This window comes from Panicum virgatum, chromosome 5N (genome assembly GCF_016808335.1).
Source record: "Panicum virgatum strain AP13 chromosome 5N, P.virgatum_v5, whole genome shotgun sequence".
Classification (NCBI taxonomy): Eukaryota; Viridiplantae; Streptophyta; class Magnoliopsida; order Poales; family Poaceae; genus Panicum; species Panicum virgatum.
The window spans coordinates 56,319,961-56,387,757 of record NC_053149.1 but is presented as its reverse complement, the minus strand read 5'-3'; the positions used below and the strand labels follow the sequence as shown (position 1 = coordinate 56,387,757).

Genomic DNA, 67,797 nt, shown 5'->3' with positions numbered 1-67,797 from the left:
CTTCTGAAGTTCTACTCATCATAAGACCACATTTTACTGAGGCATTAATTTCGTTTAAGTGATGAACTTGACTCATATTCCATTCATGCGAATGGATGCAACTCTTTTATCATAGTGTTAAAGATTTAGATTTCAGTAGAGGTTGGTTATATCATTGATGCTTTTTTTTAAAAAAAAAAACTTATCAGGGTGATGAAAATGTCGGGGTGGCACTTCTGACTTATCCTGTTCTAATGGCTTCTGACATCCTTTTGTACCAGGTGATTTTTGTTACTATCATTAAGAGCTCATATTGGTAGGATGTCTGCAACATTTCAATCCTGTAGCGTTTTTCTGCTTCTCTCCTTTCCTGGATATCACAATGACTCATTGAGTGAATGCAGTCCGACTTGGTACCTGTTGGTGAAGATCAGACACAACATTTAGAATTAACTCGTGAAATTGCTGAGCGTGTAAATAATCTCTACGGTGGAAGAAAGTGGAAGAAGCTGGGAGGGTGAGACAGATTATTTATTTTGTCCCATCTTTCACAGTTATAGTAGCTTCTCTCTTTATTATAATGTCAAGTATATTTTTGCCTGCAGGAGAGGTGGAAATCTATTTAAGGTGTGCACAATATCATGCGCAAACATGATGCTTTAGCATCCTTTAAGTTAACTATGTTATGCTTAGAGTACAACTTGCTTTGACTATTTAGGTTCCTGAAGCCCTTATTCCTCTAGCTGGGGCTCGTGTTATGTCCTTAACCGATGGTCTATCCAAGGTAATTAACAGTACTGTCAGTCTAGATGTGCCGTGAGTTGTTTGCAGAGCTAAATTCCATATATTTCCTGTCTTACCTGGTCGACGTGTTGTTTGTTGGTGATAGATGTCCAAATCTGCCGCTTCAGATCAGTCTCGTATCAATCTTCTTGACCCAAAAGATGTAAGGAACTAGTAATGTCTCTGTTTTTGTATAACTTATCTCTAATCTAAAACAATTTGAACTGAATTCTCTTACATTTTCCCTGTTCTTTTTTTGTAACTTTTCTCCATGCTCTGTAATAGTCTGTGGTCAACATTAAGTGAAATTGTCAGATATCCTGGATTTTTTTTAGTTTATGACCAGCTTCTGCTGTGCATTGCGGAATGCATTATATTCCCAGTTTCCCACCCTCTGTGATACTATACATCTATTTTATACCATACTGGTGATGAGTATTTTCCAAAATATGAAAAGATGAACGGCATCATGTAGCCTAAATATAACTGTAGCGCAGAGCTAGGCCAGCAAATGTTTGGGGTCTTCTGCACAAGAGAAATGCTTGATGGGGGTCAATGAATGCTAACAACAGTGATTCTCCACTGTATTACTAAATTTCATTGGGATCAGCTGACCCCAAGAAACAGGCCTAGCTCCGCCCCATGTAGAAGCAGAAATGTTAATATTAGGTTTTAGGTTGCTTGCGTGCGCACTTAATGTATTACTCAGAAATATATGAATAGTGTAGCATATCTATTTTGCCTATGACATTTTAACAATTTGGTTCGCTTTCACTACCTACATGTATAAAGTTATCTCAACTGATCATCTGCAATTCGATTTATGTTGATAGTTGTCTGCTTTCTGGCAGGTGATTGTCAATAAGATCAAGCGCTGCAAAACTGACTCGTTCCCAGGGTTTTCTCTCAAACTATTCACCTCTACTTTCTCTCTACCTAATTCCTCCATCCGTAAGAAAGCTCATGGCATTGAATTCGTATATTCCAGCTTGGAGTTTGACAACCCAGAGAGGCCGGAATGCAGAAATCTTTTCTCGATCTACCAGATTATTACTGGGAAGACTAAAGAGGTATCTAACTTTTGCATGCTCACATCCTACATCAAACAAGCCTTAACATGAAGGAAGGTCCTGCATATGGATTCATCCATGTCCAACATAGTGTTTTTTATTTGACAAGATAGATTGATCTCTCTTTCTTTTTCAGGAAGTTGTTAGCGAGTGCCAAGATATGAACTGGGGGACATTCAAGACTACCCTTACAGATGCTTTGATTGAGCATTTGCAACCTATTCAGGTTTGAGGACAGAAGGATTTACTGTCTGATAATGTGCAGGCCTTTTTTGCTTACAGCGTCGAGTGAACTAAATTGCTGTGTTTGACATAAAAAAATTGCCGCCTGACTCCTGTGTCCTCCTGTTAACTGCATTTCTTTGCAACATTGTAGGCACGTTATGAGGAGATAATGTCTGATCCAGGCTATTTGGATAATATTCTTTTGGAAGGAGCAGGAAAAGCTTCTGAGATAGCGGACATCACCCTCAACAATGTATACCAAGCCATGGGTTTCTTGCGCAGATAGCATAAGGATCAATTCAATTGTTCAGAACCTTTTAACAAAACTTGAGGGGTTTTTTTTTGTCCGAGCCATGATTCACATTAGTGGCTACACTTGTTTTTACACCTTGGACGTGCCACTTCACGAGTTGAAATTCATCTACTAATATATTTCACCACCGTTCCTTCAAATTTTACCGGAGAAATGGCTTTTGTCAGCTTGTTTGCATTTCTATCTTGCAGCGGTTTTGGGTTATGAATTCTGTACGCTTGGAATGTAACTAGCGTTTCTATTGCCCCTTGAAAAAAGATATATGATATCTCACTTATACAAAAACTTACAACTGCACTTTTTTTTTTGGAATACCCGCTTATGCATGCACTTCTGTTTGATTGGAAAAGTGCTATTGGTTTCATTCTTGAGTAAGGCTGCCTGAGCAGACAAACTATTTTGTTCCTGCTGTTTGATTGGACGGTAAGATTGCCTGAGCAGACGAACTCTACAATCTTACATCCAAGTTAATGGCCAATGGTGAGGCCGTGCTGTAGCAATAACAATTAGTACACTAATCACAAATACTTTCCTCGTTACAAGATTCACTGTACCATTCATTCTGTCTTGTTGCTGCTTCCGCTTGTATAGCCAAGTTCTACCGCAGATAGCTTTTCACGTTAGCCCTCCAGTTAGAACTAATGCTGCCTGATTTATGACTCTAGCAACCCTGTGAATCTCATTCTGTACAGCCTGCCAGGATTCTGATGTATTTGTTCTCTTTGCTGTCTGGATGGCATCATCAATACCTGGATATATTTCAGCCCCATAATCGTTGTGCAGTGAAGGCCCGTAAATCTGTGTGATTTCCTTCCAATGAGTTTGGCAGTAACATGATGATCTGATGACTATTTTTTAGAAACCATTAAAGACCTTACCAGGTGTTTGTACCATGGTCTTCCAGACAACCCTTCACGCTCCGTGAATGCCCTTTCAGTCATCATCAACCGGTCGTTGATGTCTCTGATCTTCAATGGACAGCTTCTCCATGGTGCCCAAATTTTCCATGTCTGTAGAGCCTAATAAAAAATAAAGTAGGAAATTAAACAGAGTTTAAACTATGGATCAGGTACAACATACTGCAACTAGAAGTACACATACCTTCAATTCAGAATCCACTTTCAGAACTGCACTTCTGAATTCTTTGATTGACTTGTGCAGGGGAGATAAACTGACAGGCATTCCAATTACTCTCTCATTTATACCCATTGCTCCATTCTGCTAACCAGGAGCAACAGTCATGTCCCTCTAAGTTTGAACTTGTCATTACAAATACATGATGTAATTCCTGAAACAAGTAGATCCAGAATCTGTTTGAGAGATGAGAGATCATTACAACAAGTTACCTCAAGCTCTGCGGCATAATAGCTGTAGTTGAAGGGTAGGATCTCGTCATCTGACAGCCGCAGAGCAACAAGCCCCCATATGCTTGCCGCTGTGTAAAACATAAAGATAACTTGTGATATTGCTGGTGAGACTTATGCGTGGTTCATTTTCAATGATCAATTCACAAAGGAAATTTTCTTTTCAGCCCGCACTTTTGCATGCACACTTCATTCTACAAAAACGATTTTTTGATACAATGTGGAAGTACCACTGAGCTCTAACAAGTAAACAGGATATATAATATACTAAGTAGTGAAGTTAAGCTCAGTTGGTTGAGGGTGTGGATGTATACACCCAGACCACCAGGTTAGTTCCTCGTCGAGGTGAATCTGGGTGCGTTCTGTTGTGAAGTATTAGTGGATTGCCCACCTCTTCCCAAGAGCTTAAGCTTTTGGGTTCATCTGGTTGGTGCATGAAAGCTAACATTGTATCAAAGCCAGAGGTCTCGAGTTCGAGTCTTGGTAGAGGCATCTTTTAAGTCCTCCGCTCCCTTCTTTATTTCCACATTTGCGCCTTGTTCCGGCTGTATGTGAGTGGGAGTGTTGTGAAGTATTAGTGGATTGCCCACCTCTTCCCAAGAGCTTAAGCTTTTGGGTTCATCTGGTTGGTGCATGAAACCTAACACGTTCCATAATATAAAGAGATATATTTCCTAAGGTTGGTCTATTTTTTTTTAAATGTAATGAAGAGAAAATTGCATGCAGAAGTAATAAGCTCTGAGTACCAACAAAGTAAAAAAAAATGGTAGGATATGTGTCAAGTTTCCCATCCTTCCAGCAGATCAGGAAGCATGTGCATGGAATGGCAGGACATGAACCCTGATGATACTACAGTTGGCGTGGGATGGGGATACCTGCGACATGCCTCTGGAACAAGGGATCTCCAAACTTCTCCATCCATATGAAGTCATCGTACAAACTATGGTAGACTGCATAGTCTGCAAACAGAAGGCACAGAAAAAAAATGAAAACTGATAAAGTTCTTATTTTCCTTAAAACTCCAAAAAAGTAATATTTATCCATGCACCGGTTATGGTTCAGTATTTTATATTTTCTCTTTAATACAAAGATACGTAGATCTCTTGTGTGTTTGAGAAAAAAAAAAGGTTCAGAATTTTATGACAAAAGACAGGGTGTCCTACTAAAGTTCTTTTATTTGATTCAATCTAACAAAACTACCCCCTCCATTTCACGATGTAAGTTCAGTCTTAGGTATGTCCGGTCCACAAACATTGAGGAATAGAGGTAATAGTAACAATCAAGGAGGAATTTAAATAACAGTATAGCAGAGTAAGCAGACCATTTCAAGGCCGGGAATTAATGAAAGCAAGTGTACAACAAAAGTAGGACAAACCTGACCCAATAGACATGTCTGCTGAGGGAATACCAATGTGTTGAACAAATGCAGAATAATCGGACCCTCCACCACCTAATCTTCCGATCTTAATACACACGTGTGCCATAAGAAATCTTAAAAGTCATAAAAAATCTTTGGTTTGTGTATAATGCAGTAAAAGCAACACATACCTGAACTTGGAACAAAGAGGAAACAAAACTATGTCTACACGATTTATAACATTTTTCCTTTACATGCTAACTACTCAAAATACTGAAAGAACAAAGGTTGCATAGGGGTTAAAAAGCAGCAGCGATATGGTTAACTGCTTACCAAGGGAGAGGTGTTAGAAGCTATCCACAAGTCATACAGACTCTCAGTTCTGTTATCCGGATTTTGTACCTTCCTCGGTAATAATGAAAACAAGAATATTTTGAGTCAGGATAACTGATTGGTAAGACAATCACCATTTGATCTCTGATCATAGATAGCAGATATTCGTACTAACTACAATCATATTACCAAAGAAAAACAATTATATCGCAGTCAGGAGTAATAGCAAAACAAATTCAAACACATGCCAAAATTAAAATATATTTTTCTCTGATTGTACATCAGCTATCGGACTGTAACCTTGGCATAACCACAGGATCCATGCAACAAAACTAGTCATACTTTTATTTGTCTCATGATAAGTTAAATCTTTTCTACTAACTGTAAATTTTTTGCTATATTTCTTTCAAATTAGTATACCTGTTTACTAGCTTCTTTAAGCAATTCATCAAGTTGAGGAGTTGCTGATGCGGAAAATCCACGACCATACACCGCAGAATCAACATTCAGGTAAGCAACAGTCCTTGAAGTTATCATTGCTCTGTTCTCCTCAACCCATTCGGTGGATCCTATCTGCATTTTGCCCAAAGAAAATAGCATCAACAGAACATGTGAATTGCTTCATGGCAGTTAACTGAGTGAGTCGAGAGAGAGACCAATGCATACTCTTCGGCATCCCAGTTGCACAAGATGATGGTTCGCCGAGGCCTCCAGCCCTTCTTTTGAAGCTTAGACAACCGTTGAGCTAGCTACATCTAATGAAAGTTAATGATGCAAGAGATCAAGCAAATGATAATTGGATATAAGATTGGATAGCCAAATATGGCATACCTCAAGCAAGGCTGCTGTCCCACTATTTGGATCAACTCCCCCAAATGTCCATGCATCACGATGATTCCCAAGGATTACATACCTGTATATATGTTTCACAATGTTTATTTCACTGAATTTGTGCTGATTTTTTTTTACTTTCAAACGATTAAATCGATGAGCAGCTAAGTAACTTGAAATATCATACATGATATGTGATCCTTTCAGAATCTAATCCAAAAAGGTTTCTGGAGACTGTTTTAGGATTGGGGTCTGAAATTCTGTAAATGAGTAGTCATATGACGAAATGAAAATGAAGCTCATTTGCTAAAGTTCAATTCCAAATCTGTCATACAGTTAAATTTTAACAGGCAACGGTTGGTGGTTTGGGACTTTGGGGACATTGATAGTACCGTTCAGGTTCTTCTTTCCCTTCAATCACCGAAATAACATTCTGAATTGTAGCCATTGTCTCATTCCCCTGAAAAGAAGGCAAACAGGCGTCAATCATAACTATCAAAAAAAAGTTCTTCCCTGTCATTTCGCTCATGTAGAGAAACAGAGCAACTTACTACGTAGGTCAGGTTGAGCACTGCTGGTCCGGGCCCAAGCCGGTAAGCCGGCGCTGCGGCGCCTCCTTGCCAATCCTCGGGCGCCACATCGCCGCCAATGAGCCGTAGTATGGCCTCCCCGTCCATTCCCGACACCGGCAGCGCTGGTATCCCCGGCATGTCGTCGGAGGCCATCGCCTCCGCGATGCTTAAGCGCTGGCACCCTTCCGAGTTCCGACGACGCCCACATCGGCGTTGTGGGGTCCCCGACCCCCTTGAACGTGCTACCCACCTGCACGCCGGTCGGCGGCATCCACGGCCCGTCCGGGAAGGCCTTCCCCGCCGCGTAGTCCTTGGCGTCGGTGTATATCACCGCTGCGGCCGCGCCGGCGTCGCGCGCGTTCCGGACGATGTCACCGCGGAACACCTTGCCGTAGCGCGCGACGGCGACCTTCCCGGTGACGTTGACGCTGCGGGCGGCGAGGTAGGCGAAGTCCTCCGCCCGGCCGTAGTTGGCGTAGACGGCCTCGGCCGTGACCGAGCCGGAGGCCGCGTAGGCAAGGAAGGTGGGGACGGCCTCCGCGGAGACCGCGGCGTAGGGGTCCCCGGGGTAGGTTTCCTGCTCCAGAGCGAAGTGAATGGTGCCGCGGTCCGGCGCGGAGAGGGAGAGCGAGCGGCGCGCGGGGTAGGAGAGGAGGACGGAGTAGGGAGTGAGGCGGGTAGGGAAGGAGTGGGAGGAGAGTGCGTCGCGCACGTAGGCGGCGGTGAGGGAGTTGGCCCGGGTGCCGGCGACGTGCGGGCGCTGGGTGAGCGCGCGGAGTTGCGCCGCGGCGGTGTCGTTGGAGCCGAGCGAGAGGAAGAGGGACTGGTAATAGGAGGGGCCCGGCGTGAGGAAGAGCAGGTGGAACGAGGCGACGAAGGCGGCCGCGACGATGAGCGGGAGCGTGTGGAGCCTCGCGGCCGCGCGGCGCGGAGCTGGGGGCGGGAGGAGCGGGCCCCGCACCGAGGGCTCGTCGGTCCCGTTCAGGGGAGGCATGGCGCCGCCTCAGGGAAGCCGGCTACGCGGGGTGGCGGCGTGAGATCAGGATCAGCAGCCGGGGAGCGGGCGGCGGTGTGCGGCGGAGGCTGCAGTTACGAGTGAAGCGGAGGAGACGCCGAGACGGGCAGGGCCGGCCGCACGGGGGGGAGAAGCCGGATGTGTCGCTGACAACGTGGGGGCGCGCGGGCGTTTTCGTGCTTGCTCTGTCGTTGGGGATGGTGGTGGGACCAGCGTTGGCCGCCGTTCGCCGTATCGGATGTTGTCGCGTTGTTTATGGTGCGTGGGTCTAGTCGAGTGGATGAGGACGTGGAGGACTGGGCTTTTTTTTATTTCTTCTTTTCGAGGGTAGGTGGACACTTCCTTTTTCTAGGGCTTCCAGGTTCCATGCATCTCGGGCCAGGCCTTTCTCCCGGGAGCATTTAGATTTAGGGGTTGTTTGGTTCAGATTTTTTTTAAGTCTCTGAAACTTTTTAGTATTTAGAAGTATTAAATAAATATTAATTATAAAACTAACTGCAGAATCCTGGGGCTAAACTGCGAGACGAATCTAATGAGCTATCTTAATCTATAATTAGCGAATGGTTACTGTAGCATCACTGTAGCAAATTATGAATTAATTAGGCTCATTAGATTCGTCTCGCGAAAAAACACTCAGCTGTCAAAAAACATTTATAAACAGATTTTATTTAATACTATAAAATAGTAAGATTCCTTTTGATGTGATAGAGACTTTTGAAAAAAGTCCTGGAGCGAGGCCTTAGTCTTCGGCTCTGTCGTTGGCAGTACTTAGTACCATTTTGTTACAGCGTCTCCCATGGTGATTTATGTATGGTCACTGATCCAGATTCCTTAATTTGGAGGAGTTTGCATGTAATGAGGAATTGGGTCTCGCTGAAGATTGCAGCATCCAGAGATTAGAAGTGGCATCAGATTGTCTGATTGTTCTGGAAAACATCAAAGAGATGATCAGATGATCCTATATGATGACATTTTAGGAGATACCAAATCCTTTGAATCTTTGATCAATTGATCGTGTGGGGTATGTGCACCGAGACAAGGAATATATAAAGACCTAATTAAACTTAAGAAGAAACAACTGCTCTAAAGAACATGGTTTTTGTTCACTCATTCGTTCATTTCATGTGGCCTCTCTGGCTGAGTGGCTAGCAAGGCAAACGCAAACTACTGGAAACGAAAGGGGACAAAAGATTAAAACGCCATTCATCATTCATTCATGGCCCATTTACGTTCGACTTCCTCTGCTGGAGCCTGGGAGCCATCGGTTTCAGCACTTTCCCCTGACACGCTGACACGCAACACATGCAAACGCTACCATTCAGAAAAGCAACCGGCTGACGTTACACTGAAATTGCTTGCACCCCTCATCACCCTGATGCTGCCGTGCACAGTGCACACCACCACTCCAGTGCATGAGCCCAGCGGCGGCGGCGCAAACTGACAAGAGGTTGGTTGGTGACGGAGGCCAGGGCGGCGGCTTTGATTATGCTAATGATCGTCTCGACCTGGCTCGTCGATGACGCGAGGAAGAACGCAACCGATCGATCGGCACCCCCACCGAATCCACCATGGCACGGATCGGCCGCTTCTGGTCTCTTGCCGGAACGCGAGTGACTGCATGCAAGCTGCCAAGCCGGTGATCTATCTAGCATCCCGTTGCTTTGCTCTGGTGGACCGCGCCGATCCTGCGATCCTGATGCTGTACGAGCAGCCATCGCCATCACCATCACCACCACCACCACAAAACTGCGTCTGCGTCACGAATGGACGGAGACTACTGTCCTGGTCGTTTGCAAAGTAATGCAAGTACAAACATAAGGCAAGAAGATGAGACAGATCATTAGCAAGTGCTTAGTAAAGGGGGAAAAAAGAAGTTCTTCATTCAGAGATCCAAATCACTGTCCAACTAAAAAAAAAGGTACGGAGCACGAAGAAAATATTTGTGGCGGCAAATCAAACGCCACATTAAACCGGCGATTACTGAACAATCGGGTACGTTTGGTGAGCGAAGCATCGAAGCAAGGCGGGCTCTATAATGATATTCGAACTGTAGCACTGAAAGTGCATCTAGGCCCCTAGTGTGTTTTGGTGGATTAATTGACACAACGATTAAAGAACTAACCATCTTGTTAAGTATATGAGCAGGAATTGATTATCATATTTGTTATATATGCGATGAAATGTATCAATTTTCAAGACAAAACTCATATGACAAGATGAATGCCACGACATGATCTAGTATGAGAATGATAACAAGCAATGAGTATTGTGTGAATTGGGACATGTGTTATTGATGAAGAATTTACTCCCATATCTAAATGAAGCTTGTTGAAGTATGTGGTACTCAAAATAACAAGTCAAGGTTTATGAATGAGACAAGTATGCTTATGCATAGTCTCATATATTAGAAAACTTGTCATAAGAATTGCATGTGATATTTGATGATCAAGCAAGTATGAAAGAAATGGTTTTCACTATAATGGCAAAATCAATGTGAGCTCAAGAGGGCTCTTAGAATAAATGGATGTGATCGAAAGACGAGTTTCTAGAGGCTATGTAAGTAAAGGATTGACATGAACAAGGAAACCGATAATGATCAAGTCCAAGAATTCTAAGAGACATAGAAAATTTCATGTTGACAAATGTCATTCATTAGAAGAAGAAAAATAGCTTGTGAATCAAAATGGATTTCATTGTGAGTTAAATGTGATACAAGGCTATGTGAAGCTATATATGATGCAAGGATGAAGAGTTGGAATTCAGAAATGAGTTTCTAGGTACTAAGCTTGGAGAAGGGCAATTGTGATTGTGCCGAGGAACCAATGCTAGGGTGACGAAATGTCCTTTGGGTTCAACTTGAAGAATCTTGGTCATGTGTGATGTTCATGTTGGCAAGTATCAATCTTTCTAGAATCTTATTGTGAAGACGGTGACTTGAACTAGAAGTGGATTTCATTCAAGGATAAAGGTTCAAGGTCACTAGCTCAAGTAAGATGTGCTCAAAGTAAAGAAGCTAAGTTGGATGCAATCCTCAAATTGTGATTGATTAACACACGGCATAAGATGAAAAATGAGAAACTCAAGAAGTTGAAATGTAATTTATCTTTGATCTTGAATTTAGGTATGCCGTACTATCAAGATGGATGTATCAAAATGGTCTTTGGTTTAGTCTCAGTGCTCAAGTAACCTAAGTGAGTTGTGAGAGACACAATAAGCCTCACGTGCACATTTTAGCTTTGCTACCAGGGCAAATCCGGAAGTTTCGGATTTGGAATCCGGAAGTTCCGGATTTGTCACACGTGGCACTAACGGCTAGTTGGTTTGAAAACTCGGAGATTCCGGGGTTATAGGATCCGAAAGTTCCGGGTTCTAACTGTCACATAACGGCTAGTTTTGTTGTGCCGGCTATTTATACCTCTTAGCTCCCTCCTTGGTGGGCTGCTATTTCAGGCTCTATTCTGTTGATTGCTGGTCGTCTCAAGAAACTTGGTAGCCATAGTTGAGCTCTCCCCAACCTCTCTTTGTGAGATTGTGTGATTAGAGAATATCCTTGAGTTGGGTTGAGAGAGTGAAAGCTTGAGAGCACTAAAGAGCACAGCAAACCTTGAGCATTTGAGCTTAGCCGTGATTTGTGTGATTCGCATTTGTTACTCTTGGAGGTAAAGCCTCCTAAATGGCTAGGCATCGCCGGCTAGCTCCCAAGAGTGTGGTGAGCAGCGGCAAGTTTGTTGCAGCACCGATCTTGTGCCACGAGGGCGCATGGTCATATAGTGGAAGGAGGAGATAGCTTGACTTTGTGGTCATTATAAGCTTCCTCAACGGAGACTAGGATTCACACGTGGGTGCACGGGGTGAATCTGAACTTCGGTAAAACAAATCCTTGTGTTCATTCATTTATATTTGTTTTGTGGATTTGAGGAGCTCTACATTAGACACTTGTGTCTTGGAGAGTTTATTGTTTTGTGTGTGCAGAATCTGTGTGAACTTATTCAAGGAACTTCACTGAGCAGACTCTACAAATGGGGTTTGAATTTGTATTCATTTACTAGCACTACTTTTATTGTGTTCACTCTGTTCTGAGTGAACTCGGAAATTCCGGATTGACAAACCCGGAAGTTCCGAGTTCACCCACTGTCCTGCTCAAATCCGGAAGTTCCGGATTTGAAACCTGGAAGTTCCGGGTTTGGCAGACAGCCAATTTTATCTGCTGCATTTGAATAAAAATTTGTAGGTTCGCCTATTCACCCCTCCTCTAGGTGACATTAAGGTCCTCGCAAGCACACAGCCCAGACTGCCATGCCATCAATCTGCATGAAGATATCTTGATCCTGCATGCTTGACACGACTACAGCATCGTCTGTCCACTGCAGAGAACTCGATCGCGGATGCATGACTGAGCGCCGTGCCTAGCTAGGCGGCTAGAAAATAAAACACATGTGGCGTGTGGGCGCGGACGCGGCGCCGTTGTCCGTTGTCCGTTGTCCCAGCCCCCAGGCCTTTGGGCTTCCTGCCACTGCCACACAACCTGTAAAGCCAGGCGGCGCTTGGCCGATACCGCGGCCGCGGTCGCAGAAGCAGCCGCCGAGGCATTGCTGCCAGCAGCGAGGCTGGCCGGCGCCGGCGCTTCCCCGGAGACCGCGACATTTCGGTGCTTAGCCCGGAGGACTCACGGAGTCGCGGTCGCGGGTGTCGGGTGGCGGCGGCAGAACGAACACCGCGACAGATCGACGCGCTGGACGCACTACAATTTACAAAGGGAGCTACAGGTCCATTTCTGCATGTGTTTCATGAAATGAGGTGCTAAGACACTGTAGGTGTGTCCATGTGCATCATAGGAAAAGGTGGAAATGTTGACTTGGAAGAACGTAAGGAGTGCACGCTGGAGATGCTCTTAGCTTTTTATTTTTATTTTTATTTTTATTTTTCTGAAAGGATTATTAGCTTATAGATATTGATAGTGCAAATAATATTTACCAAATTAATTGTCAAATTATCATGTGTGAATAGTACATAAGAATGTGAAATGTCTGTTTTAATATTTGATCGTTAATTTTGGTTACTTTGATAGAGTTTATGTAGATGCAATGGACAAAAAAAAGATGTGACTAATGTTTATTGAGGAAGAAACGTAAGACGCCTTTCAAAAGGAATACGACTAAGCAAATATTGATAGATCGACATATAAACTTCTCTTAGTTTCTCGATAAAATATTGGCAGTGAATCATGGAATAGCTTGCTTAGAGATACAATTAAGTTGTACTAGTGAAATGGTTTACATCACAGAATATTGTGCCTATTAATGTTTCAGGGCAAACTGAATTGTCTCATGTGACATGTAAGATTTCTGTGGACAAACTGCATCCGTTTCATGCTGATTTGTTCATTTTGTCCCTACTACTATTCTTGAAAACGTATCACTGACTATTTTAGGGGTACAATTGAGCTCAGGATGAGGTTCAAGTTGCAATTTTGGTACTTCTTGATATCTCTCTAAGTCTATATATCTATATATAGTATATAGGATGAAAGAATTTAAAATATTTCTCACCAAAATTAGGCCTACCTCTCTCCTCACAGAGGACCCACTTGTCAAGGCTAAAGGATATCAAAGTTTAGAGAAAGCCTCAAAACCACACTTTAGAGAATGAATCTGTCCAAAAAGTCTAACTTTTTTTCACCTATAAACTTACCCATCGGTCCCACCGCAACCCCTCCACCTGGCCCAAGCATCCCCTCCCTGCTCCCTTTATCTTAGGGTTAATCGATGCTAATTGCATATTATTTTGGAAAGAAATTAAATAAAATGAGAGAATTTCCTACCATTTTGGAAAGAAATCAAATGAGGTGGGAGACTTGCCTATTATTTTGAAATTAAATTAGAGAAGGTCAGAGAATTGCCTATTATTTGGGAAAACATCAAACAAGGGAAGGGAATTGATGGTAATAGCCTATGATGAACTTTCTATTTATATTTTTTCTATGGTGCACTTTTCATGATCATTTTTAAAAGTATAATGGTGCATTTTCTATGTACATTGTTTTTAAAGGTTCTATGGTACACTTTCCATATCCATCATTTTGGAATCGCCATGGGTGCTTGAATCTCCATCGTCTCTATGGAGTGCTCCTCCGCCGGTGTACTCATCACCATCACCAATAAGCTATTCATACGAGGGGCGATACTACATGGAACTCCATGTGCAGATATATATATTGTCTATAATCGAATTTCCATCCAATAAAAAGTATATAAAGAAGCTAATGTTTTAGTAGTTGTTGATGTAATAAAATTATTTTCAAATAATCTTTTTCAAACACGTCCACTAGTATGACAAATGACCATGCATTTGTCTCTAGCAACCAAATGTGACGCTGATGCAATTTGCCTTCTACATATCTTCACGCATGCAGTACTAATAACGTCATAATAAAACAAGAAAGAAATTTTAGAAGTGTACTGTTCCAACCAAAACACAAACACACAGATACCCACGATAATGACAAACAAATCAGACCGAAACGAACATACACCAAATCCAAAGAGGGACCTTATCTGCTCTCTCCAAGCAAATTCCTATTAGAGGGGCAGGCCGCTAGCTAACAATTCTCGTGCCCTCGCTCTGACGCTCTGCGCGCAGAAGTCGCCATCACCCTGGAAGGCCGGGCTCGGCTCTAGACGCCAACGCCACGAGGAACTGCAACGAACACATGCATGGCGCGTACGCCCTGCGCTTGGGCGGTGCGCGGCGCCACGCGCCACAGGCCACACCAGCTTACTAACCGCAGCTCCGAGCTCGTGAACCCGTGGTGACTTTGCTCGACTTGCGCCACTCCTCCATTCCTTCCCTTTTCTGTTCTCTTTCATGCCCGTGATCGATCGTATCTTCCCCATACCCTTAAATTCTCCCCCCAAGGCTTTCGGCCTCCCCACCTCAGACCTCACCGAACCTGCCACGCCGCCCCTCCAGCTTCCCCGCTCGCCGCGACGCCCGGGCCGGCCGTGGCAACGTCGGCGGCACCGCAATGGCCACGCCGCGCGCACGATTCTTGGCCTGCATTGCCGTGGCGGCCGTGGCGCTCCTCGCGCCGGCGTGCGGGGTGGCGGGGCACTCGCGCGGGCTGCGGCCGGGGCCCGGCGGCGCGGCGGCGGCGCCGCCGCTCCCGGTGAACGCGACGCGGGCGGAGATGATCGAGCGGCAGTTCATGGAGTGGGTGCGGTACATGGGCGGCCTCCGGCACAGCACGTTCCAGCACGCGCTCGCCCGCGCCTTCCCGTCCTACTCGCTCGTCGTCGACAAGAACCCGGCGTTCGGCGACTTCACGACCATCCAGGCCGCCATCGACTCGCTCCCGGCCATCAACCTCGTCCGCGTCGTCATCAGGGTCAACGCCGGCACCTATACGTACGTACGCCCCATTGGTTTGGCCGCGTTGCGCTGATGATCCCCGTAAGCTTAGGAGCTAACCCGAGGTGGGGTGACGATCGCGCCGCCTGATCGCAGGGAGAAGGTGACCATCTCGCCGATGCGCGCGTTCATCACCCTGGAGGGCGCCGGCGCGGACAGCACGATCGTGCAGTGGGGCGACACCGCGGACTCGCCGACGGGGCCCAAGGGGCGCCCCCTCGGCACGTTCAACTCGGCGACGTTCGCCGTGAACGCGCAGTACTTCCTCGCCAGGAACATCACTTTCAAGGTAACCACTACCACAGTTCGTGGGGCGCTGCTGCGCCTGCTTTGTCCTACGCAATTTTCTGTCCCTGCCGCCCGCAACTTAGCATGGCGTGACACCGAATGGCACGCAGAACACGTCGCCGGTGCCCAAGCCTGGCGCGACGGGGAAGCAGGCGGTGGCGCTGCGGGTGTCGGCGGACAACGCGGCGTTCGTGGGGTGCAAGTCCCTGGGCGCGCAGGACACGCTGTACGACCACACGGGCCGGCACTACTACAAGGAGTGCTACATCGAGGGCTCCGTGGACTTCATCTTCGGCAACGCGCTCTCGCTGTACGAGGTACGCCGCCGTTCCTCCTCCACAACAGCGACCTCTCTGCAGAACATGCCACGCTACCGCAGTCCAGTCCTTTTCCCTGCTGCTACCGGGGTGCAGGTCAGGATTCCAGATGCTACTAGACCACACGGCCTATCTATCTTGCCAGCCAGAACGGAAATGTTTGTAGGATCGCGCCAGCTCAACACAGAGCAGAGGCTCCAAAAGAGAGCTGTATTGCTAGTCTGAATTTTCCCCCAAAATGCCAATCCAATCAGATAGCTCTTGTTCAGGACTATCTGTGATCTGAAACTTCCACCGCCCGCTCAAGGCTGGAAGCAAGTACTGGTACCACTAGAGGCACGGGCCAGGTTAATTAGAGTCTTTTCGTGCGCCTTGACACTCGGGGGTTATGGTACGTTGACGCAATCATTCGCACGAGACGAAAAAGGAATACCCAGAGTTTGGTGCGCGCTGACCAGATAAGAGCGTACTAGTTCTGGACTCACACGCTCTCGTTCGCGCAGCGGTCAATGTAACACGTTGCCCGCCGAGACGGCCATTGTTCGGGTCCAAGCCGTGCACGATTGGCCCGCCGTCAGTCTGCCCCGCGGCAGCCTCTTGCCGGTGTCCGCTGGCGCCCCCGACCTGGCGACCGGCCGGCGTCCCCACACCCACGGGCGGGCCGGCGTGCGGGCGATGGCGACGTGCTGCGGCCTGCGGGCTCTGGTGCCCGCATCGCGGCGGCCTGCTGCTGAACCTGCCAGCGCCGCGAGCTGCAAGCTGCCTGTTCGGATTAGCACAACGCACCTACCACCAAAGTCCGTTCGACGAGCGATTAACGGGTGTCGATGGGGGTGTTGTCTGGTTGCAGGACTGCCACGTGCACGCGATCGCGCGGGACTACGGGGCGCTGACGGCGCAGAACCGGCAGAGCACGCTGGAGGAAACGGGGTTCTCGTTCGTCAACTGCCGGGTGACGGGCTCCGGCGCGCTCTACCTCGGCCGCGCCTGGGGCACCTTCTCCCGCGTCGTCTTCGCCTACACCTACATGGACAACATCATCATCCCGCGCGGCTGGTACAACTGGGGCGACCCCAACCGCGAGATGTGCGTACGCCCTCCTCCGACCGATCCGTCCTCGCCGTCCTGCCTCCCCTCCCACCATCTCCTTCTCCTCCCACCGGTCGCCACTGCCATCTGGGGCTAGCCGCTCGCCGGGCACTAGTGCTCGACGGCCACGCCGCCATGTCTCGGCGCCTTTTTGCCACTCTCATCTCGCGGGCGCGCTATGGCTTTTACTGCTTTGCGGCATGGAAAGCGAACAAGGAGCTCAGCTATTTTGCACGTACGTAGACTGACCTGTGCTGTAGCCTGTAGGATCACGATCGATAAAGCTGTGCGCGGACAAAGGGGGCACTCACCTGCTCCCATTCCGGGCGAATCATCCGATCGCACGGGTGGCCGGCCCTCCCGATCTCGTCGCGATCGTAGCGGCTTTCTAGATTCGATTCCCACGGCCCCCCGGTGGCGCCACAGCCACACGGGCAAAAGCAGAGTCCTACGCCTCTGCGGCTATGGCTACAGTGGCGTTCTCGGATCACAAGTTTTCTTGGGCAATCTGTGAAAAGCTCGAGTCGGGTGCACAAGTTTGACATCTCCGCGTTCGTTGCTGTTGGTGCAGGACGGTGTTCTACGGGCAGTACAAGTGCACGGGCCCCGGCGCGAGCTACGCCGGCCGGGTGGCGTGGTCGCACGAGCTCACCGACGACGAGGCCAAGCCGTTCCTCTCGCTCAGCTTCATCGACGGCACCGAGTTAGTCAGGCTGTAATCCTAGCTTCGCTGTAGCTCACGGCACGCGACACCCATGTGTAAAGAAACAGAGGGAGGAAGTATACAGATTCAATTGTCATTCGTCAGCTCGGAATGCTACAAAGTTGATCTTGATGCGAATCTAGTCAGCTCATTACGTAACAATTGAAAATTGTTTGGGGTCGGTCAAAGTTAAATTTGGTCAACTTTTTTTTTTAGAGGAAAATTTGGTCAGCTAGGCGCAAATAAGAGGGACGCAGCCGAATACTCTTTGAACTTTTTTCTTTTTTATATTTTAAAAAAATTAAAATTTCAAAAATATATGTCCGTTTTCAAAAATTTCAAAAATATACCCCGGTCGCCCTCCCATAGGGCGACAGGCCCAATGTGTAATTTTTTTTTTAAATTTGCAACGAAGTCCCTGGAGGAAAAAAAACAAGCCCTGTCGCCCGTTGGGGGGGCGACAGGGGCCTGTCACCCGGCCCACGGGCGACCGCCACTGGGCCCGGCTCACAGTCGCGGCAGGGGGCCTGTCGCCCCCCCCCCCCCCCCCGGGCGACCGGGGTCTCCCCCCTTATAAAAGCCCCAGCCCTCCCCTTCCCTCCTCATTTGAGCCCGAAAATTCCACCAAAAATCCAGAAAAAAAAGTGAGGAGTGAGGAGAAGAAAAGCGGCGAAGCCCTGCCGGATTCAGCACTTGTGATCTGCAGGTTAGTACATTTAGTTTAAATATTGTTATATTTAAGTACTACGTATTTAAATATGAGTAATTTAATTTAATTAGTGCTATAGTAGATCCATTTAAGTAGGAGTTCAATGATACTTTAGTTTGTAGTTACGTAGTAGTAAATTAGTTTACAAAATTAGTTCTACGCATTTATTATTACAATTGCAGTGCTATTAGAGACATGTTTATAAATTAATTATGATTTAGAATAGAATTTGGCATATGCAGTATAGAATTCGAGAGTCATCACGTAGTTATGAATACTTATACGTTATAGTTGAATTCCATACTTAGTTTTTACGGATTATTGAATAAGGTAGTGAAGTAAAGAGTATAACTCGATAAGTATTATGTGATATACAGATATGTCGAGCAAAATGCAGTTTCAAGTATTTTATGGTGAATACAATGTTATGTATGGGCCAAATGGAGTAGATCTTTCTGCCTTTAAGCGCACATCTAGCGGCATAGATAAATCTCTGGAAAGGAGTTTTGGTTCCATATGTAAGTGGCTGCAGCGTGGGTTCCATGTTGATCCGTTGACACATGTGATCACTGTCCAGTCTCTTGTTAATTGGGAGGTAGAAAGTGAATTATGGGAATTAATGATGATACACAGCACTGATGACTGGCAGAAGTACATGCAAGCAGCTCTAGAGCGTGGGTGGCCTCTGGCCATTCTTGTTCAAATCCGGGATGAGACACAAAATGAAATCCAACATTGTGCAGATCAAGGAACTCCGAGTATTCGAAGAGAGACCAATTATGTTGAGCAAGATGAGTCAGAAGAGACAGAAAACCAAAACATGGGACCACAGGGCCTTGCTGATGAGGGAGAGAGGATACATAGCATTGTGGACGAGATGGAGGCAGAAGACCAAACCGCAATAGAGATGGAAGAATATGAGGACTCATCTGATGACGAGCAGTACTCATTGCCAAAAGAGTGGAAAGAGCATGGTTTTGGCAGTCATATCGCAGAAGATGTACGAAATCAGGAGTGGGAGTACAGAGGGAATGAGGTAGTGCAAGGTGCAACATATCCAAACATTGAAGCCGTAAAAGATGCTGTGAGACTATGGGCAATCTCATTGAAATGAGAATTCAGAGTCGTGAAGTCTGGCAGTAAAGAATATGAGGTGAAGTGTGTGAATGCTGGATGTCCATGACGAGTACATGCATTCAAGGGAAAATGGAAGTCAAACTGGAAATGTTCCATTGTCACAGAGCACACTTGTTTACTGTCAGAAGTTATTCCCTCGCATCGCAATATATCATGCGACTTTGTTGCAAAGCAAATGTATGGGTTTATTATGGACAACCTAAATTATGAGCCAAAAATGATTATTCGACACATTGAGCAGACTTATCAGTACACCATCAGTTATTTGAAGGCATGGCGGGCTAAACAAAGGGTGTTCGAGATGCGGTTCGGCACATACGAGGCATCATATGATAACCTACCTCGTATGTTATCCCAGGTTGCTGCTAGAAATCCTGGAAGCTTTTATGACACATACCTTTTACCAGCCGTGACTAGGGGACAAAGAATTATGCAACGAGCCTTCTTTTGCATAGGTGCTTCTGTTAGAGCATTTCAGTTTTGTCTTCCGGTGATCTGCATTGATGGCACATTTTTGACTGGAAGGTATAAAGGTCAGATACTCACCGCAATCGGTGTAGATTGTAACAACCAAATTGTTCCGCTCGCATTTGCATTTGTTGAGAATGAGAACATAGACAGTTGGTATTGGTTCCTTGAACGAGTGAAGAATCATGTTGTTGCTGCACGTCCAGATGTGTGCCTTATTAGTGATAGGCATGCAGGTATCCTGCAATCAATACTGAAATTGCAATGTGGAACTGCGACAACGCCTCCATTATGGCCTGATGTCCAACACAGGTGGTGCATTAGGCATATGGGTGCAAACTTCTATGAACACTTCAAGAACAAGGATCTTAAGAACCTGTTTAAGAGGTTGTGTACCCAAAATCAACAGAGAAAATTCAATGCATTATGGCAGATGCTTGATCAGTTTACTGCAGAGCTAGTGAAGGTAAGGGCATCAGGAGCAGGCACGAGTCAGGCTGCAGAGGCTAGGGATTCAATTGAGAAGCCATTTTCACACTGGATTCGAGGTGCACCTAAGGAGAAATGGTCATTCCTTTATGATACCAACGGAATACGGTATGGTATTCAGACAACGAACCATGCAGAGTGTTTCAATATGGTTATGCGTTCTTGTCGTGCCTTTCCACTTGTGGGAATTGTTGAGTTCATCATGTATGGGTGCATGAAGTATTTCAGAGAGCGTTACACGGCTGCAAGCATAAACATCAGCAACCCCCAAATTCAGTTTTGCAAAAGAGTGACACAATATATGCAAGAGAAGATTGAAAAGGCAAAACTGCACCGCGTCATATCCACAGGTACAATGGAGCATAGATTTGAGGTTCTATGTAAGGATAGAAGTGGTCGTGGTATCCGTAGAGATAGAGTGGTACAGGAGAGTTTGATTACAGTTGATGGCAAAGCATTCTGCTCCTGCATGAAGCCTAAGTTATTGCATATGCCATGCTCCCATCTCATTGCGGCATGTGCAGAGTCTGCGTTACAGCCAGGACTATTTGTTTCACCGTACTTTAGCAAGGAAGCAGCTGTATCCACATGGGGACATGAGGTATACGGGATTGGAATTGTGGGGCCTTTCACTCAGGATAATGAGAATAAGATGTTTATTCCTGATCCAGCCACTAAGAAAGGCAAAGGCCGCCGTCAGACACGTCGTATTCGGAATGGTATGGACGAGTCGGAAGCAAGTAAGGCACAAAAACGTTGCAGCCAATGTGGATCATTGAGTCACAACTACAAGAAGTGTCCTCAGAATGCACTTCACGATGCTGCTGACGTCGGTCCTGATAGAGCCGAAGTGCCCGATCTTTCGGTGAGTGGGGATAAATTCGACTTGGCGGAAGATGACCCTCACGATCCGACTACGACGAGCGAACCCGAAGCGCCAATGCAATCGCTGAACCAACTCCCTGTGGTTACCGACCTTGTTGATGCAAGATCAGCCTGATCACGAAGATCGTTTCCTGTCCGCAATCGAAGAACGAACAAGAAAAGGATGCGAGCAATCTGATTATCTCTCGAAGGTGGAGTTCTGAATACACGAGGACAGCGCTGATTTGCGCGTGTTCCAGAGTAGCTAAAGCTAGATGTAAAACAAAACTCAAGTCTGAATTGAAAAGAAACTTCTCTATAAATAGAGGGAGAGGGGGCGCAGCCCCTAGGGAAGGGCGGCCAGGAGATGGGGCGCCGCCCCTGGTGTCCAGGGCAAAGGGGGAGGGCGCAGCCCTAGGCGCCCACACAAGGGCCTCTGTTGGGCCAGCTTCTATTCTTCTGGGCCTTCATTCTTCAGTAGCATGACGAAGTTCAATTCTCTTGCACGAGCCCGAGTGATTGGCCCAGAAGGTGGCGCCTGGGGTGGAGGTGCATCTGGAGACGCTAGAGAAGGTGCTGCTGGTGTAGACGTACTCGTGGTGTCCTCATTATCCTCCCCTTCTTGAACTGAAGTCGTCCTCGACGGCAACTCCTCATCCTCGCCCGCATATGGTTTTAAATCTGCAACATTAAAACTAGTGGAAACACCAAACTCCGCAGGCAGGTCAAGAACATAAGCATTATCATTAATCTTGGTTAGCACCTTAAAAGGACCAGCAGCACGAGGCATCAATTTAGAACGACGCAAAGTAGGAAAACGATCCTTTCGCAAATGCAACCAAACCATATCACCTGGTTCAAAAGTAACATGTTTTCTTCCTTTACTACCAGCAACCTGATACTTAGCATTAGTAGCAGCAATGTTTTGTTGTGTTTGTTCATGGAGGTTAAGCATGTGTTCAACATGTGTAACAGCATCTATATGTGGGGCGCCCTCAGCATCAAGCGAAAATAAATCAATAGGCGCCCGAGGAATGTAACCATAAACAATCTGAAAAGGGCACATCTTTGTAGAAGAATGTGTGGCACGATTGTACGCAAATTCAATATGAGGCAAACAATCTTCCCAACGTTTCAAATTTTTGTCTAAAACAGCCCTAAGCATGGTTGACAAGGTTCTATTAACCACCTCAGTTTGTCCATCAGTCTGAGGGTGACAAGTTGTGCTAAACAGCAATTTAGTTCCCAATTTATTCCAAAGTGATCTCCAAAAATGACTGAGAAACTTAGCATCACGATCAGAGACTATTGTATTCGGAATACCATGCAAATGAATAATCTCTCGAAAGAACAATTCAGCAACACTGTTAGCATCATCAGTCTTATGACATGGTATAAAATGAGCCATTTTGGAGAATCTATCAACAACCACGAAAATGCTATCCCTCCCCTTCTTAGTTCTAGGCAATCCCAAAACAAAGTCCATAGAAATATCAAGCCAAGGGGAAGTAGGGACAGGCAAAGGCATATACAAACCATGGTTGTTCAGTCGTGACTTAGCTTTCTGACAAGTAGTGCAGCGGGCAACAAGGCGCTCGACATCACGGCGCATCCGGGGCCAAAAGAAGTGAGCGGCTAGCACCTCATGCGTCTTGTAGACGCCAAAGTGTCCCATGAGACCGCCTCCGTGTGCTTCCTGTAACAACAAAAGACGAACCGAGCTTGCTGGAACACACAGCTTGTTAGCGCGAAACAGGAACCCATCCTGCATGTGAAATTTGCCCCATGGTTTGCCATTCATACAATGAGCTAAGACATCTTTAAAATCAGAATCATCGACATATTGATCTTTCACAGTTTGCAAGCCAAATATTTTAAAATCTAACTGGGATAGCATGGTATATCGACGAGACAAAGCATCAGCAATGACATTTTCCTTCCCATTCTTGTGTTTAATAATGTAAGGGAAAGACTCAATGAATTCTACCCAATTAGCATGACGACGATTCAGATTTGTTTGGGTACGAATATGTTTCAAAGCCTCATGATCAGAATGGATTATAAACTCGCGATGCCAAAGATAGTGCTGCCATGTTTGCAAAGTGCGAACTAAAGCATAAAGCTCCTTATCATAAGTAGAATATCTCAGGCTAGCACCGCTTAATTTCTCACTAAAATAAGCAACCGGTTTTCCTTCTTGTAACAAAACAGCACCTAGCCCAATACCGCTAGCATCACATTCAAGCTCAAACACTTTATTAAAATCAGGCAATTGCAAGAGGGGAGCATGTGTTAACTTATCTTTCAAAGTGTTGAACGCTACCTCCTACGAGTCGCCCCAAGCAAATGGCGCACCTTTCTTTGTAAGCTCGTGCAAAGGGGCTGCAATGGAACTAAAGTCACGGACGAACCTACGGTAGAAACCGGCAAGTCCAAGAAAGCTCCGAATTTGCGTGACCGTCGTCGGTGTAGGCCATTCCCGAATGGCATCGATCTTGCTGCTGTCCACCTCAATGCCCTGTGGAGTAACAACATAGCCAAGAAACGAGACACGTTGTGTGCAAAAGATGCATTTTTCTATGTTTCCAAACAAGTGAGCAGTACGCAACGCATCAAAAACAGCACGCAAATGTTCTAAATGTTCTTGCATAGACTTGCTGTAAATCAGGATATCATCAAAATAGACAACAACGAACAATCCTATGAAAGGCCTTAGAACTTCATTCATTAAGCGCATAAAGGTACTGGGAGCATTAGTCAATCCAAACGGCATAACCAACCATTCATATAACCCAAATTTCGTTTTAAAAGCCGTTTTCCATTCATCACCCAGTTTCATTCTAATCTGGTGGTAACCACTACGCAAATCAATCTTAGTGAAAATAATGGCACCACTAAGCTCATATAGCATATCATCAAGGCGTGGTATAGGATATCGATAACGAATGGTGATGTTATTAATAGCACGACAGTCTACACACATACGCCATGAACCATCTTTCTTTGGAACAAGTAACACAGGAACTGAGCAAGGGCTAAGAGACTCACGGATGTAACCCTTGTCGAGCAACGCTTGTACCTGGCGCTGGATCTCCTTCGTCTCATCTGGATTTGTACGGTACGGTGCGCGGTTCGGAAGCTGTGCGCCTGGAATGAGATCAATCTGGTGCTCAATACCACGGAGTGGTGGAAGACCCAATGGCAAGTCCTTGGGAAAGACATCAGCGTACTCCTGCAAAAGGTTAGCAACCACAGGGGGAATATCCAAAGACGGTGCATCATCGAGTGAAACGAGCACACTAGAGCATACAAGTGCATAGCAGGGCAAATGAGCATCGCAGAGATCATCAAAATCAGCACGTGTAGCAAGTAAAACAGGAGCATTCAACTTGATTTCAGAATTAGAGGACGATGGTGATGGTTCAAGTTGTTTAGCATTCCTAGCAGCTCGAGCAAGATCATCTTTAACAATTTGTTCAGGTGTCATTGGATGTATAATTATTTTCTGACCCTTAAACATGAAAGAATAATGATTCGAACGACCATGATGCAAGCTATCAGTATCGTATTGCCAAGGTCTACCAAGTAACAAAGAGCATGCTTCCATGGGAATAACATCACAATCGACAAAATCAGAATAAGCACCCATGGAGAAAGGGACACGCACCGACCGTGTTACTCTAATTTTTCCACCATCATTAAGCCACTGAATGTGATATGGATTCGGATGCTTACGAGTGGGTAATGACAACTTCTCGACCAGCATGGTACTCGCCAAGTTGTTGCAGCTGCCGCTGTCGATGATGATGCGAATCGACCGCTCCTGCACAACGCCCTTTGTATGGAACAGAGTGTGTCGCTAATTTTTCTCGGGCTGGGTGACCTGTGTACTAAGAACACGCTGCACAACAAGATTTTCATACCTATCCGCATCGCCCGGGGTGACATGTACCTCCTCATTAGCTGCATGGTCAGTGGCAAGCATAGCATGTCGAGGTTCTTCGGAATCACTTTCAGAAGAGTACTCACCATTGTCACGGATAAGCAAGGTACGCTTGTTTGGGCAGTCCCGAATCATGTGCCCAAATCCTTTGCAACGATGGCACTGAATATCCCGTGTACGTCCTGTGGAAGGAACAGCGCCTGTGGGAGAGGGTGCTGCAGATTTGGCCGACCCCTCGCGTGGTGTACTGCTGGTCGTGGATGACGCAGGTAGAGCAGGCGCTGAGCTGGTTGCCGGCCTTCTTCCTGCAAAAGAGTTAGGATATGTCTTCGAACGGCGTCCCTGCACTTCACGTTCAGCTTTGCAAGCATATGCAAACAATGTGGTCATATCAGAATATTCTTTATAATCAAGGATGTCCTGAATTTTGCGGTTCAAACCACCACGAAAACGAGCCATAGCAGCGTCATCTGTCTCAAACAAACCACAACGAATCATACCTTTTTGTAACTCCTGATAATAGTCCTCAACAGACTGTTGACCTTGTCGAAAGCACTGCATTTTTTCAAGCAAATCTCGTGCATAATATGAAGGGACAAATCTGTGTCGCATGGCAACTTTTAATTGAGTCCAAGTGGTGGGAGTGGGATGTTTTTGTTTATATTCACGCCACCAAATTAAAGCAAAATCAGTAAATTCACTAATAGCAGCTTTAACTTGAGAATTAACAGGAATATCATGGCATGAAAATTTCTGGTCGACCTCTAGTTCCCAATCAAGATATGCAGCAGGATCATATTTGCCATTAAAAGACGGAATTTTAAATTTAATCTTAGCAAATGAGTCATTAGGTTGATGACGTACCACACGGCGGGCACGACCGCTGCGAGTACCCTCTTCCTGTTCCGTGTCACCGCCATAATCTTTCTGTAACTCTGTGATCGATGTGGACAATGTGTCGAGCCGTGCCACGATGGTGTCGAGCGTGGTCTTAGCGGCCATCTGAGCGAGGTCGAGCTGATCGAACCTCTCGGTCGATGACGTGATCGTCGAGTCAAGCCGTTCATGCATCGTCTTCATGTCCGCGGCCAGTCCATCAACTCGTGTCCGCATGTCCTGCAGCTTTTCATCCGTCATGCCTTCGTCTCCTGCCATAGTTAGCGCAAACACAAAAACAAAGCCTACGACAACAAGGGTGTAACGGTTCACAAGGCGCTCGCAGTAGTGCTGTTATCAAATTCTTATCCGTTCTTACCAAGCACACAGGGGTGATCTGCAACCAATAGGTAGAACCGGCGAAAGATTGGAGGAGCGATTGCCTGGAGAAACAAAGTCTGCTCGTCGTAGAACTATGTGGGGTTCTGGGTAGGCTGCACTCAATTCAAGGGTTAGCACAATCAAACAATAATGCAAGGTTGAATTATAGTGCCAAACACGTGATCAAAGCTGCTGGAAACAAGGTGCAAAAGTTGAGCAAGGGTATGGGGGAAAGGAAAAAAAACACAAAAGTGAAGAACAAGGAGCAGCAGGGGCGCACACCTAGGCGTCCTGCGTGATGCGCCCAAATGAGGTAACCTCCTTTCTGTTTCCCTGTTTTTTTTGTTTTTTCTTTTTTTTCGTTTCTGTTTTTTTTTCTTTTTCCGGAGAAACTCACAAACTGATTATATGAGCAAAGGAATACAAATGAGCAAGTTACCACACACACTTTTCAGGAAAAGTAGGGGTATTTCGGTAACAAGAAGACTTTGTATGGTAGGACTGCCGAGGCAACCAAGACTTTCTCAATTGAAGTCGATCAGGATTAGGCAAACCTTTTAAACTTGCTAAAAGGAATACACAACCGGTGGACAGGGAGGTGTGATCCGAAACAAAAAAAGGAAAGGGTGGGGGCGTCGGCGCGTGAGAGGCGCGACCAGAAATCACGCACGCGGTTGTGTTTCTCTCTTTCCTTTTTTTTTTTTTTGACTTGCCAAACACACAAGGCAGGGGAGGGCGATCAGGGGCAGAGAGATGGTGGCGGTGCTAGGGTTAGACGAAAAGAAAACAAGGATAGAACACAAAGTAACCAGCAACAATTGAACGCGTAAGCACACCAATTCAACAATGCAAATTATTGAAAGAAAGTGCAAGGCTCAAAAGGGTGCTGGGACAAGGATCTAACCTGATAATAATTTTTTTGGTTTTGTGGACTGTAGGAAAGGGAAGAACACTAGATAAACTCACCGATCAACCTGGAAACCTGATACCACTTGATAGAGCCGAAGTGCCCGATCTTTCGGTGAGTGGGGATAAATTCGACTTGGCGGAAGATGACCCTCACGATCCGACTACGACGAGCGAACCCGAAGCGCCAATGCAATCGCTGAACCAACTCCCTGTGGTTACCGACCTTGTTGATGCAAGATCAGCCTGATCACGAAGATCGTTTCCTGTCCGCAATCGAAGAACGAACAAGAAAAGGATGCGAGCAATCTGATTATCTCTCGAAGGTGGAGTTCTGAATACACGAGGACAGCGCTGATTTGCGCGTGTTCCAGAGTAGCTAAAGCTAGATGTAAAACAAAACTCAAGTCTGAATTGAAAAGAAACTTCTCTATAAATAGAGGGAGAGGGGGCGCAGCCCCTAGGGAAGGGCGGCCAGGAGATGGGGCGCCGCCCCTGGTGTCCAGGGCAAAGGGGGAGGGCGCAGCCCTAGGCGCCCACACAAGGGCCTCTGTTGGGCCAGCTTCTATTCTTCTGGGCCTTCATTCTTCAGTAGCATGACGAAGTTCAATTCTCTTGCACGAGCCCGAGTGATTGGCCCAGAAGGTGGCGCCTGGGGTGGAGGTGCATCTGGAGACGCTAGAGAAGGTGCTGCTGGTGTAGACGTACTCGTGGTGTCCTCATCAGGTCCTTCCGGAAATCCCAGAGATGGAGCACCTCCTACGTTCAGACGAGCATCGGCGAGAATTGCTCGTGGAAGGCATTCGGTGTCATGATCCACAATTATATTTCATTATTTGTAATATGTAGTAATGAAATATGGCAGGTATGTAATGAAGTATTATTGTATTTATGTGTCTAGTTTGTATGAAATATATATTTAGCTATGTGTTCTCATATATTTTTGAATGCAGGTATGGAGATGGACTCTTGCTAGACCCAGTGATCGACTCGAGCCACAAGTCTTACTTTGCAGCTGTTGAGCACCGAGCCCTAGAGGTGCTACGTCCTCGTCCACCTGGCGAGGCGATCTCTATACACAACGATTGGTGTGACCGGTATGTAATGAAATATTATTGTTTATGACTTATGTATTCGCCGGTATTCCTTTGTTTCAACATTTTTTGTTTTTTTCCAGGTTACGTGAGGCCGGCCTACTGACTCTGAGCCGTCTTGTCGAGGTTGGGCCTATTCAGCTCGACCGATCCCTCCTGACGGCGCTCGTTGACAGATGGAGGCCGGAGACACACACGTTCCACCTCCCGTGTGGGGAGATGACTCCTACGCTGCAGGACGTGGCCTACCTCCTCGGCCTCCCTATCGTCGGGGAGGCTGTAGGTCCGCGTGTGGTGGCGGCCTCATGGAAGGATGAGCTGGAGGCCCGTTTTGCCCTGGTTGACCGCGTGGATGAAGCAGGTCCGATCAACCCGCACCCGCGAGCAGCAGGTCCTTCGAAGACCTGGTTCCTACAGTTTACAGTACGTATTCATTCCAAATATAAATTTAATTGTTACAATTCACATGTTCCATTGATAGTTGAAACTATTTATCTTAATTGTTTATGCAGCCTGCCCTTTTGGCTGCGGATGCCGACGAGTACAGTGTGACCAGATCGCTGGAGGCGTACCTACTTTGGTTGTTTGGTTACATCATGTTCAACAACACTCATGGCAACTCGGTCGATAGGATTCTCCTTCCGTATGCACGGGAGATTGCGGATGGGGACGAGGACGTACCGCCCTACAGCTGGGGTGAGGCGGTACTTGCAGCCACTTACCGTGGACTCTGCGATGGGTGCATGAAGACACGTGGGAACGCTATCCTGTCAGGGTGCCCACTACTGCTACAGCTTTGGTCGTATGAGAGGCTAGCCGTTGGTCGCCCCTTGGTCAGCCACGAGCCTTACCACGGGGGCATGTACGGCGACGAGGAGGACGAGAGGCCCACTATGGGAACTATCTGGATCTGGCGTCAGGTATGTTCGCAACAAACCTAATTTTGTTATTCATTGTTACATGATGTATTAGCGCACTTTTAATTTTACTTATTCGGAATGCAGAGGTCCTGGGCACATGCGCGGGTTAAACGCGCATATCCTGAGTTTGTTTCGGAGCTCGACATGCTGACGCCCGAGGACGTTGTCTGGGAGCCTTACAGCCCAGAGGCTGTGGCTACCCGTGCACCAGCAGGCCTGTCTTCGCACTGCTCCGCGAATGCGAGCCTGTGGCTTACTTCCGCCGTCCTGGTTTATGACATCGCGGTTGAGGCATATTGCCCCTGGAGAGTCAGTTTGGGCAGCGCCAGGAGTTTCCGGTGCCCACCGCGTTGGAGCGTGTCAGTCGCCAGGACCACAGGTAATTATAAATGAACTTGGCTCATACATTCGTGTCGATTCTAACGATTCTTCGTGGTCCACTTTGTAGGTTGTCAAGGAGTGGCTTGCCGTGCTCTGATGATTGGCTCACCAAGATCCAGCCGTGGGTGGACCAATGGTAACAGGCAGACGAGCACTTGGTCCATCCAACAGGACCACACACAGATAGCTCCTTTAGGGCTTACCTCACCTGGTACTTACCCCGGACTCGGGCTCGTCTGGTTTTTGTTGACACTCACCCGCAGCCACACCAGGCGAGGCCTCAGGATGGCTATGCCTGGCACCACGTGGAGGCACTAGCTGGCGCGGTGAGTCTCTTGATCATATTTGCATATATATATATATAATCATATTCATAAGATAATTCATGTGTTTGTAACTTTACTGAATTGATGCAGTTTCGCCTTTGCAACATGATGGAGACGGACTGCTCGACTTACCTGACGAGGGTACGTGCCGGATCCCCAATGACCCAGTTTGAGCAGATAGAGGCATGGTCGAGGCAGCGTGATCAGTTGCGTCAGGTAACGCACAACTTCGGAAGCCGTGTGCAGTACGAAGACAGCCACGGGTCGTCTCAGGCGTCGTCGTCGTTCCCGTGTCCGTCGACCATACACGGGCCGACGTCGCAGTTCTTCCCAAGTACAGGTAACGTACATATCTCTTTAAAATTACATCAAGTGTTCCTACATATTTACTAATATCACATACAGGATACGATCCAGCTACTGCGTTCGGCCATACTAGAATGTTTAGAGGGACAGCACCAGTTGGCGGACCGTATCCAGGGATGGTACCGGGGCCACAGATACCGGCGTGTACAGGTTAATTTATGTTTCGTATTTCGGTTTCTACATGTCATTACGAAATATACGAGCGTACGCTAACATCCATATTTTTTGCGTAGGATTCTACCCCGATGCGGGCGCCGGACCTTCTTCTTCCTCCTTTCGACCAGATAACGAGACATTCACCTTAGACGACTTCGACAACTTGAGTCCAGAAGAGTCTGCCGCGCAAGGTGACCCCGATGTCTTGGGGTATTCACAGCTAGGAGGAGCACCACTTGGGATCTCTCAGCAGCAGACACCGCAGCCCCTTGCGCGTCCTGAGCGACAGGTGAGGTCTCCGGATGTTCTCACCTACTCCGAGGGACATGTCCGTGCCCAGCAGAGGGCTAAGAGGGTCCGACGCCCTAGGGGTGGTTAGATGTATATGATGTTTATTTGTAATGTGATAGCTGTGGACCGCTTATTTGTATCCGATGTTTATGATTGTGGTAGGTTACTTGTCATTTGTTTTTATAGATATTATTTATGTGAACTTATTATGTTTGTGGGTTCCATAATGCTCGTGAAATAAGGGAAGTTCTTGCGATTTTTTCCGTGATTTAATGAAGGACAAGTAACGTGCGGTAGGAGTTAGTGGCCGAGATCTTGCCGACGATGATGACGAATACACGCTCGAATAGCTCAAAATAGGTCCCTGCAAAAATAAAAGTCCGAGAAAAAAAAAGGGGGGGCCTGTCGCCCTCCCCTCGGGCGACAGGGGCCTGTCGCCCGAGGGGAGGGCGACAGGCCCCTGTCGCCCGAGGGGAGGGCGACAGGCCCCTGTCGCCCGTTGGGGGGGCGACAGGTCCCCCGCCTTTTTTTTTTCTCTCCAGGAACTTCGTTGCAAATTTGAAAAAAAAAATTACACATTGGGCCTGTCGCCCTATGGGAGGGCGACCGGGGTATATTTTTAAAATTTTTGAAAACGGACAAATATTTTTGAAATTTTAATTTTTAAAAAATATAAAAAAGAAAAAACGGCATACTCTTTAACCACCAAAAGAGGCCCAGCTCGTACAAACACCATGATCACGAATTCACGAGTGGATCGTGAGCACATAACCTGGACCACTTATGATGGCCTCGGGACAGCCCAGTCTACCTGTGCTTTCGGCCCATCCTGACAAGTAACAAAAAAAAAAGAGGGCCCATTTCGCTAGTGATAAACACCAAAGCTGATCGTGGAGTATACAGTACTCGTAGAAAACAGAGCACTGTCCTTTTCTCCAAGATCTGGCGAAACATTTTACAGCGACAGAGAAACGAAGGTAGAGGGGCAGTGAAGCATAGAGCAAGCTGGGCGGACACGGTTTCTTCCACGCTTCTTCTGCGCTAATGGACCCGTGACCGCTTACCCCGTGAATGCAATTTAGCTTTTCCTACTTAAAATGTTAGATCTCGATTGGATCCCTGGCCGAACACAAACAAAAACTAAAAAAAGCTAACGCTACTTGAAGGACCCAATCGTATGGACCGGTCGGAATTCACGGGCGTCGGACGCAACTAATTCTTGGCACTAACAGTTCAAAGAGAGTTAACTTCAAAAACAGTTCAAAGAGAGTATATCGCATTCTTACTACCAGAGATTCAGAGAACTATTCGAAGCTCCACGGTTGGGGAAACGCTCATTGTGATGAACTGATGATACATATTGAAGTATTTAACCAGAGTTTATGGATTTTTATTACATTGCCCAGCGAATAAAACTAAGAAATGTCTATTTATCTGCTGACAGAAATGTCCATTTATCCGTCAAATTTTAGCACGTTGCAAATTGATGGAATATGAAGTACGATACGACATGCGAGGACATTAGAACAATGCCAGAATGAAACATCAATAGCATTTGTAACATAGTATAACAGTACCTGGAAACTGCAACATCAGAAAACTTTTCATATTTCGTCCCCAAAAATCGTCAAACATTTTGAAACATTAAATAATAGTGCTCGCAACATCAGATCAAAACATCGAAAAGTTAGACATATTTTGTCCCGAAGGTGTATCTACGGATAAATAGCAAAGCAATAAGAGTAGCCCCTTTTCTCCTCAACTCCACTTTTTCTCTGCCTTTTTGTTTTCAAATTTTTTTAACGAACCACACAAAATAGTGCGAGTTTCTATCTTACCGTACGCTGATGTTTTCAAGCTTTTGGCAATTGGGTAGCGGAGAGTGCCTTGCCGTACGCTGTTCGAGCAAGAAAACCTTGCTCCAACTTCCACCGCACTGAACACGGCTTCAAGCTTCGGAAATCGGAGCAAGCTGCATAGACATCACAGTTGCACTGACTTCATCGCTGCTCTTTGATTATAGCAGTAAGTATCTCAGTATCTGATCTCTGCTCCCGACTCTGATGAAGTTATTGAGAATGCGCGAGCAGCCAATGGTAGATGATGTAGATTCTACAACCATACTTCCAGGTTTAATACTCGAATGCTACCGGAATTTTACAAAACAAAACCCCAGGCAAATGTAGAGCAGAGTAGTAAGTGAGAACTATAACAGTGAGTTCTGGAGGCATAGCCTCAAACCAGGGAACTAGCCTCAGCTTGGATGACCTATTGAGCTTTCACTTCCAGGCTTGCAAAGCATGGGTATGTTTCAATCTTCCAACTTCGAAGTACTGCTCAAGCTCAACCCTCCAAGTACTAGCACAGGGCTACGCCCCTGTTTCAAGTGTCCGAACGTTTGAAACCGAAGCACGAGCACCCCTGTCACTGGCCTCCGTACGGCCAGGTCAATGTAAGCAGATACACCGCACCGCTAATAACTAGATTGCCCGTACCAGTGTCTGACAATGGCCGTTATCTTCAGCCTTCACATGGGAACACTTCAACACACAGAAGCAAACAGTGAACATAACTGTAAGGTCGCCTAATTAGTCACGGTAACTTTCCTTTTAAAAAACTCAGAGCGTTCTAATCTGCTCCAGCCTCCAGGAGATTCGAAAAAAAAATTGCGCAAGTAGAATTTGCATACCTGTGTTACTGCTCCGTGTTACCTTTCACCCATGCCGTGGCCTGCTAGATGTTTATGTTTTAGCATCTACAACTATGTACAAATCTGGTCTACAATCTGAGCACAAACAGCAGTTTTGCATCACGTCGTGTGATCACCAGAAGCTGTTCAGGTAGTAGTCTCTGGCCACCTCGTCGCTGGCGCCGATCCCGGAGCAACCGGCCGTCCGGGTCGTGTCCGAGCACTGGACGCAGAACCCGCCGCCGCGCGCGTGCGAGCACGACCGCCTCGACGCCCCCGCTCGCGACGACGTGACGCTCGACCGCGGCGCCTCGGCCGGCGGCACCGTCAGGCGCTGCCTCGGCGCGCTGTGGCACCGCGTCCTGGCGGCGGAGGACGCGGTGCCGGCCATGTACCGCGGGCTGACGAGCGCGTCCCGGTCCCGCGGCGAGGCGCGCCGCGGCGTGCTGCTTGCCAGGCTGTGCTCGGCGCTCTTGGCGGGCGAGGAGTCGTGGGACGGCGCCAGCCGGGGCGTGCTGTGCGCCGTCTTGGAGCCCCGGGGGTCGCGCTCGGGGGTGCTCCGCCGGAACGAGAGCCGCGCGGGCTGCTGCTGCTTGCCGCCGGGCAGCGGCGAGCACGACGGCGTCGGCGCCGCGACGCGGCGGTACTCCGACGAGTGGTCCGGGTTGTAGCGGCTGGTCATACGGGAGGACCGGGAGCGGAGGTGGCACGTGTCCATCTCCACGATCCGCGGGCTGCGCTCGTAGTTGGAGTCCGTGCTGTCGGACAGCCTCCGCCGGTGCGTCGGCGTCGCCGGCGGCTTCATCCGGACTTCCTGACCGAAGATCCTAGTCTCCTGCATGCCGAAACGGACCACATAAACAAAAAAAAAATCCAGGTTCCAAGCCATGCGATGCAACTTCATCGACACGAACATTGTTATTGTGCAAAAACAAAACAAAACAAAACGTCTGGATTACTTCTTGTTCCATGGATTTCCGGTGCGAAGCATTCTTGACGGCGATGGAGTCGGACTGCAGCCGCATGAGCGTCTGCAGTCGGTGCAGCGTCATGGCCACCTGCCTCCTCACGAGGTAGCCCCGCACCAGGGCCTGGATCTTGACCAGCGACCTGAGAGCTCGAAGCGCTCTCCTAGCCTGACAGGATGGATTCAGAAACCCAATGTCAGACTTCGCTCCAGAATCTTTTCAAAAAAAAAAGGACTTCGCTCCAGAAAAAAAAATGTTATGGTTGAACAACTCCAGATTAGGTAACGGGGCTTATGTCAGGATACGTAGTGGGTGTTTTGGAATAGGGATTTAAAAAAAAGTCTCAGAGACTTTTTAGTATTTAGAAGTATTAAATAAATATTAATTATAAAATTAATTGCAGAACCCTGGGGCTAAACTGCGAGACGAATCTAATGAGATATCTTAATCCATGATTAGCGAATGGTTATTGTTGCATCACTGTTGCAAATTATAAATTAATTAGGCTCATTAGATTCGTCTCGCGAAAAAGCACTCAGCTGTCAAAAAACATTTATAAACAGATTTTATTGAATACTATAAAATAGTAAGATTCCTTTTGATGTGATAGGGACTTCTGAAAAAAATTGGGTTCCAAACAGGACCGTAGTAATCAACTGCTCTGCGGCCAAACAGGAACTTGATAGGACGCAGAAGTCATCGCCGGCGGGTGTGTTTAGATACCACAAAAACTCCAAACTTTCCATCACATCTCCATCACATCGAAACATTAAATATAGCAAATGACCCATGCATAGAGTACTAAATTTAGGTAAATAAAAAAAACTAATCACATAGTTTTGATGTACGTTGCGAGACGAATCTTTTGAGTCTAGTTAGGTCGTGGTAGGATAATATTTGCCACAAACAAACAAAAAGTGCTACAGTGCGCTACAGTGTCCGATGTGACTTTTTCTTCCACCTTTTCCAGGCATCTAAACACAGCCAGAGTAAAGAATTGCACGACCGATCAACGTGCAGATTTTGTATAGTGCCGACAGTGCAAGTGTTAACAAATGACTGTGCATCGTGGAAAAGAAAAAGGTTGCAGGAGCAGAAGTGACATCATATGCAACAACAGTCTAGTCCACCTAGCCAATAAGCCAAGCAGTAACAAACAAAGAGGATCTCAATCCCAAAAATACACTGCGAGAAGATTCTGCATCGTTGCAATGAAAGAAACTTCCATACTGCATGTTTTTAACTTATTTTTTTTTAGAAAAGCTCTACTCTACTGCATGAGTAGAGTAGACGGGAACAGATCAGAACGAGAAGAACAAATGGGTACTGAGAAGTGAGAACGATCATACCAGGTAGCCTCTGAAAGTTTTCTGGATCACGACGGCGGCCTTCTCCTCTCGAGCCCTCGCATCCTCCTTTGCCCTACCCTGCGGCGACTCTGCCGCGGCAGTGGCGGCGGCGGGCTGACCCCACGACCGCGCGCCGCCGTCAGCTCCGCTCCTCCTGTGCTTCGCGAAGCTCCACCTCTTCTTCTCCCTCCCCAACCCGCCGCTCCAATCGGTAGCGACATGGCTCACCTGGAGTTCTATGTGCTCCTCCTTCCTGCCCGCCAGTAGATGCTTTAGCCATCGCACGACGCGCCTCATGCTGCTGCAATTCTCTGCGCGCAAGAATGTGAGGAACAGATCAATCGGTCAGTGAAAGGAATGGGGGGCAACTGGGCAAGCGTTACAGCAAAGGGAGGCAAACAGGCGACGAGCCCCTCAGAGCCCAATCAGAGAAGAAACCAAGCGTTGAAAATGCACCTTTTTGGTGGAAAAAAAATAAACTACACTCAGATGAGAAATCTCAGTAGGCGAAGGAAGCGGCGAACTTCGGACGCGGATGGCACAACGATCTGTGCCTCCAGCTTGAGAGAAAAGGAGCTTTTGGAACAGCCAAAGGAGAAGCCTGGAACAAGAAACACCTCATACAACCTTTTCGTTCCGCAGGCAAAAGCCGCAAGGCCAAGAACGCAGCGAACTGTACGGTGGGATAGCAAAAACCAAGCACAACTGGTAGAGATGCTCGCGAGATGAATGGAAGAAGCTTCGGAGTTGCAGGGCAAGCAGCGGCAAAAGAGGCAGCCGGGGAATCAAGAAGGGAATTACAGCGCCCGGTGGTAGAGAGGAAGCCGGCGAGGTTTACGCGGGGCCGTCGTGCGGCCCCCGAAGAGGAAAGCGGCTGAGCTTTCGCTGAAAACCACGCGCGCGGATCAGCCTCGAACCGTAAAAAAACAGCAGCGATCCCAGCGGCAGCGGGGGCGAGCGGATTAGTATCAGGGGACGGGGCGCCGGAACTGACGCGTGGGTCTCCACGACTCGGCACCGCAGCACGGTCAGCCGCGGCCGGGCGGGCACACCCCAAGCTCACGAGAGCCTCCCCGCCGCCTCGCTTGCTCCCGGCCCAAGGCTCCGAGCGCAAGCCAACAACGGCGCAAGCCAAAGGTACAGACGACCAGCTCAGGCGGCGCGCGCCGTTGCGTTGCGACTCCCGTGCTGCCAGGGCACGTGCCCGCGCCCCCGTCCGTCCCCCCGGCTCTGCGTGCGCGAGTAAAAAGGGTGCCGAGCAGGCGAGCAGGCCGGTAACAAAGCGAAGCGAAGGCGCCATGGGTAGCAGTGACACGCACCTAGAACGGCCGGGCGGCCATGGCCGGGACTGGGAGATCAGATCGGCTGGCCGGTTCGATGGCGCCAAGATCCGCCGGTCCTGGCTTCGCGGGCGCCGGCCGCACCGCGCGCCCACCACTGGGATCGTGTCGTCCCTTGGAAGTACACGCGCAGCGGCGAGCGGATCCGCCCTCCTGGGCCTGGCACGCCGCCCACTTGTTCCGGGCTCCGGACGCGCTCGCCGCCTGCCAGTGGTCGTGGGCGTGGCTGCTGGCCGCGCCGGCCAGGGCCCCCCTTCTTCTATCTATACCGTGCGCGGTGGCCGGCGCGTCCCCCGCGTCTCTGCCCGCCTGAAAGTCTCCGCGGGAGAAGACGAGCGGCAGTAAAAAAGGAAAAAGCTTGCAGGTTCGGTCATGCTGCTGCGGGCAGTACGTCTGGTCCGGTCTGGTCCGGCCGGCCCAATAAATTTGGGGTTTATTTAGTTGTAGGTTGTAAAGTTTTTAAAAAGACAATTTTGCAAATAATTTTCTATATTTGAAGTACTAAATATAGACTAATCACAAAATAAATTACAGAATTCGTCTGTAAATCGCGAGACTAATCTAATGAGTCTAATTAATTTGTCATTAGATGTTGTTTACTATAGCATCACTGTAGCAATTTAGCGTCTGATTATGGCCTAATTAGGTTCATTAGATTCGTCTCGCGATTTACAGACAAACTGTGCAATGCGTTTTTTATTTCGTCTAAATTTAAGTTTCCATGCAAGTGCCGGAATCTTTTTTTTGGAATTTTGAGCTCGGAGGGCTTGGCTTCCTTGGCGCGGCTGCGCCACGAGGCGGGCGTGCAGCTGCTCACGGGCTAATCAGTCACGGCCGGCTAGCCCATCCGTTCCAAGCCTGAATGGTCAACCCTCGACAGGTAGGGTCGCTGCCAGTGCCAGGTGGCATGCGGCATGCGCACCGGAAGAGGATCGCTTGCACTAGGGCACAGTATTCCGTTGGTCCTCCCTCCTCCGTGCGCCGGTGTTGATGATGCCATGATGGGGGTGCATGTACCTCTTGTGCGGCTGCTCTGTTTCGCTGCGCGCGGCAGGATGTATGCATGGGCATGGGCTCCTAAAGGCGACGGGACTACAGTTTTCGTGCCAGCGCCCTCCCTGCACGAGCACGACGCCAGTCCACAGAATCGTTTCTTGGAACGGTGGATGCTTCCGCTTCCCAGGCACTCTCAGCCCCCGCGATCGCCGACTGCGGGTGGCAATGGATCGTAACCATAATATTTTTTTTCACAATTCAATTTGATTCTTAATTTTTTTAGTTCAAAATTATATATGATTAGAGTCCGATCTTTTTAAGATCCGGCTCTATAGCCGTGCATGGCCAAAGTGGCTCTGTTTTTTTTACCACAACACGACCACACAGGGGCGGAGCTCAATGGAGCCATTGGGGTCGCCATACCCCGATAAAATTTGCTAAAATCAATGAAAAAACATTGTTTAGCACTACTCCTCTATGTGGTTGACCCCAGCGTTTAATACATCCGACCTCGGTGATTTTTTCGTCTGGCTTCGCCCCTGCGACCACACCATGTGATCATGTGGACAGCGGCGGATGCACAGGGGGGCTGGGGGGCTCCAGCCCCCCCTAAAGCAAATTATTACACGTAAAATACTGTAGCAAAATACTAAATCACCATTAAATCTCCATACAAATTAACAACCCTATTGATTCAGCCCCCTTCTCCCCATCCTACTTCCGCCACTGCATGTGGATGGGATATTCATGGCTCCATGTGTGTGCTCCACGGACGCGTGGCCAAGATAAGATAACGACCTGGTATATCTCAGTCTCCCCTGTTTGGCTTTAGCCTTTAGGCGCAACAACGCATGTGCCAACACAACACAACATGCACGCACGCATTTCACCTGTTGTCCGCCAGGAAAACGACGGCGAGCTGCCGCGGCTGTGCATGCATATCCTTGCTACAGCTAGCAGGCGTAGGCCGGCCGTTGATCGGACAAAGGCTCGTGGCTCGACCCGCCCGCCACTTAAAACTGCATGCGCCTTTTATGTGCTGTCTCGAGCGGGAATTTACGCCCGCGCCCCTGCCTGCCTGCCTGCCTGCTGGTGGAGAGACGTTACCAGCAACCACAAAGAGCACGGACCACCGCGATGGTCCGTGTTGACTTGCTGTCCCCTCACGTTTTCGGTTCTCTCTTTCGCTAGATGTCGGGAGAGTTTTTCGAATATTAAATAAAAAACCGGGCACGCTAGCTGTCACGTTGAGCTTCCCTGTCGCTGCTAGAACGGCGAAGGCTTGGAATCGGCACGGCCGCCCGAGCATGGCGGGAACCTTGCGGGCGACGTTTTCGTGGAGGCCAGCGCCCACCGGACCACCGCCGACCGCTCTTGGTTCCAATTTCTGTGCCCGCTGCTGGGCTGGAACTCCGGTAGAAATAATCCGCGGTGTAGGGCATTCTGTACGTACGTGTTTCCTGTGGCCGAGGGTATAGATTAGACCTGGGCAAACGTCGGATCGGGTCGGGTTCGGGTCGGGTCAATGTCGGGTCACGGGTCGCATAGGACGGCCCGCGCCCGACCCGTACCTATCACCGGGTCGGGTCGGCTTGGCCCGTGCACTCTGCGCGGGCGTGTCGGGTCGGGTTTTTTTCGGGTCGGGTCGGGTTTTTTGGCCTTTGGGTCGGGTTTTTCGGGTTGGGTCGGGTTTTGGGTCAAAAATCACGGCCCGTGCCCGGCTCGTTGATTGTTGCGGGTTAAAAAATACGGCCCACGCCCACCCGCCATGTAGCTCGGGTCGGGTCGGGTTTTTTTCGGTCGGGTTGGGTCGGGTTGTTCGGGTCGGGTGACCCATGCCCAGGTCTAGTATAGATGAGCAAACGGGCCGCCCGGCCCGGCTCAATCGTGCCGGGCCAAGTTTGGCCCGTCGTGCCACCGTGCCGGGCTGCCCCGGGCTTCGTGCTTGGCCGACGGCCCAGGCCCAGCCCATGGGCCTATTTTCGTGTCGGGCCGGCCCAAATGGCCCGACCAAAACGGCGTGTCGGGCCGGCCCAAATAGCCCATAAATATATGAAGATATCAATTTCACAAATGTTTAAAGAATCGTATAAGCTAAATATTATTTCTCAAATATTATTAAGTTCATAAATATTAAAAAAAACACATAAGTTACACATATAAGTTAACTTATTGACAAATGACAAATTATAAGTTTATATATAAATATATAATTATAGTTATATATAATCTAACAGATCTCTACCGTGCCTTCCACTAATTGCGGGCCGTGCCGTGCCACCCGACGGACCTGCCTAGCGGCCCAAGCCCGGCCCGGGACCCGTGCCGTGCCTAGCCCGGGCCCGGTGTCTTCGGGCCCGTGCCGTGCTTGGGCCGTGCCGTGTCGCCCGTGCTTGGGCCGGGCTACCAGACCTCGGGCCTTCTGCTCATCTATAGCCGAGGGAAGGCCAGCCAGCCAGGAGGGGAGCCGGAAGTAGGCGGCAACCGTGCGAGTCCGGCTCCGACGGAGGAGGAATTGACCCGTCCCAGGTCCAAATGATACCGTGCTAATGATACTGCTTGCTGGGTGCTGGCCCTGCTCTGGGCCTATCAAGGAGGAGAAAAAGGGAGTCTGACAGACGCCGAAGCCAATCAGTCGCATCGTACCGGTGCGGCTCCAGCCAATTCCACTAGCTGATGTGACCTCCACATGCCGTGCAGCGCCGGCAAAAGTCCCCCGTGCCTGACCGGGCACGCATCGCCAAGTATAGCTAGATGCCTAGATGTTCAGTATCAGTACATGCCGTGCAGTGCTCCACTGCTCCACGGTGAGCGGCAGCCAGGGTTTAAAAAACCGGTGGTACTGTTCAAAACCGGAACAGTAACACAAAAAAATTACTTTTGTATTTTTAGATTTAGAAGCCTAAAATATAAAAAACCGGATCCGGTTTTTCATCTCGGACCGGACCGAAAACGGGAAAAAATCCCGAAAACCGGCGGTTACCGGACGGGAAGTGAAACCCTGGCGGCAGCACGGTCGCACGACGCTGGACACGCCTGGACGGAGCTGCTCGCGCCTGCCACGATCAGCACGGTTGAAATTCATGGATCGCCGTGGCGCGCCCTGTTGAGGAGCTCGGCAGAAGATTCCTCGGCCGTGGTTGCTGCAGGAAATTTTTCGCGCACATTTTTCGAGAAGAGAATCTCCCATCCCATGCATGGAATACTAAATAAAGTCTATTTGTAAAATCTTTTTAGGGACGTGTGTAACTTTTCGAGATGAATCTAATGACGGTAATTAATTGATGATTTGCTACAGTGATGCTACAGTACCATCGCCTAATATGGCGTCAGAGGACTCATTAGATTCGTCTCGCGATTTACACGGGGGTTGTGAAGGTGGTTTTGTAATTAAATTTTATTTAATACTCTAAATTAGTAGTCAAATGTGAAAAAAATTTCCATGAAATCCTAACCAAACACAGCCTCTCCCCCACACTGTTGGCGTGGGACCTCTCGGCCGGCATTGAACGCGCCAGCTGGCCGCTGGTTCAGCACGATGCGCGCGCCCCGGCCGAGATCTCTGAACTCTGATCCAGTCCACCGGGCGCTCCCAGCTGCACGCTGCTCGTCCTGGCGAGGCTGCACGCAGCGGACGAGGCTCCGCTGCAGTTACCTCCCCTGCAGTTGGGTCACTGCCGTGTGGGGCCTGCACGCGTGGGGCCCACGTGGCAGTGACCCAACTGCACGGCGGCCAACTGCAGCGGATCCGATTCCGCACGCAGCAGGGCAGCACGCATGCACGAGCAGAGGAAGGACAGGAACGGAAGCGGCCACAGTAACGCGACTGGAAAGCCGCAATCAATCGGGCCCGCCCCGGAGCTAGGCTTAGGCTGTGTTTAGGTGGTGAAAATTTTTGGGGTTCGATTGTACTGTAGCTTTTCGTTGTTCAATTATGAATTAATTAGATTTAAAAAATTCATCTATCATTTACAGTTGGATTGTGTAATTAATTATTTTTTACAACTATATTTAATATTTCATGTATATGTTCGAAGATTCGATATGACTATTACTGTAGAAAAATTTTTGGTAATAAACAGGGCCTAGACCACTCGCTAGCTGCCTGCACTGCATGCGAGCGACGACGTGCACGCGTCGTGCTTGTACGTGCGCGGGTGCGCGCGCAGGAGCCCGCAGCGGGTAGTCGCCCCCAGGCGACGCGACGGGCGACGTGCTCGCGGCGGCCACGCCCTGCCCGGCGCCGCTTGGTGGCGTCGCCGCGGCCGCGGCCGCGCGCGCAGGCCGCCGGTAGCCGTGGCAGCTGGAGTGGAGCTTCTTCTGCAATCTGAAACGACGGGCGACGGGCTTGCGGTCAGAAAAGGGTTGGGTGAGCGCAGGACGCGTCGTCGTCAGAATTCAGAAAGTACGCGGTCAGACGAGACGCACGAGTGCACGACATCGAACCGGAGCCTGGAAGCGAAACGGACGAGACGCATGATTCCTGCCCGTCTGGACGTACATTACGCGGCCGCTGGCGCGACGTCGCTAGTTCTTAGTAATGGCATCCGGCGCGCTTCTGATTGGAGAATCGACCGAGACTGGTTGAGGCGAACCCATCAGCGGCGGATTAAGTGCGGACCATTGCGATGACAAGCCGGGGGTGGGGGGGGGGGGGGGGGGGGATCAATGTCCTGAAAGGCGACGGTTCATCTGATTACGAGACGACGAGGTGTAATGTGGACACCTGACGACAAAGGCACGAAGGACGTCGCCGAGAGCAACCGCGCACGATGCGTAGAGAACGACCGCGCCCTAACACCAGAGATGCTGATGGAACGCCCAACGCCAACGGGACGCTCGTAGTTTCGTGCTTTTTTTCGGACGTAACGGCACGAAGACCACGTGATTTTGGAAGATGTAGAGATTCCCCGACGCGTTCCCTGATCAAGGCCCCGTTTGGTTGCGCGGTGTAAAAATTTTGAAAATGCATCTTTTTATATTTGAAGTACTAAACATAGACTAATCACAAAAATAATTACAGAACTCGTCTGTAAATCGCGAGACGAATCTAACGAGCATAATTAATCCGGCATTAGAGGTTGTTTACTGTAGCATCACTGTAGCAATTTAGCGTCTGATTACAGCCTAGTTAGGTTCATTAGATTCGTCTCGCCATTTACAGACAGCAGTCGCAATGCGTTTTTTATTTCGTCTATATTTAAGTCTCCATGCGGGTGCCGAATTTTTTTTTGGAATTTTAGTTTTTGGAACTGAACACGGGCCAAGATGATCTACTCTCTCTCTCTCTGGAATTGGAAATGGAAATGCTCCACGAGCATCCACTTGAATTTGTTGGGCCAAAATGGCAAGTCCACTCAAACAGAACTCGTACTGGGCGGCTTATCCTGGGCTCCAAGGGGTCGTCCCTTTCGGCCCAAAGTATACAAGGCAAGTAACTGGGCTCAGGCCTACGAGGCTGCGAGCCACCGCGAAGGAAAAGGAAGTAGCCGCAGCATGGCGGCTGAGGGATCAGAGCGTGGCTCCCCGGCGACGGCACCTCCGCCGCCGCCGCCGAAGCGGCGAAAGATCGAACCTCCTAGGAGGTACAGCCGCTTTTCCCCTCCCGAATTCTGGCGAGCTTACTATCTATTTTTGTTGTGATTGATACGTCCTCCGAACGCCCCGATTTAGTGGTCGCCCATGACTGATTTCATCCGAACGGCCGCCCTGCCCTTCTAGTTTCGATGAGCGGATTGGAGTGGATCCATCTTGGGCTGGTGGAGCGGGAGGATGGCTACAAGTCTAGGTTCCTTTTAGGCAATTCCGAAGTAGATGATCCCGCGAGTATCTCCATATGCTTGGTTTTGGCGTTCCTCAAAAGGGGCTTTGGGGTTTGGCAATGTGCGTGTGATCTTCTGCAAGGGCCTAGGGCGTGGGCGTCGGACATAGCTGAGTAGCGTAGGTGGTAGTGGGTGATTTTGAGGGCACAGGTATGAAGAAGAGTGCATTCTTCAGTCTTCACCCATGGAATGCTCTCTTTAGTTCAACCTTCATGGTCCTTGTGAATTTTTAGGATTCTTGCATGGTTCTGAGGAGTTAAATAGGCTGTGTGTGTATTGTCTGGTGGTACTCTGTTTGTGCAACGCCATTTGTTGCCAAGAAAAAGGGGAATTTCTTCCACTGTCATGTTCCTATGTTAACAGCAATCATGGACTGTACTCTGTACTTGTGTAGGATAGCATATGAAATTTAAAAACACAACAGTTTTGTGTCCGATAGATCCTTCAAGGACTGCAGTGCAAGCCAAATAGATCCGTGCTTCTTCATTACTCTTCCATCCCCATTAAATCATTGAACCGGACCCAGCTATTCTGTTAGCCAACTTTACATTGCCTGTCCAAATTTGATTATCAGCGTTAGGTTTCAGGGCTGTTTCATGGTGTAAACTACCTTTGTGGACACCTAATAAAATAAGTAAATAACAAAAGGGAAACGTAGAGCAATCTAATTCGTGTTCTGCAGATCCTTCTCTGACAGCAATGCAAAGCCAAATAGGTTAGTGCTTCTTCATTTGTCATTTATAAAGCAAGATAATATGCCATTAAATTATTCATCAAATGTCTAAATTTGAATATCGCTGTTACGGTTCATGACATTAGCAACTCGAGTGGGCTGGAAGGGCACAACATCCCAACTTGCCTGAATTGTGAAAGGCACCAATCATTTAATTGATGATTGCATCCTGCGATAAAAGCAGCAAAATCTAGTGAAACCTCTGATTTTGAGTTTTGCCTGCTGTTCCATCTCTTGACCTCACATTTAACAGTGACAAACTTGCGAGTTGCAATTTTACTGTCGAACTATTTTAACTTGCGAATTGCGATGTGTACTGCATAATTTATCTTGTTCTCTGGAACACAGGACCAGGCCTTCTCAGGTTACATTAGATAAGGACAAGTCGGCATCATCTTCCAACCCATCTGTATGCCCTGAGACGTCAAGTGGCTTTGGATGCCTCATTTCCTGTTTGGCTGTTTCTTGATAATCGCTGACATCCTTTCTTGATGTGGATTCCACTTTTGCAGGTTTCGGGTGTGCTGCCAGTGAGAGTTGATCTCAACAAAGTTAGAGAGACAAAGAGACTTGTTATCCTTCAAGCGCAGCATGAGGGATGCCTTGGAAGCTATAAAAGTTTTGATTCTGTCTTTGGGAATTACCTTGTTCCTGTCATCCCAAGCAACGACACATTTGATCAGATTGGGATGAAATGAACAAGAATGGCAACTTGTAAGGTTGTGAATACTGAATAGGGTGGTGCTGCTAATTTTTGCAACTTCCTTGAGTGTGACCAGACACCACATACTTAGGTGCTGACAGTTCATCTAAAGATAACAAGTTATTGTCAGCCCAGACTTCAGTAATACCCCGCTGCAGGTGCTGTTTGTCCATATTCCCAACTTGTAAGATCTCGACAGCGGCAAAAAGTAAACCATTTGCCTGCAGCATGCATACAGGTCTAGTGGTGAAAAAAGCTGTGTCGTGGCAAGCATTTGTTAGTGTGTTACTTTTCCTTTTGCTAGTGGGGATTTTATCGGTCCTTGGTATCACTCCACGGCCCCCCTGAGGAATGTACATATGGATCTTAATCATTTTATTCTTGTACCCTTTCATGCTTATTTTAGTATTGCATCTCTACCCTCTGATCACCACTGCCTCTTTTTTCCAAAGCTTGATTCGGCAACGCAACAGACTGTCTGGAACTCAAATCTATTAGTGTAACTCTTGCAACGCGCCTGGTCTATGCTCCTTGATCTGTCGGTCAGCTACAAATTGCCGTTACAGTTTTCGTGTCTCGACTTTTAAGCCACTCGCTCTGAAAGTACAGTCTCTGTATTGTTTATATCACTCGAATCGCTTGCTTTTACAAAGTACAACTGTACAATGTCCGTTGTTTGTAGGAACAGGAGCTTCGTCCTTCAGAGGAGTAAAGGGTGCAGTCGGTTAGAGCATCTTCCTCACGGTCTCTGACTGTGTCACGCAGCACGCTGCGTCCAAAACTGCTTTTTTTTTTTGATAATACGTATCTGTATTTCAAGCAAGGAAAATATACAATACTGTAGACAGATATAGACACGTACGTATATGATACGGAGACAGCTGTGCCAACCGAACTTCATAAAGGACCCTAAGAAAAAGCAAAATTACATCTGAGTCCCTAGATCCTTCGCGAACCACCGACGCTCGTTGTCCTCGTCGTCGGCCATCACCGCCGAAGAAGACAGCGAGCACCACCTTGAGCCGGAGAAGTCCCGTCGCCCGCTGGCTTGAAAAGGAGTCGAAGTAGACACCCGCCCCAAAGAACAAGATGAAGCCGTCAACGATCACCCATCGACTGGGGCTGCGCCCCAACACCTCCGACTCCCAAATCTGAGCTCGCAACCGGCAACCACCGCCGTCGAGGAAGAAAAGAGCCAGATCCGGCCGGCCAACAACCAAACCCCAAACAGCATCCATCTCTGCACCCTTGAAGCAAAAGAAAGCCGGCAGCCACCCCTTTAGGTAGAAAGGGAGACTCACCAGCCACTGGCTCCGACACGGATCTCCATGACCTCACCGATGAAGCTGGAGCGGGGCACCACCGGGCGAGGAAGAAGCCGAGAGACTTTATTCCTCTGCGCCGCCGTCGCCGTCGCCTAGCCGACGCCGCCCGGAACACCATGCCGCAGAGGATCACCCCCGGCATAACCTAGCTTCGCCGACGACCACCGACGGCAAGCACCACCTAAAATTAGGGAAGAAACTATCTATCCTATATACACCCACACGTCGATTTCCCGGCCCCGCTCCATCTCCGATGCCACTCCGGCCGTCGGAGAAGGAGGAGGCCGGCGGAATCGCCGCCGGGAAGACTTTCCGCCTCCTTTTCGCCTCGAGCAACTGTAGCCGGGGGGAAAGGATGGAAAGACCGTGAGCGTCCAAAACTGCTTGACATGGCGCCAAACCACCAATCATGGAAGCACGGAACCATACCAACCCTCATCCCCAGAGCTTTGATTGAGCATTTCTCAGCTCTTGGCTTACGGGTCCGTCCATTCTTGCACCCAGCCACCGGCACCCATCACATGCCGCGGCGCCGCCCAGCGCCCACCCTCCCGGCGGGGAAGAAGGACTTTGTAGGGACCCACCTGTCCGCGCGGCCAAGGCCCGCGGTTGGTGGCGCCGTTCTCGGCCGCCGTTGACCCCACGCCACGCGAGATGGGCTCCTCCTCCCCGCCGTCGCCCACCGCGCGCGCAGGCGCAGGCCCACTGGCCCATCACGCATCTCCGGTCGGGCGGGGCATTGCCACCGGCGCAGCCGCTAACCTGTCCACACGTCGGCGTCAGCACTCCGTGTCGTTACGTCAGCTTCCCCTTCAGCTGACCCTCCCCGCACGTGGCCCCATTCTTCTGTCGCTTTCGGGGACGCCTACCCAATCGCTATGTTACGCTGACCTGTGGGCCTCGATCCTGACAGAGTAATCAGTTGCAGCTGATTATTTTTAGCGCCTAGCTGGTAACTTTACGTACACACCCCTGGCTGGAATCTCACTCGCCTCTGCTCGAGCGCTCGACCGTTAACCTCTTCTGACTTTTGACACATAAAACCTCCGGCAACAACTGTTATCACGATCCGCACCCTGCGGACCCACGAGCCCCGGCACTCCATGCTCCATCCCCCACCCCCGGGAAGGGGACCGAGACCGTCCGTTCGGGGACAACCGGATCGCGGCCGTTCATACTCGAGGGTACGTCCGTAAATAACCCCGAGGGCTAGGGAGATTTATTCGCGGAGAAAACGCCCAACTCGTGGCTCTCGTCCCACTCCCACGCTTCCGCAAGCGGAGAAAGAGCTGGAGGCAGACAAGTGAGGGGGGAGGGGAGGGAGGGAGAGAGAGAGAGAGAGAAGCGGTGGGCTGCAGCGGCCTAGCTCGCGATCCGGGCGCCGAGCTGTTCCGGGCTTGGGATCGGTCGCGCGGCTCTATCGGGGAGGCTAGGGCTCGCCCGGCGGGGCGCGATGGCGAAGGGCGCGGTCGTCGGGACGGCGGCGGTGGTGTGCGCCGCGGCCGCCGCTGCGGTTGGGGTGGCGGTGGTCGTGTCGCGGCGGCGGCGGCGCCGGCGGGAGGCGGAGGACGAGAGGAAGAGGAAGGCGGCGGCGGTGGTCGAGGAGGCGGAGCAGGCGTTCTCCACGCCCACCGCGCTGCTGCGCGGCATCGCGGACGCCATGGTGGAGGAGATGGAGCGCGGCCTGCGCGCCGACCCGCACGCCCCGATCAAGATGCTCATCAGCTACGTCGACAACCTCCCCACCGGGTAAGCCCCCCCCCCCCCCCCCATGGGTGTGGCAAGAGAATTGCCTGTTGTCGATCGTGTGCGCGTCTTGGGCGAATGAACTGGTTGGCAATTTGGGGTCTTCCGTTAGTTGGGTTATCCAGGTTTTGATTCGGTGGAAATGTGGGACTGTTCTATATTGGATACCGTGTTCTGACGTGGTTTCCAGGGGAATCAGGTAGGACGCTAGAGTGTTTTTGACCCTGTTACGGATTTTCTTGATTCCAATATTCCAGTAGGAGGACAAGGCATTGTTTCTCATCTGTGGAGTTCTGTTCATGGGTACCTTCGCAGTTCTGGTTTACTCCACTTTGTGTTTGTTCGGTCTTCAATTTTCGATTGAATGTAAACATGTTGGGTTGACGAGGTAACCGAGGCGGCCAGAACTTATGCAACCGTTCAGTTTTGATGCTTTCGCAGCTTCACAGATCATTCCAAACTACAGTGTCTTCTTTTAATAAGAAACGTTCGTGTACCTGGGATACCTACATCCTGGTATCGTCCTTTCTACGTCGTCATGGCTAATGTCCAAAGAAACATTTAATATTACCACACCTTTTCGGTACAGCCTCACTCTTCCAATATTACCACACCTTTTCGGTGCATCCACGATGGTATTTTTCTATGCAGTTCTTAAATCTAAAAAAACTGTATTGTTGGATCTTTTGAAAATATAATTTAGTGATGATGTTATATTTCTTTTAAGGGATATATATGTTGCTATAAACAATTGCAGTCAGTTAAATTTATAATTCGGTGTAAATCGTTTGTATCGTCAAGTCTCCACTGCCATTATTATCTTGTTTAATGATGTATGTCATCCTGCAGGGATGAGCATGGGTTGTTTTATGCACTGGATCTTGGCGGGACCAACTTTCGTGTCATACGGGTTCAACTTGGAGGAAGGGAGAAGCGTGTTGTGAAGCAACAATACGAGGAGGTCTCCATTCCGCCTCATCTCATGGTTGGGACTTCCACGGTTAGTGCTTCGAGCGACTCTTTTCAAGTTTCCCGCATCAACACGATTTTGTTGCATGGTTTACTGACATTTCTCAAAACACGAGTATAGGAGCTGTTCGATTTCATTGCTGCCGAATTGGAAAAATTTGTGGGGACTGAAGGAGAGGATTTCCACCTACCAGATGGCAGGCAGAGAGAACTCGGTTTCACCTTTTCATTCCCAGTGCACCAAACATCAATATCATCCGGCACTCTAATTAAGTGGACCAAGGGCTTTTCCATCAATGGCACGGTAAAAGCAAGACCTTTTGTCATACATTGTTGACTACACTACTTATTTATTCAACCAGTGCCTTAACCAGAAGCTGAGTCTGATACCAAGATATGGATTTATCTCTAATTACTATGCATTTTTCCTGACCATCAAATGTGGCAATGTAGCTTGTCCATTTCATTTTCACGGAATTCCACTTATTAAATGGACAATGGAATCGCTTTCAGTTATTCAAGCTTTTTTTTTTGTTTTCTTTCACTTGTGGAAATTCCTGCACAAATAACTGGCCACCTGCTGTTTTGCCCTGTTCTGAGCATGCTTAAAAACCCTATTCCTTAATTGATCTATCCTACGTTGAACACAGTATTGATTTTATTGATTCTGAGCAGGTTGGAGAAGATGTTGTGGCTGAATTGACTAGGGCTATGGAGAGGCAGGGTCTTGACATGAAAGTTACAGCCCTGGTAAGTAAATTAATTTGTAGATTATTTATCATCTCAAGTATCCACGTGCCCTTCATTTTACGTGTATAAAATAGAATTTGCCATTTCCATAAACATTCTCTAATGCTGGGTTGGTTTTCTTGAGATGCTTTATGTTGATGTCTAGCAAAGGTCAGTTGGACAATTACAGGTAAATACAATGTCATGTAAAGTGATTGCTAACATTTTTATGCAGGTTAACGATACTGTAGGCACATTGGCTGGCGGGAGATATGTGGATAATGATGTTGTTGCTGCTGTAATATTGGGCACCGGCACAAATGCAGCTTATGTGGAACATGCAAATGTGATTCCTAAATGGAACGGGCCACTACCTAGATCAGGGAATATGGTTAGTGCCCAACTTCCTCCATGCAATTTTAATGGTTCTTAATGGAACTTAGCCCAGCTCAGTTGGTCAGAGGTGTGGTTGTGCACACTCACCAGTCAGATTCAATTCCTCTTGGACTTGAATTTGGGTGCCTATTTCTTCTTCTTTTCTTACTATGCCACCTATTTCCTCCTATGCTGATCGAGTTTTAATTTTAAATGGTCTTTTGGCCTTTGTGTTTTATGATGTTCGAACCAGTTAATGGCATAACATTTTTTTTCAAAACAATTAACATAACATTTGGTTCTATTGGAATGCTACAGGTAATCAACATGGAATGGGGAAACTTCAGGTCAGATAAGCTTCCAAGTTCGGAGTATGATAAAGCGTTGGACTTTGAAAGTTTGAACCCTGGCGAGCAGGTAGGTGGACTTAATCTATGCAGCTGTTTATTAAGGCGTCAGATTTTTCCCTAAGCATAAGTCACATGTTTTAAAACACTGGATCAACTCCAGTCAGATACAATTGCCACAAAAAGTTAACTCATATTCAAGGTGGGGAAAGGCGACTCATGAATGTGAGACCATTAATCTACTGTTCTGACTTTATTTGGGTGTTGAACTTGAACATAACTTTTGTACTCTTTTCCTCAGCTATATGAAAAGATGATTTCTGGAATGTATCTTGGAGAAATTGTTCGGAGGATCCTGCTGAAACTGGCTCATGACGCCTCTTTGTTTGGGGATGTTGTTCCACCAAAATTGGAACAATTATTTATACTGAGGTGCACTTTCTTGTTCCATTCACAACAGAGACACAAAAAAGATCCAAATTAACTTAAATAATGTTGCACACATATTTGCAAAATATAAAGTACAAATATTTTGATAGATTCTAGATATGCTTCGTCAGTTTTTACTATAAATTCTACTCTACATTTCATGCTCAAAATTAGAATCTGCACCCCAAAAAGAGTTCTAGATCGGGAACTAAAGTGAAGTGGTAAGACTTTGGGCTTTGATATTGTTTGAACTTCTGATGAAAATGATAAATCTTTTCTCACTTTGTTTGAAACAATTATTTACATAGCCAATCATTAAATTTAAACCAAGAGGCAATTTGATGCATTTTGCGAACATTTTCGGATGGGTATAAAAAATCAATTCCCCTGACCTTCCTGTATATCTTGGAATTAGCAGTAACTTCATAATTCAGATAAGTGATAGAATGAAGGCACCCATGTAAGGGCATAGGTCTTGCTCCACCCTAGAATCTTATCAACAACTTTGCAAATCCACCTATTTGGGAGGATGTTAAGATGATTAAACTGCATTCGGTATTACTGAGCCTTGTAGCCCCAACCTATAAAATTCTCACTGACACTACCAGAGTAATGAAAAAATGAATCCAAATTATCCTTCCAATGCCCATCTCCACCATTAAAATTGTACCCATAGGGTAATCTTTAGAAGAAACTGAACAAGGGAAAATTTTGATTGTGTTTTTGTTTGTAGTATCTAATTGTAGATAAGCTTACAGAAGATAGGGGAACCATTATTGCTAATCGTAATGTACGAGCACATTTTCCACGTTTTGGACTCTAACCATCGGCATGTTTGGATCCTAGGGATTATTTCTAGCCCACCCCTTTTTAGCTCAAAATAGCCCAAAATTCCCAAACATGAGTGCTAGTTCTTGGCTATTTGCAAATAGCCTATCTCAAAAAAACTATCCCACCCAAGAGATGATTATTTGGGATATTTCGGGTGGAGCCCACCACAGCAAGAGAGATAATGGGGCTCCAATGATTGGGAAAAGGTGCTTTAAAGGCCAAATAGCTCTTGGATCCAAACATGTGAAGAGCTATTTCATTGGAGGGCTTGAGCTAAATAGCTCTAGCCCAAATAGCCAAGAGCTAGATCTCCAAACACGCCCCATATATAGTAGGGTACTGCGAAGTTTATCCAACAAACTTGTGAAGCAGAATTGTAAGTCTGGTGTAGCAAATATAAGTTTTTCCCATTGAAAATTGTAATTGTGATATTGCAGAACACCGGATATGTCAGCCATGCATCATGACACCTCACATGATCTCAAACACCTGGGAGCTAAGCTGAAGGATATTCTGGGGGTAAGACGGTGCACATATTAAAAAAGTATACTGTTAGATATTGTCTTCAAGAACAATTGATTCCTTATGTGTTATGCTACTTATTTCAGGTTCCTGATACTTCCCTCGAAGCAAGATACATTACTCTTCATGTATGCGACCTTGTCGCGGAGAGGGGTGCACGCTTGGCTGCTGCTGGTATATATGGCATTCTGAAGAAGCTGGGCAAGGACAAATTGCTAAATGACTTCAGCCAACAAAGGACTGTGGTTGCTATGGATGGTGGGTTATATGAGCATTACAAGAAGTTCAGCTCCTGCCTAGAAGCGACACTTACAGATCTTCTCGGTGAGGAGGCTGCCTCATCGGTTGTTGTCAAGTTGGCCAACGACGGCTCAGGAATTGGAGCCGCGCTTCTTGCAGCCTCACACTCCCAGTATGCTGCATAGTCCTAGGAACTCGGCTCCTAGTGTAACCTTTTTGTTTCCCGCTCTTTTCCCCCTCAGCGGAGCTCCCCTCGTGCGATTCGCATCTCTTTTTGCCTCTGCAGCAGGATATAGCTAGTATGGCGCCAATGAGTTTGCAGTATATCACTTGGAACAACCATTAGCAACTGCAGGGAAGTGGAAGCGGACGTCTGAATGAAGCCGTTCCTTTCCTGCCAATTCTTTTTTCCCTACACCTTGAACTCTGTATTATGAATTTATGATGCGATGTCGCAAACCTATCAGTGCTTGTCTGTGTAATCTTGTGTTTCAAAATAAAGAGGGGGATAAAATCATTCAATCGTACTCATCTTTTGAATGAATGTGCAGAGGTCCTGCCATTATTTCAGAAAGCTACAACAGTTTGTGCTTATTCTTCTGTTTTATTTCTCTAGCATGTGTGTGATTTATTAAGAATTTACAGTGTGAGTCTCTAAAATGGTACCTGGTACTAGTAGAGTCATGGTGAAAGGGGTTGTGAATTTTGGCATACTGTGCTAAACTGTACCCACGGAACTACCAATTTAGGCATCTTCAGACAACGCTGTCGAAACCCCTCCTCTCTTCAATGCCAATTCCTGTGCCGTTCGAAAGCTGTTTCCGGCGGCTGCCTCGCTGCGGCAGCAGGAGTGGAGCCTCATCGTGCTCCAGTCCACCCTCTCGCTCCGTTTTGCTCTTCCGGTTCGTCTGCTCGCTGCAGTTGAGCAAGATCTGCAGCACATCCTTCATGGCTGGCCGTGACGACGGCAAGTCCCCGGTGCACAGCACACCTAACCTGAAGACCACCTCGACCTCGTCAGAGTACCCCGCGTACCTGATGCTCCTGTGCGTGGCATCGGGGATGCTCCCTCCCGATCGGTAGTGGTGCCGTGCCCACTCCACCAGGCTGCCGTGCTCGCCGCCGTCGCTGGCCTCCTTGCCGGTGGTGAGCTCCAGGAGCACGACGCCGAAGCTGTACACGTCTACCTTCTCGCTCACTTTCTTGGTGTACGCGCACTCTGCAAAAGAAGCACGAATCCAGCAACACACGGGAACATGTGACACCGCGGCGATCACGGCTACTGTACAGAATCCGGCAACATGTATGTGAGCAACACCCACCGGAAGCAGCAAGCAGGGATCCTTACCGGGAGCCATGTAGCCAAACGACCCGGCCACGGCGGACATCGTCTCGGGCGCCCCTGTCCGCGCCAGCACCCTGGCCAGCCCGAAGTCGGCGACCTTGGCCCGGAACTCCGAGTCCAGCAGGATGTTGCTCGTCTTGACGTCGCGGTGAACGATGGGCGGCGAGCACTCGTGGTGCATGTAGCACAGCCCCTGCGCGGCGCCGACGGCCACCCTGAGCCTCGTCGCCCAGTCCAGCGCCGGGCGCCGGGCCCTCGCCGTGAGATGCCCGTCAACAAGGCCGTCGCCGTGGAGCCACTTGTCCAGGCTGCCGTTGTCCATGTAGTCGTAGACAAGGAGCCTGGCCTCGGTGCCAGAGAGGCAGCACAGCAGCCTGACGATGTTGTTGTGCCGGACGCTGCCCAGGATGCTCGCCTCCGACTCGAACTCGCGTTCCACCTTCTCGTCCAGTTCTCCGGCGATCCCTATGCGCTTCACCGCCACCGCGCCCGCGCTGCCGTCGAGCCGGTTGGTGTAGGTGACGCGGTACACGCGGCCCGACCCGCCGCGGCCGATGAGGTTCTCCTCCACCAGCCCCCGGAGTATGGGCGCCTTCCCGAAGCCGAGATCTTTGACGAAAGGCGTCATCTTCCAGTCGTCTTGCTCCGCGACGCGGCGCCGTTTCCTCATCTCGCGGACGACGAAGAAGGAGGCGGCCGCGGCGAGGAGGAGGAAAGCGGATCCGGCAACGAGGAGGCTGGTTCGGAGAACACGCGAGACGCCTCCGGAGGAGCTGCCGTCTTGTGCCTCCCCGGCGCAGGAGCGCACGCCGGCGAGGTAGCCGGGGGGTCCCAGAGCGGCGGTACAGAGGCCGGGGTTGTCGAGGAAGCTGTTGTCGTAGGCGGCGGTGGCGAGCCCGGCCGGGACCTCGCCGCTGAGCTGGTTGGATGACAGGTTGAGGGAGTTGAGCTTCAGCTTCACGAGCGCCGTTGGGATGGAGCCGGAGAGCTTGTTCGACGAGAGGTCAAGTGCGTTGAGCACCGGCATGGCGCCCATTTCTGCCGGAATCGCCCCCGCGAGCTGGTTCCTGCTCATGTCCATTTGGGTGAGCTGCGTTAGCTTAGCAACGCCCGTTGGGATTCCGCCGGAGAGTTGGTTACCGGACAGGTTCAGCCTCTGCAGCAGCGGCATGCCGTCGCCGAGACCCGCCGGTATCTCGCCGGAAAAACGGTTGTTCCCGGCGGTGAACACCTGGAGCGCGGCAGCCGTCGCCGGGATGCTGCCAAAGAACTGGTTGCTCTCAATGTTTAGTGTCGTAAGGTTGATGTACATCGTGGCCGGGAGTCTTCCGGTGAGCCTGTTATTCCGTAGGAGCACGATGCTGATCTGAGTCACCGTCCACAGAGCCTGGGGCACCTCGCCGGAGAGCTGGTTGCTTTCCAGTTTCAGGGCACTCAGGGTGGTGCAGTTGGCGAGGCCTTCCGGGATTGGCCCGCTCAGGCGGTTGCCCGTAGCAGTGAGCGTCCAGAACTGGCCTCCGGCGCATAGCCCTTCCGGGATCGTGCCGGTGAGCTCGTTGTCGTCAGCCTCGACGTAAGTCAAGGCCGAGTGCTTGCCGAGTTCCGGCGGCAGCGTACCAGTAAACCTGTTACCGTAGAGTCTCAATATTGAGAGCGATGGCAACCGGCCGATGCTCGCCGGTATCTCGCCGGAGAAGCTGTTGCTGAAGAGGTACAATTTTGTGAGGTTCTCCAAGTGCCCGAAGACTTCCGGGATGACTCCGGTAAGGTTGTTCTTCGACAAGTCGATTATCGTCAAGCCCATCGCGGCGAAGTCATCAACCACCAAGTCGCCGATGAGGTTGTTCCTAGATGCTGCCAGTCCTTGCAATTTCTTCAGGTTCCAAACCCCCGGAGGTACGCTACCGGTCAGCATGTTGATGGACAGGTCCAGCATCTCCAGTTCCGGCATGCCCGCAACATAACTCGGGAAGTCGCCGACGAGGTTGCAGTGCGCCGCCCAGAGGCTAGTGAGGCTGGTCAGGTTCTTAAACGAGGCCGGCAGCTCCCCGGCGTGGAACGGGTTGTACGCCAACCACAGCGTCTGCAGCCTCGTCATCTTGCCGAGCTCCGTTGGGATGGCGCCGGCGAGTCTGTTGCTATCCAGCTTGAGATGCTGCAGATTCCCGAGGCCGGAGAGCGACGCCGGGATGGTGCCGTTAAATTCGTTGCCGCTGAGGACCAGCGCGGTCAGGTTCGTCCCCAGGCGGAAGCCGATGTCCGCGGGGAGCTCGCCGCCGAGGTAGTTCTGGGACAGGTCGAGGTACTGAAGCGCAGAGCAGCGGTAGAGCGCGGCCGGGAACGCGCCGGTGATGCTGTTGTTGGAGACGTCGAGGTGCGTGAGGCCGGCGAGGCCGCCGACGGCGTCCGGGAAGGGCCCCGCGACGTCGGCGTTCGCGAGGGTGAGGCGTGCGACGCGCCCGGCAGCGTCGCACCCCACGTGCGGCCACGTGCAGTGGTGCGCGGCCGCGGCCGAGGCGTCCCACCCCGCGAGCACGGGCGGGTCGCCCCACGCGCGCTTGATCCGGAGCAGCAGCCGCGCCTCGTCCGCCGGCTGGACCTGCGCGGCCGCGCGGGGCAGGAGGCGGCGGCAGGGAAGCAGCGCGAGCAGGAGGAGGCCGAGGAGCGCGCGCCGCGGCGCCTCCATGTCGCCTCGGCCGGTTGGTCTTCGTGGCGAGGCGTTGGTTCTAAACAGGGGGTGCGATCTGCTCTGGTGATCAAATGAAATGAGCACGGAACGGGACTAGCCTGTTTTTTTTTTTCTTTTGTACGCTACACTAGCGTGATTAGCACGAGCAGGCTTCCATTTGCTGCGAAGCTTCTGAAGGCCTGGATTAGTGCGGTTTTTTCGTTGGATTAGGCGGGATTCGGACGGAAGAGACCGACCTCAGGGTCTTGGCTTTACAAATCTTGATGATTGATGTTCAAACTACGAGCAGCATTTACAGAGTGGTTATTTCCAGTTGCAGGTTCTGTGGTTCTTGACTGCACGAGTCTAGCAACGAAATTCGTGGTCGCCTCACTTTCCAGATGTCCCTTCTGCACGGTCACCGCCGGAGACTGAACGCAGCGGAGAACGGTGATCCCGTCAAACACGGAGGGTACCGTTTTGGGCCCGTGGGCTTGAGCGGCAAACTCAGGTCCGCCTGATTTTTCCACCCTCATTAGCGAGTCAAAACAATAAACCTCTCAATTACGCATTCACAACTAGACCAATAAACCTTGAGTTGACAAACTCATTATATGGCCAGGTGTCACTGCTTAACATGAGCACACAAACTGCGCTTGTACCGCACGATCAAACGCTTAATTTCTGGGAAAAAAGACTGCTTGTCCCACGAGTCCCATTTTCCCTTTCGAGGAAATAAAGACTTCCTTCCAGATCAAGTGGCCGTTCCATCCAGCTTCCCCTTTCCTTTTTTTGCTAATGCATTAGGACTTCAAAATAGACAAGGAAAAGATTTTATAATTTTTCAAACTAGTCTATCAACCCGTGCTCCCGCACGGACTAATTAGAATTAATATAAGAATAAGATCAATAATTACAATTATTTATCTCACATTCTTTTCATCTATTAAATATTCTAACACATACTCTAATATATATATTTATTACTTTCTAGTTATAATAGATTTCATCTTGCGTCACACCTACATGTGTATTCAATATATGTTTAGTTGAACTATTTATGTGTGAATTGGTATTCTAATCTCTTGCATCATACATGAATATATGGTGACATATATCATGAGTAGTATTTTTATATAAATAATATATTAACAATGATAGAAATAGTAATTTAGAATTTTATATTGGTCAACTTTAATATATTATTATAATTATATAATTTAGATTTAGATTTATGAATAATTTAACTTGTAATAATAATAACATAATTGGATAATTTATATGCAAATTTAGGGAGGTATATGTATTATTTTTATAATGGCATAGATGGGTAATTAACACAAAAATTAGGGGGTTACTTTAGATTTTTTATAATGACAGAGGTAGGTAATTTAGATACATATTTATGGGGTTACTTTAGTCTATTTTCATAATAGCAGAGGTGGGTAATTTATTAGAAAGATAACAGATCCGATGGTTATTATAACTAGAGTTGTTGGATTGATGGCCGGATGTTTCCAATTTTTGTGAGAATTTATAGGATTTCTCTATTTTTTTAGAGTGTCCACATAGGATCCTAGGTGCCATCATGTGGAGGCTCCAAAGGAGCCTACAATTAGTAATACAATTAGTAATAGTAAGATTTAGATAAGTTTAAGAAAAAAACATATTCATCAACTAACAAAAAAAACAGGCAACAAAACAGATAAATTCTACCAACATGATGGCAAACGCAATACATTCACAAGACAGTAGAAACAAGCGTTGTACCACAGATACCACCACTTAAAACACAGATACCAAAACTGTAGCATCTGTTACATGAAGACAGATAACAATCACTGTGTTCGCTTGGCTTGTCAGCCAACCAGTCAGTAGTACTGTTCTCTCATACTAAATCAGCACTAGCCACCAGCTAACAGCCAGTCAGCAGTACTGTTCTCTCACAAAAAATCAGCGCCAGCCATCAGCTAAAACCAAGATAACACAGCGAAAATAGTCTTAGGCCCTGTTTAGTTCTCAAAATGTTTCCTACAGTACCCGTCACATCGAATCTTCGGACACATGCATGGATCATTAAATATAGTTAAAAAAATAATTAATTACTTAGTTCAACTGTAAATGACGAGATGAATCTTTTAAGTATAATTAGTCTATAATTGAACATTAATTGTCAAATAATAACGACAGTACTACAGTACCCAAATCCAAAAAAATTCACAAACTAAACACAGCCTTAGCAGGACACCACCATTTGACTAATCATGTTCACAAAATTTGACACTACCATATGACAACTAAAGAAAATGAAATTCAGAAGTAGTTCCCATTACACTAGCCGAATGGACGATTATACCCACAGGGGGTAACAGTACCACAGAAGGGCAAAAATTTAGAGCTTGTCCTCGTACTCAGAAAGCGGGTTCATCTGTTCCTTGAGACCCTTCCTCTTGCGGATGTCCAACACCAGCTGAGCAGCCTGGGAGCCAGCCTCCAAAGGATCAGAGCCCATCATATCCCAGTGGTCAAACACACACTGAGGGAATGCCTGACCAGAGGTTGCAGCCCTCAGCTGGCTGGAGAACCCAAAGGACTCAATGACAGGGAGGTAAGCCTTGATGTTGTAGAGCGGGGTACCCGGCCTCTGCATCTCCTCAAACACGTGCCCTCTCTTCTGGTTCAGAACACCATAGATACCACCAAGTGCATTCTCAGGAGCCTGGATCTCCACAAGGTACACTGGCTCCAGCAGCCTTGGGGACAATACTACTGACTGCCTGGTAACTAGTGGCTGTTGCTGATTTAGTATGAGAGAATGGTACTGCTGGCTGGTTGGCTGACAAGCCAAACGAACACAGCGAAAATCAATCAGTGTTTATTTGTGCAATATTCTATGATGCGATATTGCAAATCAATCAGTGTTTATCTGTGCAATATTCTATATTTCACAGTAAACATGGGGACAAAATCATGCAGTCGTAGTAGTAATTTTTGAATGGATGTTCAGAGCTTCAGCTACAGGCTACAGCCTCGGTTTCAGAAAGAAACTAGTATAATCGTAGTCATGTACTAATGTTTGCTAGTTCTTCTGTTTGAACGGTCTACTGTATGTGTGATTTAATACAGGTTTGCGGCGCAAAAACACTGAGCGTTTTGGTCTGCCACAACCCACAAGCCCGGCTCTATACTATCCCTGTACCTAGTTGGGGATTGGATGCATAATTCTCTGCTGTACAATGTGCTAACTGAAGTATCACTACAACAGCCGTTCGCTGACACTAGCATAGTAGCATGTGCAGTGGTCGGATCCTTTCTTCAGACAATGCTATCGAAGTCGCTCTTCTCTTCCGTGTCGATCCCCGAGTCGTTCGAGAGTTGTTTCCGGCGACTGCCTTTGGGCAGCAGTAGTGGAGCCGCCTCATACTCCGGGCCACGCTCCGTTTTGCTCTTGTGGCACGTCTGCTCGCTGCACTTGATCAGGATCTGCAGCACGTCGTTCATGGTTGGCCGCGACGCCGGCAAATCGGCGGTGCACAGCACGCCTAGCCTGAACACGACCTCGATCTCGTCAGAGTACCCGGCGTATCTGATGCCCTTGTCCATGGCATCGGGGATGCTCCCCCCTGACTGGTAGTGGTGCCGTGCCCACTCCGCCAGGTTGCCGTGCTCGCCGCCGTCGTTGGCCTCTTTGCCGGTGGTGAGCTCCAGGAGAACGACGCCAAAGCTGTAGACGTCGACCTTCTCGTTTACCTTCTTGGTGAAAGCACACTCTGCAGACAAGCATCAAAGGCCCAATCTAAGGTCCGGCGTACACGCGACATTGCTACAGCGAGTGCTCCCCAGTTGCTGGCTGAATCTGGAGGAACGGGGCAGAAATCCACTGGAGGTGACAAGTTGGAATCCTTACCTGGAGCCATGTAGCCGAACGAGCCGGCGACGCCGGACATCGTTTCCGGCGCCCCGGCCTGCGCCAGCATCCTGGCCAGCCCGAAGTCGGAGACCTTGGCCCGGAACTCCGAGTCCAGCAGGATGTTGCTGGACTTGACGTCGCGGTGAACGATGGGCGGCTCGCACTCGTGGTGCATGTAGCACAGCCCCTGCGCGGCGCCGACGGCCACCCTGAGCCTCGTCTGCCAGTCCAGTGGCTCGCGCCGCGCGGACCGCGCCCTCGCCATGGGGTGCCCGCCGGCGACGAGGGCGTCGCCGTGGAGCCACCTGTCCAGGCTGCCGTTCTCCATGTAGTCGTACACGAGGAGCTTGGAGTCGGAGCTGGACAGGAAACAGAGCAGCCTGACGATGTTGTTGTGCCGGAGGTTGCCGAGGATGCCAGCCTCTGTCTTGAACTCGCGCTCCAGCCTCTCGTCCAGCGGCGCGGCGGTCCGTATTTGCTTCACCGCCACCGCGCCGGCTCTGCCGTTGAGCCGGTTGGTGTAGGTGACGCGGTACACGCGCCCCGAGCCCCCGCGGCCGATGAGGTTCTCCTCCACCAGGCCCCGGAGTATGGACGCCTCGCCGAATCCCAGATCCTTGACGAAAGGCGTGATCTTCCAGTCGTCTTGCTTCGCGACGCGCCGCCGCTTCTCGATGTCGCCGATGACGAAGAAGGCGAAGGCCGCGGCGACGAGGAGGAGCGCGGCGCCGGCGACGAGGAGGCCCGTGCGGAGTCCATGCGAGACGCCTCCGGAAGGACCGCCGTCTTGTGATCCACCGGCGCAGGAGCGAACGCCGGTGAGGTAGCCGGATCCCACAGCTGTCGTGCAGAGGCCGGGGTTGTCAAGGAAGCTGGCGTCGTAGACCGCGGTGGCGAGCCCGGCCGGGACCTGGCCACTCAGCTGGTTGGACGACAGGTTGAGGGAGGTGAGTGCCGGCGTCGCAAGCTCAGGCGGTATGTCACCGGAGAGCTTGTTCGACGACAGGTACAGGAGACTGAGCACCGGAATGGCGCCCAGGTCTGCTGGTATCTCGCCAGTGAGCTGGTTCCTGCTCAGGTCCATTTGCGTCAGCTGGCTTAGCTTAGCAACACTTCTCGGGATCCCACCGGAGATTTGGTTACCGGACAAGTTCAGTCTTTGCAGGAGCGGCATGCCGTCGCCAAGACTCGCCGGAATCGCACCGTAAAAACGGTTGTTCTCGGCGGTGAACACCTTGAGTGCAGCTGCTGCAGCCGGAATGTTGCCACCGAACTGGTTGTTCCCTATGTGCAACGCCGTAAGGTTGAGATAGCCCGTAGCCGGAAGACTCCCGGTGAGCCGGTTACTCTGCAGTGTCACGAAGTAAAGCTGCGTCGCCGTCCACAGTGCCTCCGGCACGTCGCCAGAGAGCTGGTTATTGTCCAGTGACAGGGTTCCCAGAGTGGCGCAGCTGGCAAGACCTGCCGGGATGGAGCCGTTCAATCGGTTTCCCTTGGCGGTGAGGTACTGGAAGTTGCCTCCGGCGCACAGCCCTTCCGGGATCCCGCCGGTGAGCTCGTTGTAGTCAACCTCAACATAAAACAAGCCCGGCTGCTGCTTTCCGAGCTCTGGTGGGAGCGTGCCGCTAATCCTGTTGGTGTGGAGCCTCAACTTCGTCAGTGACGGCAACTGGCCGATGCTGGCCGGTACCTCGCCGGAGAAGTTGTTCATGAAGAGGCTCAAGACTGACAAGTCCTCCAATCTCCCAAACACTTCTGGGATGCCACCGCTAATTCTGTTATCTGAGACGTCGATTAGTGTCAAGCTTCTCGCAGCAAAGCCGTCGACTGCCAATTCGCCGGTGAGGTTGTTCGTATACAGATTCAACATTTGCAGCTTCTTGAGGCCCCAAACAAAATTTGGGAAGTCGCCGACGAGATTGCACTGCGACGCAAAGAGGCTGACCAGGTTGGTCAGATTCTTGAACGACGCCGGCAGCTGGCCTGCGGCGAACGGGTTGTTCGCCAGGTACAGATCCTGAAGGCTCGTCAGCTCGGCGAGCTCCGCCGGGATGGTACCGGCGAACCGGTTGCTGTTCAGCGCGAGAAACCGGAGGCTCCGGAGCTTGGAGAGCGACGCCGGGATGGTGCCGTTGAACTCATTGCCGTTGAGGTCGAGCGTGGTCAGCTTCTCCCCCAGGCCGAGGCCGATGTCCGCCGGGAGCACCCCGCCGAGGTAGTTCTGGGAGAGGTTGAGGTACTGCAGCGAAGCGCAGCGGTACAGCGCGGTCGGGAACCCGCCGGAGATGCTGTTGTTGGAGGCGTCGAGGTGCGTGAGGGCGGAGAGGTTGCCGACGGCGTCCGAGAAGGGCCCCGCGACGTAGGTGTTGGCGAGGGTGAGGTTCGCGACCCGCCCGGCCGCGTCGCACCCGACGAACGGCCAGCTGCAGAGCGCGCCCGCGGCCGTGGCGTTCCACCCGGCGAGCACGGGCGGGTCGCCCCACGCGCGCTTGATCTCGAGCAGCAGCCGCGCGTCGCCCGCCGGCGGGGACTGCGCGGCCGCGCGGCGCGGGAGGCAGCAGCAGGGGAGCAGCGCGACCGCGAGCAGCAGGTGGAGGTAGGCGTGCGCGCGGCGCGGCGCTGCCATGTCCGACGGTGTCCCGGCCGGTCTGGTTTCGTGGCGCCGTGGCGTGGCGTTGGTTGTGCACGGCCGCCGCGGGGCGCGGTGGACATGGGAAGACGACGGGTTGCCGCGGGAACGAGAACCGCCCTGCTTTTTTGTACGATATCCTACCGTCGTTGACTGGCACGAGCCCATTCTGTCCCCCTTCCTGGTGACCCGGTGCTTGCTGCGAAGCTTCTAATTGTGCGTGCTTTTTCGTCGGATTAGGGGTGATCCGGACGGAACGTCCTTGTTCGGGGACAGATAGCTGCACGGAGTACAGTGCAATGGAAGACCGAGCTCAGCTGGGTCTTCGCTCTAGAAGTCTGAGGCCAGAAAGGTGGTTAACGCAGAGGTTAATGCCGGCTAGAGTAATGATTTTGCTCTTGAACAGTGAAGTTTAGGTCGGGATTTTCCATTTCTGATAAACTTTCTTGTGGCGCTCACCGGGGACTGAACAAGACAGTGCCCCGGTCAAACGTGGCGACTAGTTGTGGGCCTCGGCGGCTGAAGCTCGAGCCTAGATACCTGACGTGTGGTGGTGGTCAAAATCAGTGCTGACAAAGCAAGCCGTTGCGTTATATTTTAATCCCTTTTTAAATCAAAGTTAGGCGGTAGGGCAGTCTCAACCCTCCACATAGGATAGTTTCTATATCATTAATTATAGTGCCACCTAGGATATTTTGATGATGTGGCGCTATATTAAATGAGAGAGAATGAAAATGTGAAGAAATTGGTCTCATATAAGAAATGGTGTCTACATGAAATCCAATGCAATAGAAACCACCATTTTTGCATTGGAGGATAGTGGTGGCTATGTAATAGGTGTAGAAGGAAAGATTATTGGTTGTTGGAGAGAAAAGATTTAATGGCTAATGAATTGTGTGAACATATATAGAAACTATGCGTTGGAGACAATAGTTTCTATGGTAGTGTCTATATGACATGGCATGGTATAGAAACCACTTCATGGTTTTTGGGTTGGGATTGCCCTTAGGCCTCATCCAAAGGAGGTGAGTGAGCTAGCTCATAACCACACAACATTAGTCGTTTCTCAAAAAAAAAACCATACAACATTAGTCTTTTATCCATATGGAAGAGGGAGAAGAGCTACCATCTCTTATTCAAGAGATAGTCCCATCCACACATTCTTAAATTATCTCTTGTTCGAGAGATGGTCCTATGCACACATTCTCAAATTAGTGAGATAGATATGTGGACCTATTTAGATGTGTGAGCTAGTGTTTGACTCTAACTGCCGGAGGATATATCTCTTGCACAATCTCATAGATGTACATGCTAACAACTATCTCTAACCTTTGGAGGAGTTATTACTACACTACGGTAGCTAAATCTCAGGCAGCGTGCTTAGAACACCGCCAGCAACTCTTCAGTGTTAGAGGTTGGGGGTTGTTTGTAATACAATGTGCCTTTTCTTTGCTGGTAATCCAATGTGCTTTTGATTTAGGTCTTCTATGGAACGTGGTAATCTTAAATCACAGAAATATAAAAAATATAGGATTTAAGATGGTTGTCAATTACAGTTCTATAGAAATTCAAAACACTTAAGACCTCCCAATCAAACACTTGGATACAACTAGGGAAATCATAAGAATTTGAGAAGAGAGTTGGATGCGGCTAACTTACGGCCGGCTGTAAATTGGACTGGTGGTACGGCCGCTCCTGTCGGTGGTGTGTGCATGCATGTGAGAGGTAAGAAGAGAAAGAAAAGCGCATGCATGCACATAATTTCAAAATAGAAAAGATCATAGTTTGAACACTGAGCATCGAAATCAAAATCCGATTGCACAGGTGTGTTTGTTTCAATAAAAGCTTCAAAACAAGATCTCACACCACTATATTTTAATGATATAATTTTTTTGAGTGAAAATACTTTTTCGCGTATTCTAATTTGCTTATGATGTTTGCAAAAATTGCTTATGAGTTTACATAATGTTGCTTTTGCATGCCCGAGTTCAGTTAAGTGTATATTGTTGTTCATATTGTGAACATAGAATGGTTAGTGTCAAAAGTAGATAAGGGTAAACAACTTTGTTAGGGAGGTGAATGTTGATCGCATGATCAATAATAGGCAACTTTAGCAGATTGATTGAGCATTTTAACTAATTGTTTTTGGCATTTTTCATTGTACATAAAGCAATTTATGTGTTTTGAAAAATATTGTCGTAATATATTCAAGTGGAGTCTTGTTTTGAAGGTCTCCTTGAAAGAGATACAATTGTGCAAACGGAATTTGTATTTGATGGATGGTTTAAGAACTACAACATTTTTTAATTTTAAATTATTTGCATGTGCCACCGTCCCGCGGTGATGGAGGGTCAATTTAGACTGTCATACAAAAGCGCAAACGTACGGCCATCCATAATAAAGTCATCATCAAAGATATTTATAGGATTTTTGGATGCTCAATCCTTTTGTTTCAAAGTGCTACATGAGAAAAAAAATCATGTAGGAATCCAATCCCTGCAAAATTCCTTCACCAATACTTTGTTCCAAACCATAGGAGGACGTTGGTTGGTTGGGTCAGACAAAGATGGGGAGCACGGAAATGTCCGGGTGACGTCATCATCATTTTTTTTTTGAAAACTAGGAGTCATCATCATATATGTTCTCGGTTATATATTCAGAATGCTACTGTTTGATGGTTGCACTACATATACGTTCTCGGTGACCCGCTACTCCAAGGCACGTGCAAGATCGTTGTTGCAGCACCAAAGGGGTCGCTTCATCAAAGACAGAAAAAAAAAGCAACAACGAAACAGAAGCGGATGTCGCACTCGCACGTGTCTTCGTTGCTCATCTAGAGCCTAGAGGGCCCGTAAACCAGTAGCCACACACAGCAAAGCTTTTGAGTGCCTCCTGTGCTAGAACGTTTGAGTGCTCGCGCGAGCGGTTTTTTTCTTTTTTATATTTTTAAAAAATAAAAATTTCAAAAATATATGTCCATTTTGAAATATTTCAAAAATACCCCCCGGTCGCCCTCCCAAAGGGCGACAGGCCCTAAGTGTATTTTTTTCTTTAAATTTGCAACGAGGTCTCTAGAAAAAAAGGGGCCTGTCGCCCCCCCTCGGGCGACCGCTGGGCCCAGCCCACGGGCGCGGCAGGGGGGCCTGTCGCCCCCCCCCCCCCCCCCCGCGGGCAACAGGGGGGCCTGTCGCCCCCCCCCCCTCGGGCGACCGGGGTCTGCCCCCATATAAGCTCCAACCCTCCCCTTCCCTCCTCATTTGAGCCCGAAAATTCCACCAAAAATCTAGAAAAAAAGAGAGGAGTGAGGAGAAGGAAAGCGGCGAAGCCCTGCCGGATTCAGCACTTGTGATCTGCAGGTTAGTACATTTAGTTTATATATTGTTATATTTAAGTACTACGTATTTAAGTATGAGTAATTTAAGTAGGGGTGAGTAATTTAATTTAATTAGTGCTATAGTAGAACCATTTAAGTAGGAGTTTAATGATACTTTAGTTTGTAGTTACGTAGTAGTAAATTAGTTTAGAAAATTAGTACTACACATTTACTATTACAATTGCAGTACTATTAGAGACGTGTTTATAAATTAATTATGATTTAGAATAGAATTTGGCATATGCAGTATAGAATTTGAGTGTCATCACGTAGTTATGAATACTTATACGTTGTAGTTGAATTTCATACTTAGTTTTTACGGATTATTGAATAAGATAGTGAAGTAAAGAGTATAACTCGATAAGTATTATGTGATATACAGATATGTCGAGCAAGATGCAGTTTCAAGTATTTTATGGTGAATACAATGTTATGTATGGGCCAAATGGAGTAGATCTTTCTGCCTTTAAGCGCACATCTAGCGGCATAGATAAACCTCTGGACAGAAATTTTGGTTCCATATGTAAATGGCTGCAGCGTGGGTTCCATGTTGATCCGTTGACACATGTGATCACTGTCCAGTCTCTTGTTAATTGGGAGGTAGAAAGTGAATTATGGGAATTGATGATGATACACAGCACTGATGACTGGCAGAAGTACATGCAAGCAGCTCTAGAACGTGGGTGGCCTCTGGCCATTCTTGTTCAAATCCGGGAGAAGACACAAAATGAAATCCAACATTGTGCAGATCAAGGAACTCCGAGTATTCGAAGATAGACCAATTATGTTGAGCAAGATGAGTCAGA

The 67,797-nt window shown here is 48.8% G+C and overlaps 9 protein-coding genes across 16 annotated transcripts in view; 4 read left to right on the top strand and 5 right to left on the bottom strand.

The window, feature by feature from the left end:
* Positions 1–2,536, top strand: part of LOC120672125 (tryptophan--tRNA ligase, chloroplastic/mitochondrial-like) — a 5,566-nt gene extending 3,030 nt beyond the window's left edge. For 2 of the 4 annotated variants that reach the window (XM_039952424.1, XM_039952422.1), the window contains exons 7-14: positions 189–260; positions 384–496; positions 585–606; positions 698–763; positions 869–925; positions 1,614–1,832; positions 1,969–2,058; positions 2,209–2,536. In XM_039952424.1, coding sequence (XP_039808358.1) covers positions 189–260; positions 384–496; positions 585–606; positions 698–763; positions 869–925; positions 1,614–1,832; positions 1,969–2,058; positions 2,209–2,343 — 774 coding nt within the window. In that variant the 3' untranslated portion in view covers positions 2,344–2,536. Of the gene's footprint in view, positions 1–188; positions 261–383; positions 497–584; positions 607–697; positions 764–868; positions 926–1,613; positions 1,833–1,968; positions 2,065–2,208 lie in introns of those variants that run through there. The other 2 variants (XM_039952423.1, XM_039952425.1) reach the window with 2 other exon arrangements.
* A 139-nt stretch (positions 2,537–2,675) lies between these two features.
* LOC120672124 (probable glutamate carboxypeptidase LAMP1) lies at positions 2,676–8,012 on the bottom strand. The gene is given in 13 exon segments (XM_039952421.1): positions 2,676–3,168; positions 3,249–3,389; positions 3,472–3,588; positions 3,717–3,805; positions 4,610–4,693; positions 5,110–5,197; positions 5,425–5,493; positions 5,845–5,997; positions 6,081–6,173; positions 6,256–6,337; positions 6,648–6,715; positions 6,807–7,022; positions 7,024–8,012. Coding segments are annotated over 13 exon segments (2,181 nt in total). The 5' UTR covers positions 7,822–8,012; the 3' UTR covers positions 2,676–2,985.
* A 6,715-nt stretch (positions 8,013–14,727) lies between these two features.
* Positions 14,728–17,751, top strand: LOC120675728 (probable pectinesterase 53). The gene is made up of 5 exons (XM_039956933.1): positions 14,728–15,246; positions 15,346–15,538; positions 15,648–15,854; positions 16,705–16,940; positions 17,515–17,751. Exons 1-5 carry the CDS (start codon positions 14,867–14,869, stop codon positions 17,660–17,662), a joined length of 1,164 nt encoding a protein of 387 aa, XP_039812867.1. The 5' UTR covers positions 14,728–14,866; the 3' UTR covers positions 17,663–17,751.
* Positions 17,752–33,619: 15,868 nt separating this feature from the next.
* Positions 33,620–37,612, bottom strand: LOC120676342 (protein IQ-DOMAIN 14-like). 5 transcript variants are annotated; one of them, XM_039957599.1, is made up of 4 exons: positions 37,279–37,612; positions 35,960–36,270; positions 34,602–34,778; positions 33,620–34,477 (listed from the first exon to the last, which is right to left on the bottom strand). In XM_039957599.1, the coding sequence occupies exons 2-4, from the start codon at positions 36,254–36,256 to the stop codon at positions 33,776–33,778; spliced, it is 1,176 nt and encodes a 391-aa protein (XP_039813533.1). In that variant the 5' UTR covers positions 36,257–36,270; positions 37,279–37,612; the 3' UTR covers positions 33,620–33,775. The 5 variants fall into 5 exon arrangements, with proteins under 5 accessions (XP_039813533.1, XP_039813530.1, XP_039813532.1 ...); XM_039957596.1 differs by lacking the exon at positions 37,279–37,612 and adding an exon at positions 36,416–37,139; XM_039957598.1 differs by lacking the exon at positions 37,279–37,612 and adding an exon at positions 36,587–37,139.
* Positions 37,613–43,708: 6,096 nt separating this feature from the next.
* On the top strand, positions 43,709–45,961 carry LOC120676349. The gene is made up of 3 exons (XM_039957604.1): positions 43,709–43,880; positions 45,199–45,259; positions 45,363–45,961. The coding sequence occupies exons 1-3, from the start codon at positions 43,792–43,794 to the stop codon at positions 45,546–45,548; spliced, it is 336 nt and encodes a 111-aa protein (XP_039813538.1). The 5' UTR covers positions 43,709–43,791; the 3' UTR covers positions 45,549–45,961.
* Positions 45,962–48,200: 2,239 nt separating this feature from the next.
* LOC120673166 (hexokinase-6) lies at positions 48,201–53,636 on the top strand. The gene is made up of 9 exons (XM_039953890.1): positions 48,201–48,627; positions 49,474–49,624; positions 49,715–49,897; positions 50,269–50,343; positions 50,558–50,713; positions 51,016–51,114; positions 51,346–51,476; positions 52,742–52,823; positions 52,913–53,636. Exons 1-9 carry the CDS (start codon positions 48,332–48,334, stop codon positions 53,249–53,251), a joined length of 1,512 nt encoding a protein of 503 aa, XP_039809824.1. The 5' UTR covers positions 48,201–48,331; the 3' UTR covers positions 53,252–53,636.
* On the bottom strand, positions 53,576–57,336 carry LOC120673165 (receptor-like protein kinase HSL1). The gene is made up of 2 exons (XM_039953889.1): positions 54,415–57,336; positions 53,576–54,285 (listed from the first exon to the last, which is right to left on the bottom strand). Exons 1-2 carry the CDS (start codon positions 57,095–57,097, stop codon positions 53,822–53,824), a joined length of 3,147 nt encoding a protein of 1,048 aa, XP_039809823.1. The 5' UTR covers positions 57,098–57,336; the 3' UTR covers positions 53,576–53,821.
* Positions 57,337–59,463: 2,127 nt separating this feature from the next.
* Positions 59,464–59,891, bottom strand: LOC120674967 (elongation factor 2-like; the record flags this gene model as incomplete). The annotated part of the gene is made up of 1 exon (XM_039956061.1): positions 59,464–59,891. A coding segment is annotated over one exon (420 nt), but the record flags the coding sequence as incomplete, so codon positions are not given.
* A 159-nt stretch (positions 59,892–60,050) lies between these two features.
* Positions 60,051–63,761, bottom strand: LOC120675492 (receptor-like protein kinase HSL1). The gene is made up of 2 exons (XM_039956695.1): positions 60,987–63,761; positions 60,051–60,849 (listed from the first exon to the last, which is right to left on the bottom strand). Exons 1-2 carry the CDS (start codon positions 63,613–63,615, stop codon positions 60,395–60,397), a joined length of 3,084 nt encoding a protein of 1,027 aa, XP_039812629.1. The 5' UTR covers positions 63,616–63,761; the 3' UTR covers positions 60,051–60,394.
* Between the last annotated feature and the right edge of the window lie 4,036 nt (positions 63,762–67,797).

What these genes read in the sequence shown, in the direction of transcription:
- LOC120676349 (XM_039957604.1), top strand. Translation starts at nt 43,792, where the DNA reads ATGGCGGCTGAGGGATCAGAGCGTGGCTCCCCGGCGACGGCACCTCCG. An exon ending in AAGATCGAACCTCCTAGGAG is followed by an intron (nt 43,881 to 45,198) that starts GTACAGCCGCTT and finishes TCTGGAACACAG; the next exon opens with GACCAGGCCTTCTCAGGTTA. An exon ending in CATCATCTTCCAACCCATCT is followed by an intron (nt 45,260 to 45,362) that starts GTATGCCCTGAG and finishes CCACTTTTGCAG; the next exon opens with GTTTCGGGTGTGCTGCCAGT.
- LOC120675492 (XM_039956695.1), bottom strand. Translation starts at nt 63,615, where the DNA reads ATGGCAGCGCCGCGCCGCGCGCACGCCTACCTCCACCTGCTGCTCGCG. An exon ending in GTTCGGCTACATGGCTCCAG is followed by an intron (nt 60,850 to 60,986) that starts GTAAGGATTCCA and finishes GCTTGTCTGCAG; the next exon opens with AGTGTGCTTTCACCAAGAAG.
- LOC120675728 (XM_039956933.1), top strand. Translation starts at nt 14,867, where the DNA reads ATGGCCACGCCGCGCGCACGATTCTTGGCCTGCATTGCCGTGGCGGCC. An exon ending in GTCAACGCCGGCACCTATAC is followed by an intron (nt 15,247 to 15,345) that starts GTACGTACGCCC and finishes GCCTGATCGCAG; the next exon opens with GGAGAAGGTGACCATCTCGC. An exon ending in GGCGACCCCAACCGCGAGAT is followed by an intron (nt 16,941 to 17,514) that starts GTGCGTACGCCC and finishes CTGTTGGTGCAG; the next exon opens with GACGGTGTTCTACGGGCAGT.
- LOC120673166 (XM_039953890.1), top strand. Translation starts at nt 48,332, where the DNA reads ATGGCGAAGGGCGCGGTCGTCGGGACGGCGGCGGTGGTGTGCGCCGCG. An exon ending in TCATGGTTGGGACTTCCACG is followed by an intron (nt 49,625 to 49,714) that starts GTTAGTGCTTCG and finishes ACACGAGTATAG; the next exon opens with GAGCTGTTCGATTTCATTGC. An exon ending in AGCTGAAGGATATTCTGGGG is followed by an intron (nt 52,824 to 52,912) that starts GTAAGACGGTGC and finishes TACTTATTTCAG; the next exon opens with GTTCCTGATACTTCCCTCGA.
- LOC120673165 (XM_039953889.1), bottom strand. Translation starts at nt 57,097, where the DNA reads ATGGAGGCGCCGCGGCGCGCGCTCCTCGGCCTCCTCCTGCTCGCGCTG. An exon ending in GTTTGGCTACATGGCTCCCG is followed by an intron (nt 54,286 to 54,414) that starts GTAAGGATCCCT and finishes CTTCTTTTGCAG; the next exon opens with AGTGCGCGTACACCAAGAAA.
- LOC120676342 (XM_039957599.1), bottom strand. Translation starts at nt 36,256, where the DNA reads ATGAGGCGCGTCGTGCGATGGCTAAAGCATCTACTGGCGGGCAGGAAG. An exon ending in AAACTTTCAGAGGCTACCTG is followed by an intron (nt 34,779 to 35,959) that starts GTATGATCGTTC and finishes CCATCCTGTCAG; the next exon opens with GCTAGGAGAGCGCTTCGAGC. An exon ending in GGAAATCCATGGAACAAGAA is followed by an intron (nt 34,478 to 34,601) that starts GTAATCCAGACG and finishes TTCGGCATGCAG; the next exon opens with GAGACTAGGATCTTCGGTCA.